At 34.3% G+C, this 70,866-nt stretch overlaps 2 protein-coding genes across 3 annotated transcripts; one reads left to right on the forward strand and one right to left on the reverse strand.

Moving 5' to 3' along the window:
• The first annotated feature begins 13,050 nt into the window (after positions 1–13,050).
• LOC120082210 (putative RNA polymerase II subunit B1 CTD phosphatase RPAP2 homolog) lies at positions 13,051–19,524 on the forward strand. 2 transcript variants are annotated; one of them, XR_005483091.1, is made up of 8 exons: positions 13,051–13,219; positions 13,709–14,328; positions 14,772–15,452; positions 15,917–16,107; positions 16,204–16,467; positions 17,959–18,117; positions 18,954–19,134; positions 19,226–19,524. XR_005483091.1 is itself a non-coding variant. In XM_039037491.1 (7 exons), exons 2-7 carry the CDS (start codon positions 13,740–13,742, stop codon positions 19,056–19,058), a joined length of 1,989 nt encoding a protein of 662 aa, XP_038893419.1. In that variant the 5' UTR covers positions 13,051–13,219; positions 13,709–13,739; the 3' UTR covers positions 19,059–19,524. The 2 variants fall into 2 exon arrangements, 1 of the variants encoding a protein (XP_038893419.1); XM_039037491.1 differs by having other exon boundaries at positions 18,954–19,524.
• A 21,273-nt stretch (positions 19,525–40,797) lies between these two features.
• LOC120086240 (calreticulin-3) lies at positions 40,798–49,096 on the reverse strand. The gene is made up of 14 exons (XM_039042790.1): positions 48,830–49,096; positions 48,284–48,391; positions 47,547–47,739; positions 45,327–45,585; positions 44,970–45,026; positions 44,845–44,892; positions 44,597–44,683; positions 44,458–44,515; positions 42,845–42,912; positions 42,517–42,612; positions 42,262–42,318; positions 42,084–42,170; positions 41,567–41,596; positions 40,798–41,079 (listed from the first exon to the last, which is right to left on the reverse strand). The coding sequence occupies exons 1-14, from the start codon at positions 48,963–48,965 to the stop codon at positions 41,068–41,070; spliced, it is 1,296 nt and encodes a 431-aa protein (XP_038898718.1). The 5' UTR covers positions 48,966–49,096; the 3' UTR covers positions 40,798–41,067.
• Between the last annotated feature and the right edge of the window lie 21,770 nt (positions 49,097–70,866).

The raw sequence follows: 70,866 nt of genomic DNA on the forward strand, positions 1-70,866 counted from the left end.
GCCCTGAGAAGGATGGAAAATCAACCTCCGTAAGGGAGGATAGGGGGAAACGGCATAGTTGATGGAATCGGCAGAACCTATACCAACGCAAAAAGTTGCGACCAATGAAGGAAAAAAACAGAGGGAACCCCCCTAATGCGGCGTCGTAGGGAGAATGTGCCACAAGGGTCCACAATTGACCCTCAAAATTTAATTTTGGCATTGGAAGAGGAGGAGAGAAAAAGAAAAGAAGAGGAAGAGAAGCAAGAAAAAATGGAGAGGGGCAAGCTCATCATTGCAGAGGGGAATAGAAGAAGAAGATTGGAGTTTGAAGAAATGTGAAGCAACAATGAGCTTGCCAGATTTGAAGGGATCCGAAAGCACGAGGAGGAACAGCGTCTGTTGCTGGCCTCTGAGCAATTCGAAGAAGAATTTGCGAGAGAAGAAAGAGAAGAAGAAGAAAAGGACAGATTGTTGTTAGAGGAGAGGAGGAAGAAGCGCGAAGCCAATAAGCGGCACTTATATAAGAGCAAGGGCAAAGAACTTGCAGAGCGTGAGAAAGGAAGGAAAGACAAGCAGCCTGCCTTGCGCTGGCAAAAGGTAAGGCTATAGCAGAAAGCAGCGAACCCGCGGCGGCCAAGAAGCGCTCATCAAAGAAAAAGGAAAACGATGATATATTGATCGAGATGGGTTTCTTTCCTGCACCGAATCCACTATCTGACCTTGTCACGAGCGTAATTGTGGAACATGGGTGGGACACATTCTGCCAGTGCCCATCCATCATCGTGCCTTAGGTAGTGCGAAGCTTTTACCGTGGGCGTCTTCATGGAAACAGGGATGTGGTGACCTTTAAAGGAGAAATAGTATCCTTCAGCGTAAGGGACATCAACGAAACTTATCAGATCAAGGACAACCTTGATGGACCAGGGAATAAGATTATTGATGATCCCACAGAAGAACAGATGGATGATGCGCTGAGTGTATTAATGCAACCGGGCACGAAATGGTCGGTCTCGCTCAAAGGCATCCGTACCTTGGAGTCCAAGTTCTTGCTACCAGAAGGAAGGCTCTAGGTTTACTTGGTTAAAAAGCGGTTGATCCCAACAACGTACGACAGAACTGTATCAAGGGATCGAGTCATGGCCGCATACTGTATAGCCTGCGGCATTCCTATCGACGTAGGACAGTTGATCGCGAGGTAGATCAGAGCCTTAGTGGGGCATGTTCGGAGGCAGTATTTCTTCCCGTGGATCATTTCAAGTCTATGCCTATCTACGGGTGTAGGCATTGATGAGGAGCCCATGCTAGAAGTCCACGGCCTCATCAACATAAAAATCTTGGGGATGCTCCTCAAAGATTCTCCCCACTGCCCCAAGTTACCAGCAAAGAGGCCTACGATTGATTTGAATGCACCTCACGAACCAAGGCCCAAAAGAGAGTGAAGAGAAGATAAGGGAAAAGAGAAGGTTCAGGAGTCACCAACGCAAGATCTGGAACCTATGGACCCTCTCCCATTAGTTATCCAGCCTCCAAGCCCTCCGAGCCCGAGAGCGCATCCCTCTTCCCCCTTACACGAACATTTTACAAACCCCTTCTTGTCCCCGAATCTCCTATTATTTATCCAGCAGCCCCTACCTCACCATCAGCTTCATCACCGCAACCCACCATTCCACCGTCACATGTTGATGACCCACACGATTTGGGTGAAGGCACCTCTGCCCAACCCCAAAACGATGTTGGCGAGACATCGCAGGCACAACCATCCTTCACCTTCATGGCTGCTGAGTTAGCTGAAATGAGAACCCTCTTCTCTCAACAGCAGAAGCTTGTCTCTCAATAGCAACACTTCTTCAATCAACGCTTTGAGGTAGTAATGGAGCGCATTAATGAGATTCAACGCAGTACTGTAACTTCAAGGGAGGCACTCATCAATATGCAGTGCAGTATGTATAGGATCTTCTTGAACCAAAGACAGATAGCGGAGCGTAATCAAGAGTATTTTAATTTTCTCACCGCATATTTGCATGGTTCGATGGTGCCTCCGCATCTAAGGCAGCACTTATTGTTTGATGACGCTTCATCTACACCACCTCAACATCCCCCGCCAGATCCCCCTGCGAACCTTAATATTTACACTTTCTTCTAATATTATTTTTTTTTATGCGACCATTCAAATTTTGTATTCAATTCATTTATTCTTTGTAAGTTAATCAAATTCTTTGACTCTTGTACAGGCAACAGAATTTTTTTTATTTCGTTCAATTATACTTATTTGTACACTTTGTTAATATTCAATACAATTAGAGTACATGATTCACCCTACTTTTTGCCTGTGCCTCTTTTTTTTTTTTATCTTCCTTTGTTAATTTTTGTGATGTTCTTAATCTTTTATTGTTACGATCTTCATTGCGTTGCTATGATGTATTATATGTTTATACTTAGAAACATTTCCTATACTTGGTAAATTCTGACTAACACTTAGTTAATTCTTAGTTTAGCAGCACTTTACCTTTTATCTTTCAAAGTTCTGCTCAAACCTTCTTTTTGAAATTTTCTTCTAAGTGTTTATCTAATCTATCCAAACAACGCAATGAGAACCTTGCTCACCTTTAAATTTGGGGGTGGGGAAGGTCTGAGCAGATAAGATCAAGAGTATGTAATATTTAAGAAAATGCATCCATTATTCATAAAAAAAAATAAAAAAAGAATAATAAAATTGCAAAACTCCAATGTCAGCGCAAGGGAAAACCTCAAAATTGTCCCAACCTGATAAGAGTTTAGTTGTGAAAGGAGCCTGCTCGTAGTTGGATGTTTGTATGACATCCGTAGGAGCAAGCCAAAACGAAGGTGGGTTTCCAAGAACAATGCAGTATGGAAAGAAAAAAAATAAAAGAATGCAAGAGACAACTCCTTTGAAAGTCATGAGTTAAAATTGAAATTGGCACACAACCGTAGTTGGATGTCCGCATGACACCCGTGGGGATAAGCCAAAACGAAGAGTATAACCATGATCAATAGTCTCTAAATAAATAAATGACGCAAAGTTTTGCTCACCGCATATAGATATATCAAGTTGTTTTGACAAAGAAGAGATAAACATTCTATTTTGAAAACTAGAAAAGCATTTTTTAGCAGAATTTTGTCATATAGAAGAATAAAGTAGGGCTGGCTAAGAATTAGTAAGGATAGAAGGAAATTGCGATGTCAAGTAATGTGCCTAAATGTAACATTCAGAGTAACCAATCGTCGCAAAAATATAGGATAGAAGTTGAGCATGATTGCTTAGTAGAAGATATGCTTGAGGACAAGCATATATCTAAATTTGCGGGTGTGATAACTTGTAGAAATACAAGTTATTTATGTCATCTTATCTAGATATTACGGCCAAAAGTTAGTGTATATGCACTGATTGTATGAAAGTTAGCTTAGAATTGCAATAATTATAAATGATCGCAATTACACCCACTAACATCATAAAGATAGAAGACAAGCCGAATTTTACTCTGTTTTGCTGGAAACCAAGTCATCGTTTGCGCTCAAGGCTCACGAGAAACTGATCAACATATCTCTGTCACATTACCCCTGTCAATCAACAATGAAGAGATGATTACCACAATGATGGTGCAATGCGATAGTCGATCCAGAGCTGACTTTCAACCGCATGTGGTAATAAAAACAATATCGCATGCGAACTCACAATCGAAAGATGCAGTTGAGCAACACAAAAAAGGAGGATTGAGACACGTGTACAACTAATGGTTGTACAGAATTGACGATCTGATTGCATAACAGAAGGAATAATATCCCTCCATCTTTAGAATTACCATAACAATCAGTGGGGACCAAAAGGTCGGAGTCAAAGACCTGTACCTATAAATACCTCATAGATTTCAAAGAAAACTTATGCTACTGGATACGGGGCGAATTGCTGCTAAAGTGTTGAGAGAAAAAGGCTAAGCTAAGTGCTTAATTGAAGAAATCTGGGAAGAAGACGAGACAAGGCCGAGAGGTGAGTCTCAGTTATATTATGCCAAATACCCGATTTGAGCTCTGTGTAAAGATCCCTGCTACCGATTGAGCAAGCCTGAGAGGGAAGCTCTTCCTATCATCAGATCCATCCAACCCGGCAAGCAGATCTTCATCGAATCGATGCCAAGACATTGGCGCTTGTTTGTATCTGTTCTATTTCTTTCATCGTTGTATTTCACTTTCTCTTTATCTCTTCATTCACACACCATGTATCAAACGCTTAATAGATATATTAAATGTTTCGATAGCTTTCATATTCCATTCTCTGTCTATTTCTGTTCATCCGTTAATCACTTTCTTCATGATTTTTCTTAACTCCCTGATAGTTGATATGAATTAAACAAGTACTTAATCTGTGTTAGAGATATAAAATGCGTATTGCTAAGGCATGCTAGATGGCATCTTCACCTGCAAGAGCATAAGTGAAGATGTCATTCTGATCTATCGAGAGAAGATTAGAAGAATGCGTTAACTAAAGTGAGTAGTACTTCCAGACTTGGAAGCAACCTTGCGTTCATTACGTTATTCTTTGTCTCACTACAGACATGTGGGGGCGCGACCGATCACTGAAAGGGTACTCCAAGAGAAGAGCGGAACCGTATTTATAGCTTCAGCGCAATTGGGGACTTGTGTTGTTTATATTATTTATCTTTCTCTTTCTATTCTGTTCATAAGACATGCCACCGCATCCCACGTTCTTTGCATAACCTTCACAGCCAGCTTTGACCCTAGCATCGTGTATCATGAGCCTTTATCTTGTATCATCTAGCTTAGGTTTACTGTATTTTATTTTCATTATCGCATCTTTACTGCTTTCATTTACTTTACCGCAATTTTATATACTTGTACACAAAACCCATTTTTAAAGATTGAAAAACCTGGTCGCATGTATCACGAACATACCACAATAACCTAAAACAGCCCCTGTGTTCGACCTTGGATCACATCGAGAAACTTGTGGTGGAATTACACTTGGTTCCATCATAAGGAAACTTGTGACAACGCATGACATACTACGTGAACATCCATAATTAACGCCTATCTAGCAGTAGTATCGCACCATTTTATGCATAGCATAGATCATCATCAATCATTTATCAGCGTTTTCAAACAACACATGTATGTGGTGACATACAAGTGGATCATGTCTTGAGTGATAACCAAAATGGTCTGTAGTAAATGGATATAGGAGGGAAACCTTATCCTGGTAATGCTACGGACGCGACCCGCTTTGTGGAATGGTCACAAGTGTTGTGACTTGTGACAGATGGTCTGATCCTGATCATTCGTGTTGGGGACATACGAGCAGGGGCGTCCTATACAAAGAGTTTGTATAAGACATGATCACGAAGTGTTAACGTCTCATTATATAACACCATTCATGACAGAGACTTACTAGGATGACCATAGGTAACATTACCTCAATCCTGAGTGAGAGAACTCCTGCCATTGAGGGCGGTTCTTTGACTTGTATGGGTGTGAGTGGCCAGGTTGCCGATTCAAACCTACCATTTTGGGGATTCGTCTGATTTGGGAGTTGGGAACTCAGCTACACAAAATGGAATTCACTCCTTCCCTGAGGCAGGGGTAAGTAGATAGATGGCTCCCTTAAGGGCTAATTTCGAGGCTTGAACGATGTGGCGCCACACACCTTCTCTTGGCCTGGGAGGTGTTCACACATAGTTGGACTATGTTGTATTGTTCATTAGAGAAATCAGTGGTACTTAAGGAGTGAGATGTAACTATAGAGGTAAAACAGTAAATTGGCCCAGATGTACTTACGAGCATCTGTGAAGGATCATCGTACTTCTGATTGGTTATATCCGACAGACACAGAAATATATTTGTGGTAAGAAGAGTTCAACTATTGGTTTTTAGTGGAATCACTGACAGTTAACGGATGGTGGATCTCGTGGCTAAAGAGTTTAGTCAGCTATTCACGTACAGTTGGAGTTTCGAGCCACAGGTCCATTAGGTCACCTGGGTAGCTTGGATAAAGTCGAGAACCAGTGTTTGGGTTAATTTGAAGTGTTCAAATTGACAAGAGGAAGTTCAATTATATATGATATAATTGGATTAGTTAATTATATATGATATAATTGGCTAAATGTATGAGATACATTATTTTGGAGGAAATTAGATATAAATATGATTTTTATCAAGTAGGGGAGAAAATACTATAGTAGATATATGATATCAAACTATAGGATATAAATATAATATGATTATATTAATTAATGAAATTAATTGATTAATTATTTGGTAATTAACCGATTGATCCACGTTCGGACGTAGGAAGTGGGGCTGTGAAAGTTATGGTAACCGACGAATTAAAACAATGAAATTTTTTTTCATTTCATTCAATCGTGCACTCGTATTCGCCCGCGCCCAAAAAATAATCCGTGAAAACGATCGCAAGAGCCTATATGATAGAAGCTCGTTTGTCTAAACGATTTTCTACCTCACACGTTCTCTAAACGATCATATACATCTTTCCTAAATGATCATTCAGTTTTTCCTACACGATCGTGTAGCTCTACTATACGATAAGCATTTCCGTTATACGATAGTAGAGTTCATCTCCCACTTACTTATTGTCTACACGACGTCTTCTCCTCCGTCCTCGACCAAACTCACCAGAGCCCACTCTTTGGATTTTTGACGCCAAGGATACCTCGGTTTCTCTTGTGGTGGTGTCATCCCCGCAGCATTGTTCGTGTACGTTCGGATCGTAATGTTGCAGTCGACACACTCGCCGGGTGCCGGTAGATCGGTGCGAGGTTTTTTGCTACTAAGGGTTTAGACATACGAAGATAGTCTTCATTTGGTATGAACCTTTTTCCTTGTGAATTATTGTATTCTGAGCATGCCGATAATGAGTTTAATATGCATAGCTGTATGTATGGAATGTATGTCGTTTGTTTTTCGGTCACTGTGAAATCGGAGCGATCTAAGCCCGCTCATGGAACTCTCGGTATGAGATCCTTCAATTGCAACTGATGAATAAAAATGAAATTTGTTTCATTTTGAATCATTCAAAAAAAGGTTCGAAAAAAAGATCGAAGGTTTGTGTTGGTGTGAAAAAGTAATTGATCACTTAAACTCGAGAGCCTATATGATAGTCGCCAACGCCTAAACGATCACCTACCTATCGCCTAAACGATCGCACACTAAGTCCTAAACGGTCGGTTAGCTTTCCTAAATGATCGTATAATGTGTGTTGTTTACTAAACGATCACCCACTGTTTTCTAAATGACCATTCAATAAAATCTATACAATCGTGTAGTTTCTTCTAAGCGATAAGCATCTTGCTATGCGATAGCTTCATATTCTCTCCCACTTGCTTATCACCTACACAATCAGTTCTACCTCCTACCTCTACCAAACTCACCAAAGACCACGCTTTAGGTTTTCACTCCGAGAATACCTGGGGCTCTTTTCTGGTGGTGTCGTCCCTGCTGCATTCGGTTGTTCGTGCTTCTATAGTCGACGCATCTACTGGGCGTTGGTTGATCAGGTAGAGGTCTTCCGCGGTGTTGAGTTCCATAGTTTGAAGAGCGTCTTCAACTGGTACAAGAACTCTCTCCCTTGTTATTTCTTGTTCAAAGCATGCCATTAATTACTGTTTGTTTGCATAACTGTGCGTTTGAATGTATATGGTGTATTCGGTCACGGTGAAATTGGAGCGATCTAACGCACTCATGGAACTCTTCATTAAGAGATCCTTCATCCTTAACCAATTTTGGCCCCTTTTTTAGCTAGAACTCTCTTGGTTCAATCTTGACTTTAACCTTTTGTTGTTCCGAAATTACCTATAACACTAACTATTATGTTTCATATATGTTAGTAATTTAAAAATGTTAGATAAAAAGATGTCCAACTTAAATTTATATAATATATATATATATAAATATATATAATATATATATATATATATATATATATAAATCGCACCCATTTTAATTTGAAAATAATGAAAAGGGCCCATTCGAACACACAAGCAGAAATATAACACTAAAATTTGGAGAAAAAAAAAGACAAAAAATGGATAATTAATCAATAATAAACCAAGCAGAATCAAATCAAATCAAAAGTGCCTAATAGGTCCTCAACTCCTAATTTTGTGTTTCATAAGTCCTCAATCTTTATTATACACTTTTAAAAGTTCAAGATCAAACAGATTTATTTTCGCTTGTCTAATTTATATCAAGTATATCAACATCATTAATATACTATGTCAGTAATATATCTAATATTAAAATATGGAGATGTCCACTTTTCCATAAGAACCTGCCTCTACAGGGGCGAGGGATGGAGGAAAAATTCATTGTAGTCTAAATAGAGACGAGGATGGGGAATCATTTCTCGTCCCGTTTCCTGTCCCCTCCCCATTTATATATATGAATAATTTGATGGTTAATTATTTCATTTTACTTGAAAAGTAGAGTAATTTCTCTTTAAATTCAAACTGCCCATGTGAGTTAGAGTTTTTGGGTTGACAATATTTTTTAAGGTTGCTTTGATAGATGTTCATCGAAATATTGTTTGATTTGTCCTTTGAATTGTCTTTTAGTTTGTCACTTGAATTGCAATTCTGTAGAATATAGTTTCCTTTATGGAAAATAATGGTTTCCATATTCCTCAAGGATTATTTCATTTCCAGTGGTGAGAATGCATGTTTCATTTTGATCTTTCTTTATATGTCATGCATATATATGGATGTTTTTGCTGAAGTTTTATGGTTACACCTTTGAAGAACGTTGTACTGCTTTTGTGAGGTTGTGGGGAGAGAAGTCTTCCGTATATGTCAATCCTTTGATTGTGAAGTGAGAGTTTACTATCGATCTAGAGTTGGTTGTTTGATCTTTTTTTATTCATTCTATATTGTTCATTGAAAAGGGATTCTTATACTTAGGGGTGTAGGGAAAACCATTGAAGGTTTACGTAGCGGATTGCGGAGATTGTCCCAATTTTTGTTTTTCACAGAAAATCAGAATTACGTAATTAAAAGAAAGAAAGATTATGCATTCTAAATAAAACTTACATCATGCTTTCTATAAGAAAGAGAGAGAAAAAACTCACCTTTGAAGAACTATTTCTTCAAAAACTCCATCGAACAAAGACACGAACGAATCTCCTTCTCCAAAAGGGACACGAACCAAACGGAGCCTCATATATTCTCCTTAAGGATTGAGAATGGCAGGAGATGTGGGCTTTGCCTAAGGGTTTTGGAGGAAGGAAGAAGATGGAGAGGAGGAGAGGGAGGAGAAGAACTTTTTCTTCTCTATACTTTTCTGTGCAGGGTGAATCCAGATAGTCTGCAGAGTTAGATCCACCAAATGTGGAAGAAGAAGATCACCCTTTTCACTGCACGATCAATATGAGATAGTCTGCAGAGTTAGAACCACCATATAACATATAACCCATAGTTTTATATTGTATCAAATACAATCTAATCTATAGTTTTAATTTCTCTCAATAATACATGACATTTAATATAAGTCACATTTATATTAAATTCAACTATATGAATCTAATTCATATAATTAATATTTGAATCATACTCAAATATTTAATTCCTTTCAACCTAATTATGGTATTTAATATAAATCATATTTATATTAAATTTAATCACATGAATCTCATGCATATAATTAGTATTTGAATCATATTCAAATTTCTCTCATACTACCTTATATTATAATGTATCACATATATTATATTAATTATATCACATATATAATTAATTTAATTAATTATATCATATATAATTAATCCCCTCAATTAATTTGAACACTTCAAATTAATCTAAAAATAATTCTCAATTAAATTCCTGTTGAGCTATAGAGGGGACCTTATGGACTTGTAGATTGAAGTTCCGTACTTGGATAATTAATTCAACTCTTTAATTAAATTACCCAACATCCATTAACTACTGACCATTCCACTAAAGATTAACAGCTGCACTATTCGCAATACAGATATATTTCTATGTCTATTGGATATAACCAATCAATAGTGCGATGACCCTTCACAAATTGCTCGTAAGTACAACTGGGTCAAAATTACTGTTTTGCCTCTATAGTTACATTTAACTCCTTAAGTGCCACTGATCCCTCTAATGAACAATAAGTCATAGTCCAACTATGACCAAGTCCCACTTGGGCCAAGAGAGGGTGTGGCCACTATGTTCAAGCCCCGGAATTAACCCTTAAAGGAGCAATTTATCTACTTGCCCCTGCATCGAGGAAGGGGTGAATTCCATCTCATGTAGCTATGTTCCCAGCTTTCTAGTCAGACGAATCCCCAAAATGGTAGGCTTATTAAGTTGGCAATTTGACCACTCTCACCCATACAAATCAAATGACCGCCTTCATAAGTAAAAGTTCACAACTCACTCAAGATTCAAGTCATGTCACTTATGGTCATCCTAGTGAAATGTAAATCTCTATTATTAACGGTGTTATATAAAAAGACTAATCATTTCGTGGTCTGATCTTATACAAACTCTTTGTATAAGATACTCCCACTCACATGTCTCGACATGAATGATCAGGATCAGATCATTTGTAGAACTTTACAACACTTGTAATACCTACAAAGCGGGTCATATCCGTAGTGTCATCAGGATAAGATACCCAACCTTATCCATCTATTACAAATCGTTTATGTTATTATTTAAACAAGATCCACTTGTATGTCTCTACATAGTTGTTTAAATTACATAAAATAACCTAGGATAGTATTGGATTGAGTATATACTTATAAAATAATACTTATTTTATTAATAACAACATTTTTGTATGAAGTTTACAAACTACCAGATTATAAGGAGATTTAGGACACCAATCCCAACAATCTCCCACTTGTCCTAAAGCTTAGGGAGCCTAATGTACAATACAAATAAAGTACAAAATCACAATAAACTAGGGCATACACTATACCCTAGTAATAAGGTGGAGCCTAAGTTTTCCAAGTGAAGCGATCTTCATTAAAAAGTGGAAAGATAAAAGTCTAGGTTGAAGGAGTCTCATATTTAGGGGGGAGTCTAATTGATCGTTTAACAATATTCTTACACTTAGGGGAGCGTAAGTTATCATTCAAGAAGTAATTTATTTTGTGACGTCATTGTCATTTATTTATACAACATTGTAATTGCTTGACGTTATATTAGTGAAATTATCTTTCTTAGGCACACTGCTTCCTAAACACAGGTGATATCGCGTCGAACTGGTTTACCAAATTTTGTGTTTTTATTCGTGCTTTATCTTTTTGTGTTTATCTCTGATATTCTTAGAATTACTATAACATCGTGCATAACAAGTTTTGTTGTGTTAGATAACATTTATTTCAATGTGGAACTAATCGTATAAAAACAATTAGTAAGAAATTTAATTGGAAATTTGCAAAGGATGGCAAATCCAAAATACATAATCAGGGGCTTGCCTTTGACATATGAAAAATTGTAAATATGACAAAATTCTCAAATTTAATTTTTCGTTTATTCCGTATTCCAATTTTGCCTTTTTAACAAACCCACATTTTTTGATATATCAATAAACTAATATACCACATTTGAAGTATATCAGTTGTATATTTTTTTTCCCATTAATTTGTATACTTTTGGTATTTTTTTGTTTGCAACAATATGAGTTATTACTCACTTTAATTTTGGTATTTACTATATGTATATTTTTTTTTTATCCCTTTTGTAGTTTTCCTTTTTGAATGATGTTATTTCTTTCATTATAAATGTACAATAGACTGATAAGATTCAATCTAAAGCTCAATAACACTCAATTTACCATACTTATTTTCATAATTTGGACGTATTTGGAATAACTAGAGAAAAAAGTGTTTTTCAAAAAAATCATTTTTGTGAATTTTTTAAAAACACTTAAATAACTAGTCATTTTCAATCGTATATCAATAGTTTATCAAGTAGATCAAGCGTCTGTCGATAGTTCAAGTGTGCATCAACAATGTATCAAGTGTATTTCAAGAGTATCAGGTGTATCGTGTGGGTTGAGTTTGTTTGTTTTTTTTTTTTTTTTTTGGCTATTTTTACAAAAAAATAACAAGTCTAGACAATGGATCTAATTTTTAAAACTTATTTTTGTTAAATCTACAATAAACCCAATTTAATTATGTAACTAATTTTCTTAGCTATTATTTACAAGTGTACCTAATGAAAATAAGCACTGATGGGGTTATAAAAAGGGAAAAAAAAAATCAAACTACGATGGCAAAATATTTCTTCCTCAAAATATATTTTGGATTTTAAAATTGGCTTGTATTTAGTTCTCAACTTTTAAAAAGATTAGATATTTAAGGGCTTAGAAAACATAAAATTAAAAAGTCGACACTTTTAAAAGTAAAATTCATGATATTTTCAAAATTAAAATACCATGTGATTTATGTACTTAGGGATTTATTTAATTTTAATCATTTTATTTTTAAATATCTAATTTTAGTCCTTTTCAAGTATCAATAAATTTTAAATTTAGTCCATATTACTAATTTATGGTTAATTTTTCTAGTTTTTATAGGAAGATTTTCAAAAATAGAAAAATAAGAAAGTTATTTACATAAAATAGTAAACTTTTAATATTTTTTTATAGAAGCTGATAGAAACCCATCAATGTCTATTAATGATAGAAACGGATAAAAGTGAGTTGATAAATACACTCAATATCTATCAATATTTTTTTTGCTACTTCTTATAAATAAATTGACATTTTTTCTATCTATGTTTTTTTTATTATTTATATGCCTTTTATCAATAAAGGTCAGAAATATATTAATTTTGAATGATTAAATTTAAATTCACCAAATACAAATAAAATGGTATTTTAAAGGAATCTATTTAAAAATATTTGTATTTTATAGCAAAAAGTTTCAAAAGTAAAAAAAAAACTTTTGAAGGAATTTTTCTATTTATAAGCATTTTCATTTTTTTAAACATATTTTTTTCTTTTTAAAATTTCAAATTAAATAATCGTAGGTGGGGTCTCAACTCTCAAATGCAAAATAAGTCTCCTGGAAGTAAAATAAAACCCTCGAACCGACCTGCAAAGTTTAGAAACGTTTTCCAACGTTTGCCTCTCCTCACGATTTCGCGTCGTCGTCTTCTCCGGCAGCGGCGACCGGCTCGGCGGCGCAGTTCATTCGGTGTATAGTCTATCCACTACCGGCATCCATTTCCATTAGGTCTGATGGTTCATCTTCCAATTCCCTGTTTTTGCTTCTCGTAGTATTTCTCTCTCTCTCTTGTTCTGTTGAAATCTCTCCGAATTTCACTGGCATGTTCTTCTCTTGAGGCGCCATATGCAGAGTCTTTGTTATCAACATCTGCTGTTACTTACATAACTTTCCTCCTTGACTCGGTGTAGATTGTCGGTTTGCTCGGAGGATCGAGTAAAGAACTTGTAGTTTTGTTCTTGTGCTTGTCTGAGATGTTCTAAATATGTTGTAATGTACGAAGTATAAATTCATGGAATTGTATGAAAGTATAGATTTTTTTTCATCAAGTCTATAGCGTGATTCCTTTCCTAGTTTAAATGGAGCGGAGCTATATGGATAGAAATTAGCTAATCTCTTTATGGTGCTTATCTTTGTTGTTCGACTGTTTCATACAATGTTGAGACGTTTAATCTTTATCCGGCGCTGATGAATGTTAAATTTTCATTTCACTTTCAGGAAAGTGAGGCAATATTGAGGAATTTTCCCAATGGCAAAGAATCAATCTGTTTTGATCAAAGACACAGTATATAAATTGCAGCTTGCACTCCTTGAGGGCATTCAAAATGAGAACCAGCTATTTGCAGCTGGGTCTCTGATGTCTCGGAGTGACTATGAAGATGTGGTGACTGAGCGGTCTATTGCAAACCTCTGTGGGTATCCGTTATGCCATTCTAATTTGTCGTCTGATAACACTAGGAGAGGCCGGTACAGAATTTCATTGAAAGAACATAAGGTGTATGATTTACAAGAGACGTATAAGTACTGCTCTTCCACTTGCCTCATTAACAGCCGTGCCTTTTCTGGGAGATTGCAAAATGAGAGATGTTCGGTTATGAATCCCGAGAAACTTAAAGAAATTCTTAGACTGTTTGAGAATCTGAGTTTGGATTCTAAGGAAAATGTGGGGAATAATTGTGATTTAGGGCTTGAAATTCAGGAGAATATAGAAAGCAATACTGGAGAAGTTCCCATTGAAGAGTGGATGGGTCCATCAAATGCAATTGAAGGCTATGTGCCGCACAGAGATCATAAAATTATGACTTTGCCCAGCAAGGATGGGAAAGAATCCAAGGATGGTAACTTTTTTTTTCCATTTATTTCTTCTCTGTATGCCAAACTTTTTTGTGTTTGGTTGTTGAATTCCATATTGGAGAAACTTATGCATTCAAAAGATGTTCCTAGCAAAAGGGAAAATGTTCTTAGAATGCTAAAATGGAGAAGTGGAATTGTAGATTTATTTGCATGGGTGGTTAAAGGGAGTTTAAGTATGCCGTCATAGGGTCTAATGCTGAACGTTTAGCATTGAACTTTGTCTACTATGCTATGCCCGCAACTTGCTGTGTTTCATTGTTAAATTCGATTCTTTTCGAATCTAATGCATTATTGGGATGTCCCTATGAGAAAAATCGAAGAGAAAAAAAAGCATACTTAGAAAACCCAAGAAAAAAGAAAAAAAGAAAGTGAAACAGTGTTTTATTTCCTCCTGTTAGTTTAATTGAGTTTTGGTGCACTGTTTTAGGTTCTAAAGCTAAAATTAAGCCATTGGGTGGTGGAAAGGATTTCTTCAGCGACCTCTCCTTCACGAGTACTATTCTAACAGATGAAGAGTATAGTGTATCAAAGATATCATCTGGTTTGAAAGAGATGGCTTTTGATACTGATTCAAAGATACAAACTGGAGAACTCTGTGGTAAAGAATCAAAAGACCAATTTACCATTTTGGAAACCCCACATGCTCCAGCTCCCACAAAAAACAGTGTTGGACGTAAGGCAAGAGGATCCAAAGAAAGGACTAAAGTATCAGCCACCAAAGAAAGTACTAATAATTTGTCTGATGCTCCTTCAACTTCAAATCAGTGCAATACTAATTGCAATTTAATGACAGAAGAACCAAGAGGTGGATCCAATGATCTTAGTGGAACTGAGATCAAATCCTCCCTTAAACAACCAGGCAAGAAAAACCTACATCGCTCTGTAACTTGGGCAGATGAAAAGACTGTTGACACCAGTATTATAAACCTTCCAGAGGTCAGAGAAATGGGGAAGAAAAAGGAATGTTCCAGAATCACAAGAAATTTGGTAAATTCTGACAATGATAATGGGGACCTATTACGGGTTGAATCTGCTGAAGCCTGTGCAATGGCACTGACCCAGGCAGCTGAAGCAATTTCTTCTGGGCAAAATGAGGTCTCTGATGCAGGTAATCTACTCTATGCATGATGGTTGAGGTTAATTATTGTACTATATGCTACAAAGATTATATTTCTTGTCTGGTGTTAAGATTATAGTTCTTGTCTGGTGTTGGCCTTAAGATGAGCTCAGTTCTAGTGTTCCCTATATTGATGTATAAACCAATCAGAGATTTAATTTTTGTTGCGTTTCCATTGGCTATTAGCAAATATATTATCATCCCCTTCTCTTCATTCTTTTTCCTTGGAACATTGAAACTTCATCCTACAAAAACACAAACAGTGGCTTTAGTGGTTATAAAGTTGCTGTCTGAATATAAAATTGTTTCTTATCCAAAAAAAGAGAGTTGCTGTATGAATATGAACTAGATGGTTACTCATATAATTTTTCCTTCTGTGTTCTGTTCTTTGTAATACCTCACTAGAAGAAACTTCATATAGTTATTCTTTATGCTTGGTTGTTTGTAATATTCAGTGTCTGAAGCTGGAATTATTATACTGCCGCGTCCAAATGATGGTAATGAAGAAGCATCTACTAATCCTGTCAACGCATCTGAACCACATTCATCCTCAGAGAAGTCTAACAAACTTGGGGTATTACGTTCTGATCTGTTTGATCCCAATGACTCTTGGTATGATGCGCCTCCAGAGGGTTTCAGCCTAACTGTAATCTCCTTTTCTTTTTTTGGACATACCTTCTCTTCATAACCTAAAGATATATATTTTTTCCCCACCACATTTACCTTGTTTTTTTTTTCCCAGTTATCTTCTTTTGCAACCATGTGGATGGCAATCTTTGCATGGATAACATCATCTTCACTGGCCTACATTTATGGAAAAGATGATAAGTTCCATGAGGAATTTCTATACATTGATGGGAAGGAGTATCCAAGGAAAATTGTCTCTGCTGATGGCCGATCTTCTGAAATTAAGCAAACACTTGCTGGATGTCTAACACGGTCAATACCTGGACTTGCTTCTGAACTTAAGCTGTCAACTCCAATATCAAGTTTGGAGCATGGGATGGTAATGATGAATATTCATGACATCGTCTTTTTCTCTCAATATTCTTTGTTTGTGATAATTGAGAACTTACATTAGTTTGCATATATGCCGGGCTTATTTTGTGTTGATATATATGTATATTTTAGTATCTGTGCTACACTGGCACCATTCCCCAGAGGAGTGGGTATCATTTATATTTAGTAGCTATGGCAATTCTTGGTTTTGATACTTCAAGACACTGCCATCTTGATCTAGTTTTTGGAAAATGCTCATGGGAGGTAGGAGTGAATGTTGAATTGGATTCTCTTGAGGTTTAAGGCTTTGTTGAATACGGTTTTCGATAGAGGTTTTGAAGGGTAGTTGTTTTGCTGCATCCTTGATTCAATGTACCTTAGTAGTCCTAGAAGAGGCTTCATTCTCCAAATTTGGCTAATTATAAGCTTATTCTGGATATGAATGCATTGTTGGAGACAGCAATAGACAATATCTAAAATGGAAAGAGGGAACATTCTTGTCTTCAACTTGCTGTATATGGATGTTATCCTATTGTTTTTTTGCTTGGAGGATCTCATCTCACCATGGTGCAACTGCAGAATTTGCTTTTCCATTTTGGATTTTTTGAAGCTCTCACTTTTGAAAATTAGCTAGCCAAGACCATAGTTACAGCCTACAGGTATCAATGGGTCGTAGGAACTAGGAATTGACTAACTCTTACATTTTATTTTACTTCAAAGTTCGAGATTTGACCCATGAAGTAAGTAGTCAGTCCTACCTATAAGGGTAAATCAAAAGGATGGTAACTGATTCTTGAGAAAGTTCAGAGGAAAATTGTGGGACTTTTCTGATCCTACTCCTAGCTGCTCTTTCCTTTTTTCCCCTCCTTTTTTGAAGAAAACATTTCATTGATTGATGAAATAATGGGGGAAAACCTCAACACCAATGGGTGATTAATTAAAAAAAGATGAGCTATAATAAGTTAAAGGATGCTTAAATTTGCACCAAAAACACAGTAGATAAAATGATGTCCATAAAACAATCAAAAGTGGACAGAGTCATTGCCGTCTTGGAGATTTAGGTTATTGGGAACATGAAAGCTGTAAACGATTGCTATACTCTTGAAATGGTTGCAGTGATTCACGATTGTGCTTTCCATGGCACAAGGAGATAAAAAAGTTGATGATTTTAGATTGGCTCACAGAAAGCTGGGCTGTCTTCTTCTAGATCCTCTTCTTTATTTTTAAGGCAGGTGCTGGTATCATTTAAAACAGGGCATCATCGGTTTTGTGATTTGGGTGGGGAGGAATTGAGGTATCCCGATCTCCTCTTTAAACTTGGTTTTTTGGCTTGTGGTTTCAATTATATTGTTATTGTTGAAGACTGGACGGAATTTGCATGGAATTTTGAATTTAGAAGGCATTCCCTTGATTTTGGAAGGTCTTATACATCATGAGAGAAGGATACTGTTAACCCAACTTTGGCATATGAGTGACGTTTATTTATGTTCTTGTGCAGGGACACTTGTTAGACACCATGACTTTCCTTGATGCACTTCCAGCATTCAGAATGAAGCAGTGGCAAGTAATTGTTCTCTTATTTATAGAAGCTTTATCTGTTTGCCAGATTCCTTCACTTGCCTCCCACATGTCAAATAGTAGAAGTCTGTATCACAAGGTTTGGCTACCTATAAATCTCTGCCCTCTTGCTTATTAATGAATCCTCTGTGTTGAGATGAATGTTAAAGAAGCAGTTTAAGAGTAAAAATTGATAAGTTAGATGATCTAAAACGTGCTTTATTTATCAGTTAGCTAATGATAAGTTCTAAAACTGTATACTAGGAGATTTTGAATTGTATGTGTAGAATTGATATCAAATCAACTTGTTTGTGCTCATTTTAAAATGCTAAATGAAAATTAGTTGTTGACATGCTCTTATTCCTCTCCTTGGCTGGAATTTTTTCGTTTCGAGGAAATCACATTAGGATGTTGAAATTGTCGCACATACTTTTTCTGATCAATATTCCATAAAAATATTACTATTTATTGTCCTTTACAATTAAAGCACTTTTGTAGTTTTAACTTTCTTCATCTTTTGGCATCTGCATTCTTTCTTCTACTTTTGTGCTTGCTTCTATATTCATTTTTTTTTTCAGTCAAACCTATGAAAGCATCGTTACTCGAGAAATAAATATTTGTGTTGTCAATTTTATTTCATTTTATTTTTTAAGACAGATATTGGTTTCTTGATTTTACTGCTGGATTTTCCTCTTTCAATCCGAAAATTGAAAGCTGTACCGTTGTAATGTTTAGTTCTCGGGAAAATGCTATTATATAGTTTAATGAGGACCTCTAAAGTTCATTTCATGCTCTTGTGTAGCATAAGTGATTGATCACGAAGAGTATTTGTATATTAAAACTAACCGCGGACAGAATTTTTTATGAAATGCCATATTCCTCGATTCTTAAGTTTGGGTATACTTTAACATCCTGCTCTCACTGTCACGTACATAGGTGCTTGATCGTGCTCAGATACGATCCGACGAATACGAGGTTATGAAAGATCATATATTACCGCTTGGTCGAATAGCTCAATTTTCAGGTGAGAATGATGCCTAAAAAATTAGAACCAACATCTCCAACATAAATATCATCACACTCTAAGGCCGGTTCAAATTTCTGGGGTGGTACTAGTGTAAGTTCCAGATCATATTAATGACCAGTTCCCAGCGAATCCGATTCACAGTACAAAGTAGTCGGTAATCGTGCATGTACTGTTTTTACAGGTAGATTCTCTAGGTATTTCTTTTGGGGAGAATTAGTTGTTCCAAGCTACGCAAACATTTTCTTTAAGGGGACTGCTTATAAACAGGTGTGGTCAATGTGCCATTTGAGGTGATTTTGTATTCTGTTATTTTGGAACATCTCAGTTCTAGATAACATGTTTCTTTGTTCGACTCTTTTTGAGTTTTTAGTCTGAAACGGTCATTATTATGCTTTATGCTTAAAGATGCCAAAAGTTTGAGGGGTGGAGTGGTCAGTGGAGGATGCTGATTTTTATGGAGTAGAATTTCAATTTTCATCATGTAAATATGTTATTATTATTAATTTAATACAAATTAAAGGATCTGATATGAGGAATATATTTCTTTTGGTAAAACGTCAAAGGCTTCAAAATGAAAGAATGAGAGAAAAAAGTTTATAATATATTTTATAGATTTATTATAATTATATATATATATATATATATTAATATATATTATTATATATATATATATATATATATATTTCCTTTAGGAATTCAATTAACTGAAGATAGGGGCTTGAGTCGAGCAAAATGAGCCTTTATTAAAGTATAATTATAAATGTCAGTTTTTTTTAAGCTCATTTTTATTTTAATCATTTTGATAAAAATGGATTAAAATATACTTGAAAAGTTATTTTGAATGGTTGTTAAACACTTTAATTTCTTTTAAAATGTTATCTTTTCTACTACATTGTCAAGTTCCATGTCTCTCACCTTAACTTCATATTGTATCTTTTCATATATTAAAGAAGAAACATTTTGAGATAAAATCTTGATCGCCAAATCTTGAATGGTAGGTGAGCTTGTTCCATACGATGTCTACCATTCAACTTTAAGATAAACATGTTATCATTATATGTGGTATGATTGAAAATACATAGTGACGAAGTTCCTAATATAAAATTAGATGTAATAGCAACAAGATGTGAGAAGCTTTTTAGCATCTCTAAAGTATATCAACTAAAAAAAGAAAAAAACAGAAATATAGTTCAAAATATATTATTCTTAGAAATAATATTTAAAGAATAATACAAACCTCATTTCTAAAATCAGCTACACCAGAACTTAAAAAGTTTATGGTACATTTGGTGAACATCATGGAATAAATCTGGATCATGCCTTACTCCAACTTGATATTGATATCTTGGATTTAAGTAATAAGCTATCAAGTGTTATAATATCACATATTATTAGTAAAGAACAAAATTATGCACTAAAATTTCAAATGACCATAAAGTTGACAAGGGATTATTGCGTGTTGAATGCAATTGATGAGATAGTGCTTTATACCATCTATTTTGAACAACCTTTAATATCCACTTTTGACCTCGATCATTTCTGACTCAATCATTCTTAGACCATCACAAGTCGGTCCGCATATATTAACCACCGATGCACAGAATCCCAGAAAGAGTTATTTAGCACCCGAGATTCTATTTTTTTACCAACTTGTGTGCGACTCAACTTATTTTCAAACCATACATCACTTAAGAACAAATTTCTCAGACCGAACTTCTTCTTCAGTAGGCTGTCTAATACCATAAAGTTGAGAGCAAACCTAGTAGAACTAGGTTTTATAATATCGCCGTCACAAAACTCTCTCGTACCAGTGAACAATCATAAATGAGGCTCGTGATACCCCTAGCAGCTCCGATAACATTTCTTACACTTTCTTGCTTGTTTATGTCCTCACACATAAGATCGATACAATATTTTGCACATGAAGCGTCCAAATTAGGTTATATTGTTGCATTAATTTTCTTCCTGCTTTAATGAAAGCTGATCCATTATTGGTCACCACTTGTACAACATTCTTTATACCAACATCTTCAATAATAACATCTTCTAGAAGTTTATAGATATACCAAATGATCATTTATTTTGTTGGATGCATTGACTGATTTCAAAAAGATAGTATTTCCCTTACAATAGACCAAAAAGTTGATGACTGATAACTTCATTGTATTTGTCCAACCATTGCACATAATTGTGTGTCCTAATAATAATAATAATAATAATAATAAATAGAATTCCAAGAGAAACTCTGAACTATTCCCATTAGGCTTAGGTCCTTTTATCAAATTGACTTTTTATTTTTGAAAATTAAGCTTATAAATACTATTTCTATCTACATGATTACTTTGTTTTGTTATCTACGTTTCAGAGTGTTTTTCAAAATTAACCCAAAATTTTTTAGTAATTTTCTAAAACTTGGTTTTTATTTACAAAGTTAAGTTAAGAATACAATAGTTAGAAAATATGAAAACTTTCATAAAGTTATTTTAAAAATCAAGTGTAATTTTCAAAAACAAAAAATTAAGGCCATGTTTGGTAAGTATTTGGTCTACTTCCATCTCTAAATTTCTTCCTTTTTATCTACCTTTTATTAATTGTTTAAAAAATTAAGCTAAAATTTGAAAACTAAAAATAATAGTTTTTAAATTTTGACTAAGAAATCTACCATTATACTTAACAAAGACGCAAACCATGGTAAGAAATGAGGAGAAAATAGACTTAATTTTTAAAAATAAAAAACAAAAAACAAAATAGTTCCAAAATGGAGCTTAAATAAATGAGACTTTTAAAACGATATTATTTCAAATGGTAAAACTGTTGAAAATATTTACAAGATATAGCAAAATTGTAAAACTATCAATGATAGAGGCTAATAGAACTCTATCAGTGTCTATCAACGTCTATCATTGATAGTTAAAACTAAAATTAGTTGTCCATTATTAGCGTCCATTGGCATATTAGTGTCCATTGCTATTTAAGCTATTAGCGTCTATTAGCGTATATCCATTATTAGTGTCCATTATTAACGTATGTCTATTATTAGCATATGTCTGTATTAGATGTCCTATTAATCTATTAGGTATAAAATTTGTCCACTATTAACGTCTATCACATTGAAAAGTTGTATGCATCACACCATCCTAAAACTATTCATCTGGTATGCAATGAACTATTTCTCTCCGTCACTCTTCTTTCTATGTGAATTTAAGTTCAATGGTTATTATTATTATTATGTTATATTGGTTCTAATTCCAGTCGAGGTTACTTCCTTTCAATGAGCCATCAACAGCTACTTCTTCATTTTCTTCATGTAGTACCATCAATTGCTCAACTGAGAAAACTTCCCGTGAGGAAGGTAAGATTTGCAATCATGACTTTAGAATCCAAACATGATTTTAGAATTGTTTTAGGTAGTTTTATTTGGTCGCTTTGATAATTTTAGCTCCGATTGACTGATCACCGTGGTGTTTGGTTTTTATGTAATTGACGTGAGTGTACATATACCGATACGGAGGTCTTAAAGGCTTTTTCACCCTAATTTTGGAATCGTTTTAGGACTTGTACTCTGCGTGTCTGAACAACAGTTTAGGGCAAACATCTATGGGTTTTGTTTCCCGCGAGGGTTTGGGAAAGGACTTATCGAATGAGGGACTCGTACAGTCAATTTGAGTTGGACAAGGTGCAAGTAGAACTACCTGAATTTTTGGGTTCCCATATGTTATGGTGACGATCTGTATTTTTTGGATATTGACATTCAATTTTTTGAAGATATGGATTAGGCATATATTGTTGATATTGGATATAGGGGTAGAATGTTCATATGATAATCCTAGAAACGTGTGTTGATAATATGGGGTACCTAGATCTATATAGTTAGTGTAATTTTTGGAATTCTTTTGGGATTTTAGTTTATATTGGGATTGAACATTCTTTTTGAAATTGTTCATATGCATGGTCGGGTTGATAGTCTTCTATATAACTTACAAATTAGCTAGATTGTTCATGTATGGACTTTGTTATGAATTTTATAAACATTTTATCTTGTAAGTATATATATGACGACAACTATATATGTTCAAAGATATATATGCACTTTTGTTAGCTAGGTTGGTGGAAAGTTTTGAATGATTGAACAAGTTTAAAGAGTTCAATATATGTGTTGTTTGTTTAATTGGTTAATAAAATGATCATCCTCTATATCATTGTTGGACTTCAAAACATGGAATTATATAGGTAATTTCTAATAGTACAATTTTTTTTTTTTTTTTAAATAAGCTTGACAAGCAAAACATGTCAAGTACTCCTTAAGTTGCTAGTTTTTGAGTGTCGAGAAGAAATTACATCTGACAAGTAAAAACTGTCAAGTTATGAAAAACTTGATCTATAATAAATATCAATATTTAGATACTTGACACTTAAAATAAGTCAAGAGATCTTATATACTTGACAGTTACAACGTATCAAATAAATTACAGTTTAACGTTTTTAGCTAGTAAAAAAAATTCTCTTATTCTTGACACTGGATTAAAACTTCAAGTAACACTGGTACTTGACTATGAAAAAACATTAAGTAATATAGTTTTTGTAGTAGTGGTGTAAAAGTTAGTTGAGTGGTGTGGACATCTATTTAAAGTGTAAACAATATAGGACAACTTCAACCCAAAACTTTTTAGATATTAGTCCATTTGACAATTGGCTTCTAACCCTGTCCATTATTGTTCTATTTAGTCTTTCAACAATATCATTTTGTTGTGGGGTATATCTAACTGTCCTATGTCATAGAATATCATGATGGTTACAAAAGTTATTAAACTCCTCATTGCAAAACTCCAACCCATTGTCTGTCCTAAGATACTTAAGTTGTTTTGAAGTTTTTTTTTTTTTTTTTTTCCAATCATGCTTTTCCATTCTTTAAATTTATCTAAAGTTTGATATTTGGTTTTTAAAAAGTAGATCCAATATTTTCTAGAAAAATCATCAATAAAGAATAGAAAGTACTTTGAGCCATTTAGTGATTATGTTTGTGTAGGTCCTCAAAGAATAGAATGAATGTAGTCTAAGATGGCCTTTGTTGTGCGTTCAGCTTTAGAGAATGCTTGTCTAGTAGCTTTCCCAATCATGCAATGCTCACAGAAACTTAATTGTTTACATAAGCCTTTAGGTAGCAACCCTTGATTTGATAGGATCTTTAGACCTTTACCACTTATGTGTGATGGCCTTCTATGCCAATGATCTCCTTCTATGAGTGTTGAATTGGAAACTATTAGAGTTGATTGAAATCTCTGGACATCTTTGATTGGTAAAGACCATTAGTCTTCCCTCCAACAAGTATTGTTCTACCATCTTTCTTAACTTCAAACATGCCTCCAAATCCATCACACTCACTCCTAATAGAGTCCAACATCCCTGGAGATATCAAATTTCTTTTAAGAGTGGGCATATGTCTTACATTATTAAGAAGAGTGACTATCCCATCTTTGAATTTTAGTGAGACATAACCTATTCCCATTATTTCATAAGTATCATCATTATCCATGTAGACACAACCTCTGTAACGCAATGAAATTAAGATATACTATGATTGATGTTCTATGCTCGAAATGATGCGATACTACCACTAGATATGCGTTAATGATGGGTGTTCACGTAGTATGTCATGCGTTGTCACAAGTTTCCTTACAATAGAACCAAGTGTAATTCCATCGCAAGTTTCTCGGTGTGATCCGAGGCCGAACACAGGGACTGGTTTAGGTTATTGTGGTATGTTCGTGATATATGCGACCAGGTTTTCAATATTTAAAAATGTGTTTGTACAGGTATATAAATTGCGATAAAATAAAGTAAAGTGGTAAAGATGTGATAATAAAATGAAATACAATAAACCTAGGCTAGATGATACAGGATACAAGCTTCATGTACAAGATGCTGGGATCAAGGCTGGCTATGAAAGGTGTGCAAAGACGTGGAATGCGGCGGCAAGTCTTATGAACAGGATAGAAAGAGAAAGACAAATAATATAAACAACGCAATTTCTCAATTGCGTTAAAGCTACAAATATTGTTCCGCTCTTCTCTTGGCATACACCTTTTAGTGATCGGCCGCGCTCCCACATATCTGTGGTGAAACAGAGACTAACGTAATGAACGCAAGGTTGCTTCCATGGCTGGAAGTACTACTCGCTTTAGTTAACGCATTCTTCTGACCTTCTCTCGATAGATCAGAATGGCATATTCACTTCTGCTCTCATAGGTGAAGATGTCGTCTAGCATGCCTTAGCTAAACACATTTTATATCTTTAACACAGATTAAGTACTTAGTTAATTCATATTACTTATTAGGGAATTAAGAAGACATCATGAAGAAAGTGATTGATGGGTGAACAGAAATAGATAGGAGATGGTAAATGAAAGCTATCGAAACATTTAACGTCTATTAAGCGTTTGATACATGGTGTGTGAATGAAAAGATAAAGGAAACATGAAATACAACGATGAAAGAGATAGAACAGACACAAACCAGTGCCAATGTCTTGGCACTGATTCGATGGAGATCTGCTTGCCAGATAGGATGGATTTTATGGTAGGAAGAGCTTCCCTCTCAAGCTTGCTCTACCGGTAGACGGGATCTTTGCATAGAGCTTTCAATCGGGTGTTTGGCAGGTTAGATCTGAGATTCACCTCTCGGTCTTATCTTGTCTTCTTCCCGGATTTCTTCACTCAAGCACTCAGCTCAGCCTTTTCTCTCAACAGTTTTGCAGCATTTACCCCGTATCCCGTAGCATACTTTTTCTCTGAAATCAATGAGGTATTTATAGGTGCAAGTCTTTGACTCCGGCCTTGTGGTCTCCACTTGATTGTCATGGTAATTCTGAAGATTAAGGGATATTATTCCTTCTGTTATGCAATCAGACCGTCAATTCTACACAACCGTTAGTTGTACACGTGTTTCAATCCTCCACTTTTGCGTTGCTCAGCTGCATCTTTCGATCATGGATTCGCATGCGGTGTTGTTTTTATTACCGCATGCAGTTGACACACGACTCTAGATCGACTATCGCATTGCGCCGCCATTGCGGTAATCGTCTCTTCATTATTGATTGACGGGCGCAATGTGACAGAGATGCGTTGATCAGTTTCTGGTGAGCCTTAAGCGCAAGCGGTGACTTGGTCTACTGCAAAACAGAGTAAAATTCGGCTTGTCTTCCATCTTTATGGTGTTAGTGGGTGTAATTGCAAACATTTATAATTATTGTAATACTAGGCTAATTTTCATACAATCTGCGCATATTTACTAACTTTTGGCCGCAATATCTAGATAAGGTGGCATAAATAACTTGTATTTCTACAAGTTATCACACCCCCAAATTTAGATATATGTTTGTCCTCAAGCATATCTTCTACTAAGGCAATCATGCTCAATTCCTATCCTCTATTTTTGTGACGATTGGTTGCTCCGAATGTTATACTTAGGCACATTACTTGACATCGCAATTTCTTTCTATCCTTGCTAATTCTTAGCAAGCTCTACTTTATTCTTATATATGACAAAATTCTGCTCAAAGATGCTTTTCTAGTTTTCAAAATAGAATGTTTATCTCTTCTTTGTCAAAACAACTTGATGTGTCTATATGCGGTAAGTAAAACTTTGCGTCATTTATTCACTTAGAGACTGTTGATCATGGTTAACTCTTCATTTTGGCTTGTCCCCACGGGTGTTATGCGGACATCCAACTACGTTTGTGTACCAATTTCAATTTTAACTCATGATAATCAGAGGAGTTGTCTCTTGCATTCTTTTATTTTTGTTTTTGTTTCTTTTTTTTTTTCTTTTTTTTTTCATACTGCATTGTTCTTGGAAACCCACATTCATTTTGGCTTGCTCCTACGGGTGTCATACGAACATCCAACTACGAGTAGGCTCCTTTCACAACTAAATTCTTATCAAGTTGGGACAGTTTTGATGTTTTCCCTTGCGCTGACATTGGAGTTTTGTATAATTTTTTTTTTTTTTTTTTTTATGAAAATGGACACATTTTCTTAACTACAACATAATCTTGATCTCATCTGCTCAGACCTTTCTCACCCCCAAATTTAAAGATGAGCAAGGTTCTCATTGTGTCGTTTGGAGAGACTAGACAAACACTTAGAAGAAAATTTCAAAAAGAAGATGTGAGCAGAACTTTGAAAGATAAAAGGTAAAGTATTGCTAAACTAAGAACTAACTAAGTGTTAGTCAGAATTTATTAAGTATGGGAAATGTTTCTAAGTATAAACATGTAATATATCATAGCAACACAATGAAGATCGTAAAAATAAGAGGTTTAGAATATCACAAAAATTGACAACGGAAGATAAAGAAAGAGGCACAGGCAAAAAGAGGAGCGAAAATATACTCTGATTGTATTGACTATTAACAAGGTATACAAATAAATTACAAATGAATGCATTACAACATTTTCTACTGCCTGTACAAGAGTCAAAGAATTTGATTACTTTACAATAAACGCATGATTCACACCATACTTCCAATAAATGAAGATACATTTTTGCCGAGGATGGGCAACACGCATATATCCCTGCAACACACCCCTTAACGCATTTCTGGAGGATACCTCAACATAGTGCATTTGGCTAAGGACGGGCAAAAGACATATGCGAGCGCAACACACCCCTCAACTCAATGCATTTGAGTGTACTGGATGCATAGTGTCGCTTACTTATTACACCCACCCTCTCATAGTTTACTTTCCTGTCCTCTTAATTCATCAAAAATGTCAGTCGAAAAGACCTTGCGGTGATTTATCCAATCATTCACAACAATTCTATGACCGGTGCTACTAAATTTGAGATATGGAGAAACATGCGAAATTAAATTGGAAGGAAATACAAAAATATTAAAGACTGATTCTACTAGACAGTAATGGACGGAATTTAGAAAACGGTAAAAGAAAGCTGTAAAGAAAGCGAGTAAACATAGATAGGAAGGTCGATTAAAAGAAGTTCTTAGAGTTACCGCAATCACTTTCCTTGAAAGCAGTTTAATCCTGCTTGCCCAAGTCAATGGTGTCCATGCGTCGATCGAAGTCACCTCCATAGTAGGGCTTAATCCATTGACCATTGACTTTGAATGCACTGTTCCCATCTAAAGTTGTTAGTTCTACTGCGCCGTGGGGAAATATTTTCTTGACTCGAAATGGCCCAGACCAGCGAGACTTCAACTTTCCTGGGAACAATCGCAAACGCACGTTGAATAATAATACCTGCTGACCTTCGGTAAATGTTCGATCGTTTATGCAGTCATCATGCCATTTATTTGTTTTCTCCTTGTATATCTTAGCATTTTCATAAGCATCCCTTCGCCATTCGACCAACTAATTCAATTGCAGCTTTCGAACTTTCCCCGCATTGGCTAAATCAAACGTCAGCTTCTTGTATGCCCACATCGCCTTATATTCCAACTCAAGTGGCAGATGACAAGCTTTTTCGAAGACCAGGGCGTACAGAGACATGCCAATTGGTGTTTTGTAGGCGGTCTTGTAAGCCCATAGTGCTTCATCAAACTTGGTTGACCAATCTCTCCTGCCAGTATTAACTACCTTTTCCAAGATAGTTTTGATCTCTCTGTTAGAAATCTCTACCTGCCCATTAATTTGCGGGTGATAAGCAGTTGCAACTCGATGGCTGACGTTGAATTTAGTCAACAGGTTGGAAATTATGCGGTTGATAAAGTGAGAGCCTTCATCGCTGATTAAAGCTCGAGGCGTCCCATATCGAGCAAAAGTGTTCTTCTTTAGAAATTTTGCCACAGTGGCCACGTCATTCTTGGCACATGCGATGGCCTCAACCCATTTCGATACATAATCTACCGCAATCAAAATATATTGATGACCTTCTGATGGTGGAAACAGGCCCATGAAGTCAATTCCCCAAACATCAAATAATTCAACTTCTAAGATTGATGTCAATGGCATTTCATTTCTTTTAGACATATTCCCCGTCCTTTGACACCTGTCACATTGCATAACATAGGCATGGGCATCCTTAAACAGTGTTGGCCAAAAGTAGCCACACTGTAAGACTTTTGCTGCAATCCTTTGCCCCCCAAAATGTCCTTTATATGAGGACTCATGACAGAGCTTTAAAATGTGCTTGGCTTCATGCTCAGGAACACATCGACGTATTATATGATCAGGTCCTTGTCGATATAGGAAGGGATCGTCCCAGAAATAAAATTTGGCATCATGTCTTAGCTTCTTTTTCTGCTAGTATGTATAATCATCCGGTAGTTGACCGCAAACTATAAAGTTTACTATGTCTGCATACCAGGAATATCAATGTCTACTGCCATCAGCAGCTCATCGGGGAATCTTTCCTCAATATATTTTTTTGTCCCTTGAACCTCGCAGTTTTCCAATCTTGACAAATGATTTGCGACTTGGTTCTCGGTGGCCTTTCAGTCTTTGATTTCTAGGTCGAACTATGGCAGGAGTAACACCCACTGTATCAGCCTCGACTTTGCATCCTTCTTCATCATTAAATACTTAATCACAGATTGATCCGTATACACCACTACGTTCGTTCCGATTAAGTACTGTCAGAACTTCTCCAGTGCAAATACCACTGTGAGCATTTCCTTTTCTACGGTCGTATATTTCTCCTGCACGTCGTTCAGTGTTTTGCTTACATAATAAATAGGATGCAACACCTTATCCTTGTGCTGACTCAAAACTGCGCCCACAGTAAATCCGCTGGCATCGCACATCAGGGCGAATGGTTGCATCCAATCGAGCGTAATCAAATGGGGTGCGAAGATGAATGCATCTTTCAATGTATTAAATGCTTTGGTGCAAGCGTCATCAAAATTATACTTGCGGTCAGCTTCAAGAAGTGCACTTAGGGGTCTTGCGATTTGGGAAAAGTTTCAAATAAATCTTCTATAAAACCTCGCGTGTCCCAGAAAGCTCCTAAGTGTTTTTACGTTCACAAGTGGGGGTAATTTGAAAATTGCGTCGATTTTTGCCTGGTCAACTTCCGATCATGGCTTGGAGATTTTGTGACCCAAAACTATTCCTTCTTCCACCATAAAATGACATTTTTCCCAGTTCAAAACAAGATTTGTTGTCACCCATCTCTTCAAAACTTTTTCAAGGTTAGACAAACAGGAGTCATAATTCCTGCTGAAGACTGAGAAATCATCCATGAATACCTCGACTGACTCCTCCAAGTAATCTGAGAATGTTGCAATCATGCATTGTTAAAAAGTGCTTGGTGCATTACAGAGTCCAAATGGCATGCATCAGAATGCAAACATACCAAATGGGCACATGAAGGTTGTCTTGTCTTGATCCTCTGGCGCAATTGCTATTTGGTTATACCCTGAATAGCCATCAAGAAAGCAGAAAAATTCATTCCCCGCAAGTCTGTCTAACATCTGATCGATAAACAGGAGTGGAAAGTGGTCCTTTTTAGTGGCCAAATTCAGCTTGCGATAATCCATGTAGATTCTCCACCCCGTAGTTGTCCTTGTGGGAACCAATTCATTCTTGTCATTAGTGATGGCTGTCATCCCCCATTTCTTCGGAACACATTGCACTGGGCTCACCCAACTGCTATTAGAGATCGAGTAGATAACACCTGCGTCCAGCCACTTTACTATTTCCTTCTTTACAACCTCCTTCATGACAGGGTTCAAGCGGCGTTTCCTTTCTATTGATCCATTCTTTCCTTATTCCAGGCGGATCTTGTGCATACAATACGAGGGACTGATTCCTCGAATGTTTGCTAAGGTCCATCCTAATTCTTTTGCGTTATTTCTTAGGATCCGTATGAGAGCATTTTCTTTCTCCTTACTTAGTGATGCAGAAATGATAACCAGTAACGAGTCGTTACTTCCTAAGTAAGCATACTTTAGGTGTACTGGCAATGGCTTTAACTCTAACATAGGTGGTTCTTCTAAAGATGGCTTAATGCGCTACGATGTCCGTTCAGATAACTTGAACAGTTCAAAATTGATTCCCTATGAATTGCGGTGCAGTCCTCCTCCAATATTGCGCCAACCTCAAAATCCTCCTCCTCCATTTCCTTCAGGGGTTCGTGCCACTGTTCTCCCCGTAGCTCTTCGATATATTGGAAATTCTCTATGTCTCCTGGGTACTTCAACATATTGAGTACGTTGAATTTTACTTCTTGATCATCGACCCGGATGGTCAATTCTCCTTTCTGCACATCGATTAATGCTCGCCCTGTGGCGAGAAATGGGCGTCCCAAGATGATAGGAATCTCTCTATCGGCTTCATAATCCAATATGACAAAGTCTGCTGGGAAGATAAACTTGTCCACTTGCACGAGAACGTCTTCTATCTTGCCCTCAGGAAGATTTATCGATCTATCGGCTAGCTGTAATGTGATCGTGGTTGGCCTTGCTTCGCCGATGTCCAGCTTCTTAAAAATTGACAAGGGCATCAAATTTATGCTTGCTCCTAAATCACACAACGCGTTCCCGACCATCTTCCCCCCATGGTGCAGGGAAATGTAAAAGTCTCAGGGTCCTTCATTTTAGTAGGGAGGTTGTTTTGAAATAGAGCGCTACACTCATATGTTAGTGCAACTGTTTCATTTTCCCCAATCTTTCTCTTGTTGGCGAGAATATCCTTGAGAAATTTCACATAACTTGGCATCTGCTCTAATGCTTCTATCAGGGGAATATTAATGTGTAGCTGTTGGAGAACGTCCAGAAACCTCTGAAATTGCTTGCTGTCGTCTTTCTTTTTCAGCCTGGACGGAAAGGTGGAGGATCCCACCGTGTTTCTTGGTCACTTTGCTGCTTGGTGAGGTCCTGTGCTTGCTGTGTGTCATTGGTTGGAGGTGCGTTGATTAAGAATTCAAGTCTTAAGAAGTTTTATCTTTTGTAAATGATCTTACTTCTAAACTAGGGCTGCTTCCATTATTCAATAATTGGTCATCATTAACAGTTAAATTTACTGGTACTTTTGTTACCGCATCTGGTACCTTCGGTATAATGGGGGTTATCATTCTGCCGCTCCGCCATGTCACTGCATGACATTGTTATTTACCTCTTGGCCCCGACACCCCTGAGCCTCTATGCTGCATACCAAGTGTTTTCTTCTTTAATTCCCTCGTAAGCTAATCTATCTGATCTTCTAATTCTTTGAAAGAGTCAGCTTGCAATTGTCTCATTGCCTCACTCATTTCAATATAATGTTTTAATGATGTCTCCAGAGACGAGGTACTGAAAGCGGTATCATATGCGAACAGATGGTCATAGGGTGGCGTACCTTGAGAATTACTTGGGCTGTAATCCGGATTAGTGAAGACTGAAGGGTTGCCTCTATCCTCTTGATAACTAAATTGATAGAAACTATGGCCCTTATGATTGAGATTCTCATCCAAACCAAAAATTGGGTGACCCCCCTAACTAGGGTTGTGGTTGTTGCCCCATGATTTCTCATACATAGCATATACGGGTTGTTGATTCCATGGGCAGACGTCTACCGGATGTACCTCTCTCCATTGAGTGCAATCCACTGTGGGTTCATGAATCACCGCCTTAACCTGCACTGTTCTATGAGAGAGAGTTCTCTGCTGATTAGCCACCGTCTAGAGGAGCAAGGTCATTGTGGTCATTTGTTTGACCAATGCGCTCATTGTGTCCATTGGCTCATCGGCCCTTTCTACTCTTTCTTGCTCCTGGCCTCTTATCTCAAGCCCGGTATCAATCCATTCGTTAAAATGTCGCGAGATGCGATCCAATATGTTCTTCTCTTCCGTATATGACTTATTCATTAATCCTCTTTCTGCGGAGGCATCGAAAACTGCTTGCGTTGATTGGTCGAGGCCATTGTAAAAGGTTTCCATCAAAATACTGTCATGAATCCCAATATGTGGACAGTTCTTCACTAACTGCCGGAATCTCACCCAGGCGATGCTCAAGGTTTCATAACCCTTTTGTTCGAAATTTAAAACCTCCCTCCGCTTCCTTGCATTGACAGACGGAGGGAAGAATCTGTTCATGAACCTATCAACCATCTGCTCCCATCCATTAATTTCGACTGGCTCTAATGCTTGGGCCCACCTCTTTGCTTCTTCCCATAATATGTATGGGAATAGGTATAGTTTAAGACTTTCTTGAGTTATATCAGGCAGAGAGAATGCGCTACACATGTCTACAAAATTTGTAAAATGTGCGTGTGGGTCTTCTCCCTGTAATCCTCCGAATTGCCCACATTCTGAATCATTTGTAGCATAATAGGTTTTATTTCAAAGCTTGCATTCCCCTTGACTACTGGTCTTGATATTCCTGGTGAAAAATATAGAAATCTAGTGCCGCATATTCCCTCATAGGGATGTTCTGATCAGTAGCAAGAAAAACGGGATCTTGGACTAGCAAATCTCCCCTCTAGTTTCCAGCAAGTGCCAACTTCTCATCAGCCATACTTCTTCACCAATTAATTTAGCCCTTATGACTCTACGCGAAGAATACACTTGATCTCTAGGTCCGCTTAGAATTACCAGATCACTCTAGCACTCATAAGCCATCAGACTGCTCCCCGCATTAAACAGTCAGTACAAAGAGATCTGTCATGCACATAACATAAAAATATTCAAACAATAAACCGTTAACCAAGTCCCCGGCAACGACACCATAAACTTGTAAGCAATGAAATTAAGATATACTGTGATTGATGTTCTATGCTCGAAATGATGCGATACTACCACTAGATATGCGTTAATGATGGGTGTTCACGTAGTATGCCATGCGTTGTCACAAGTTTCCTTACGATAGAAACAAGTGTAATTCCATCGCAAGTTTCTCGGTGTGATCCGAGGTCTAACACGGGGACTGGTTTAGGTTATTGTGGTATGTTCATGATATATGCGACCAGGTTTTCAATCTTTAAAAATGTGTTTATATAAGTATAAATTGCGATAAAATAAAATAAAACGGTAAAGATGCGATAATAAAATGAAATACAATAAACCTAAGCTAGATGATACAAGATACAAGCTTCATGTACAAGATGTTGTGGTCAAGGCTGGCTATGAAAGGTGTGCAAAGACGTGGAATGCGGCGGCAAGTCTTATGAACAGGATAGAAAGAGAAAGACAAATAATATAAACAACGCAAGTTCTCAATTGCGTTGAAGCTATAAATGTTGTTCCGCTCTTCTCTTGGCGTACACCTTTCAGTGATCGGCCGCACTCCCACATGTCTGTGGTGAAACAGAGACTAACGTAATGAACGCAAGGTTGCTTCCATGGCTGGAAGTACTACTCGCTTTAGTTAATGCATTCTTCTGACCTTCTCTCGATAGATCAGAATGGCATCTTCACTTTTGCTCTTACAGGTGAAGATGTCGTCTAGCATGCCTTAGCTAAACGTATTTTATATCTTTAACACAGATTAAGTACTTAGTTAATTCATATTTCTTATCAGGGAATTAAGAAGACATCATGAAGAAAGTAATTGATGGGTGAACGGATGGTAAATGAAAGCTATCGAAACATTTAATACATCTATTAAGCATTTGATACATGGTGTGTGAATGAAAAGATAAAGAAAACATGAAATACAACGATGAAAGAGATAGAACAGACACAAACAAGTGCCAATGTCTTGGCACTGATTCGATGGAGATCTACTTGTCGGATAGGATGGATTTGATGGTAGAAAGAGCTTCCCTCTCAGGCTTGCTCTACCGGTAGTAGGGCTGTCTCTTATACACATCTAGATGTGTATAAGAGACAGGTAGTAGGGATCTTTGCACAGAGCTTTCAATCGGGTGTTTGGCAGGTTAGATCTGATATTCACCTCTCGGCCTTATCTCGTCTTCTTCCCGGATTTCTTCACTCAAGCACTCAGCTTAGCCTTTTCTCTCAACAGTTTTACAGCATTTACCCCGTATCCCGTAGCATATTTTTTCTCTGAAATCAATGGGGTATTTATAGGTGCAGGTCTTTGACTCCAGCCTTATGGTCCCCACTTGATTGTCATGGTAATTTCGAAGATGGAGGGATATTATTCCTTCTGTTATGCAATCAGACCATCAATTCTACACAACCGTTAGTTGTACACGTGTCTCAATCCTCTGCTTTTTTGTTGCTCAGCTGCATCTTTCGATCATGGATTCGCATGTGGTGTTGTTTTTATTACCGCATGCGATTGACACACAGCTCTGGATCGACTATCACATTGCACCGCCATTGCGGTAATCGTCTCTTCATTGTTGATTGATGGCCGCAATGTGACAGAGATGCGTTGATCAGTTTCTCGTGAGCCTTGAGCGGAAGCGGTGACTTGGTTTTCTGCAAAACAGAGTAAAATCCAGCTTGTCTTCCATCTTTATGGTGTTAGTGGGTGTAATTGTAAACATTTATAATTATTGTAATACTAGGCTAATTTTCATACAATCGGCACATATTTACTAACTTTTGGCCGCAATATCTAGATAAGGTGGCATAAATAACTTGTATTTCTACAAGTTATCAACCTCCATTCTAGCTTTTGTAGATAGTGAACCAGTCCTTTGAGGGTGTCATGTAGAATGTACATTTGGAATCCAACTCTCAATTTTGAATTTCATTAAAGTGTTTATTGTTAGGATTGTGTTGTGAGGTGGTCAGAGTGTCAGCAAAGATATAACTCCCATATTTTGCCATTGATGCTCCAGCCTTAGGTTCCCTTTTGTTTCATCTTGTTTCTCCTTTTGTTTTTGCTGGTTTTACTTCTTTTTAAAGAAGAAACAATCCTTCTTTATGTGGCCAATCTTGTGACAAAAATTACACATGAGTTTACTTTTATCTTTTTTATTCTTGTCATATTTCCAATTATTTTTGGATTTCCCCTTTGAGAACAACAATCACCACTGTTTTAGTCTTTCTTTTGAGCTAGAATTTCTAACTCCTTGGTCTTGATTGTTGAAATCACAATATTTGTAGTGATCTTCTCCCTTAGAAGAGCTACTTTAACCTCTCTATATTCTTAAGTTTAATAAGATGAATGATTCGTTTCATCACCTATCTTGTCATCTAAGCTCTTGAATTCAGTAGATAGCTTCTTGAATTCACTTAGGTTGTCACTTAATAATTTTTTTGAATCCATTTTGTAGGTTAAAAACTGTTCTCTAAGGTATGCCCGATTAGGTAAATCCCTTGAGAGGTACAATTCGTCTAGTTTAACCCATATTTCATATGTTGTTGCTTTCTTAATTACTTATCTAAGCACGTTATCACTTAAGTTCAAGACAATCGTGTCTAAGGCCAGTTTTTTCTAGGTTGGGATATTTAAGCTGATGGAAACAAAACACTTCTACCTGGAAACTAACCTGGAAGGTGAATTAGATAGATTTGCTACAAGCGTGCAATTATTGATTAAAAGTTTATTAAAATGTTTAATGAATAATAATCAAAGTTGTTTAACTATCCAAAGTTAATGTTACTATTGGGCAAATTTAAACAATCACTTAGCAAAAAAAAAAGTAGTCATACTTTTTCTAAGTTAAATTAACCCTAAGTAAAACACTCGGTGGGAGGAAAATAGGGTATATGATACTTCATTATTCCTATCACGTTTCTCCTACACAGTTCACACCATGAGACCTATATTCAGTCTCGAGGCACCTTTGCTTGTGTTTCCCTACAGGTGGTGTTCGTATAGGTCAATACCAAGGTGAATGGAGAGAGCATTTATAAAAAGTGGGAGCGGGATGTGTGTTAACACATCCTAAGGTCTCTTTCATTAGTTTGAATAAATAGTCATGCAATTGTTATCCCCAGTTTTGTTAGTTTTTGGAATTAATTTGCAGTTTTTATAGTGAGGTTACATTTACTGTTCTAAAATTCATGTTGATGAATGAGGTTTTGCAATTTTTGGATGTTTTTAGGGTTGGACTATATAGATTTATTTCTTCTTTTTTTTTTTTTTTTTACAAATTGGTTTGTAAGGGCCCGTTGTTTTGGGCATAAATTTGCAATAGCGTCTGTATTTGATTAAATTTGTGTGGTTCGTGATTTTCCTGATGAAATTTTGGAGAAAACAAGGCCAAAGAAAAAAACGGAGAAAAACAGGGGATCCAAGATGGAAAAGGGGCGCATGTTGCATCTGATTCACGTGTGGTTCGTGGGGTTCGAGTGATTCACACGATTTCAGGTCTGGTTTAGCTGCAGTTNAAATTAATATAAAGATTATATTAATTTAATTAATTGTTAAGGAGTCAAATCTCGGTCCATTTATTGCTATTTAAATTATGTATTTGATGTATGATTTATTTATTTATTTATTTATCATGTCATAATGTATGCCATATAGAAAATCCCACCATAGGATATGCACTTTTTCATGCATCATATGTATTATAAATGTTATAACATAGTTGCATGATTTAATTTTATAGCATGCTCATACATCATATTAATGTTATAATATATGTTTGCATGCATAATAACATTATCATGCATCATTTATATTATAAGAGTTATAATATATAGTTGGATGCATATATGAATGTTTTTTTTTATTATTATTATTACTTTAGTATATAATGGTTATATATGTTTAAGTAATGAAAATTAAAATTGTAATTGCATGAAGCATATCATTACTTTAGATAATTTCATAATTGTTTTAATTTTTCTAAGTATGATTTCATATGCAATGTTTGGTTTTAACTTATTTCACATTTTAATAATTGTTATAATTAAATGAAATTATAAATTAAAATCAATAATAAAGATTTGCATGCTAACTTAGGTTTAAAATCATGTATTTAAATAATTTAAAAATATGATTCACATAGACCTAAATTCACAATGTTTCTAATTTGATTAGAAATTAGTTTAATCTTTTTAATCAGTTTAATAGGATTAAATTGGTTTTAATAAAAGATTAAAGTTGTAGCAAATGTATCTATAATAGACTTTTGTCTAAATTCAGTTTTATCTAAGCTGAGGTATTTAAGTTGACAGAAACGGATCACCCCTACCTGGAAACTGAACTGGAGGTGAATTAGATAGATTTGCTACAAAGCAATTTTTTATTAAAAGTTTATTAAAATGTTTAATGAACAATAATCAAAGTTATTTAACCATCCAAAGTAAATGTTACTATGGAGCAAATCTAAACAATCACTTAGAAAAAAAAAGTAGCCATATTTTTTTCTAAGTTAAATTAAACCTAGGTAAAATACTCAGTGGGAGGAAAATGAGGTATATGATACTTCATTGTTCCTATCATGTTTCTCCTTCATAGTTCACACCATGATACCTATACTCGACCTTGAGGCACCTTTTCTTATGTTCCCCTATAGGTGGTGTTTGTATAGGTCAATACCAAGGTGAATGGAGAGAGTGTTCACATCCCACGGTCTTTTTCATTAGTTTGTAGTAAATTTTCATGTTCTGTCTTAAGACACCTTTGTTTGTATCCCCCTACGAATGGAATTTGCATGACTCTTTACTCAAACTCCAGAAATGGATATGGTTGCTTCAATTTTTGCCCAAATTGATTTTTCCCTATGGTTGTCTCATTGGGGCAGAACTCTAGAATTTAAAATGGGGGATTACACTTACAAGAAAATGTTAAGCTAGTTAACAATTTCTAGACTGAACAATAGTGACTAATAATTACAGGAACAAATAGTTGTTCTTTTTATTGGTTGAGATGGTCTCATTTTAGTGAAGGGGTATCTGATCACCCCAAGGTGGTTTTTATCCTGTCTCACTAAACATCATTACAAAATAGATCACATAGGGTGCATTAAAATATTTTACAAAATTTGATCGATTTTTCCAAAATGGGTAATGCATGGATTACTAATATAAATAAATTGTATGTTTCAGCAATTTTATCAAAATGACTTCCACGACACTTAACATGCTTTCTGTCAATAAATTAACTAACGATAATTACACAACCTGGAAAAACACAATTAATATAGTTATGACCATCGATGACTTGAGATTTGTCCTCGTTGAGGAGTGTCCTCAAGTCCCCACTTCAAATGTCACTCGAAATATTCGGGAGGTATATGAACGTTGGGTAGGGCAAATGAAAGATCCCGAGCGTACATCTTGACAAGCCTTTTCGAGGTCTTGGCCAAGAAGCATAAGCCCATGGTCACTGTCTATGATATCATGAAGTCTCTACGAGGAATGTTTGAACAACTGTCCACTCAACTCAGGCATGATGCTCTCAAATTCATCTTTAGTGCCCGCATGCTAGAGGGGGTCTCTGTTTGAGAACACGTTCTGAACATGATGGTCCACTTTAATGTGGCTGAGATGAACGAATATGTCATTAATGACACCGATCAGGATAGCTTCATCCTGAAAACTTTACCTGAAAGTTTTCTACAGTTCCGTAACAATGTTGTTACGAACCTAACCACCTTGCTCAACCAGCTACCGAATTACCCATCCTTGAAGAAAGTCAAGGAACAGAAGGGTGAGACAAATATTGCCTCGTCCTCAAAGAAGTTCTACATAGGTTCGAGCTTTGGAACTAAGTTCATGTCTTCCTTTTCCGGCTCCAAAAAGTGGAAGAAGAAAAAAGGTGGAAAGGGAAGGTTGACCCACCGGTTGCTACCCAAAATACCAAGAAGGCCAAGGCTGCAAAGGGAATGTGTTTCCATTACAACCAAGAGAGACATTAGAGAAGGGACTGTCCCAAATACTTGGTGGAAAAGAAGAATGCCAAGCAAGGTAAATACAATCTACTTGTATTAGAAACTTGCTTAGTGGAGAACGAAAATTCGACCTGGATAATTGATTTGGCAGCTACTAACCACGTTTGTTTTTCATTTTAGGAAATTTGTTCCCCACGGCGACTGTAAAACTAAACGATCTTATATATATACAAGATCATCCTGGACAATCGCTTAGATAATATGTAAGCAATCATTTATTTGATTTTTTTTTATACGTTCATATAGTGAGTATATTCAATCATTTACTAACCTTTTTGGGTTGGAATATATTCCTATCCAACGACTTATATAATAAAGCATGAAAATACTTCCACCTAAGTATTCGTGGTATTGTCTTCTTGCTCACTTTGGTGGCTATGAACTTGCTGGATGTGGATAAAATTTCATAAACCCAAATCTACCTTATGAAAAACTTTGTTACACATAGAAATTATCACAAACTCGTTGAGATTGTACTGAATTTGAAAAGCAATCACATACCTGGAATGCAAGTACAAAATCATTTATACAATAATATTTGATGTGAATTGGACCTATTGCTTTCTTTATATTGTGCGATGTAAAATATTTTTCATACTATTCAATTAACGTTTAAAGACAGACGACTAGTCGTAACTCCTAAAGATTTTAATGTCATCAACGATCCCAAATGTCTTAACATGAAACTATGTTTTCTTATCTTTTCCCATCATTACGACTTCAATGTATAATGCTAATGCAACCTTCATGACATCTTCATCGTTTGTAGACTTGTACTTTCAAAAGCAGTCTCAACATCCTTACAAAGTTTTCTCAATCGGCCACAAACTAGTTACCATATTAGAATCATCTTAAGTGAAAATTGAGACATTGAAGCCGTAATAATGGGATATCTGGTATTAAATTTGTAGGTAAATCTAGTATTTCACATGGCAAAAATGTCAATAGCAATAAATTTTTTAAAAAGAGATCAATCATAAAGAAGTTTTTGGTTCTCGGTTCATTTTACGAAATGTTCATGAAAAAAGAGAATAAGAAGAAAATGAAGAGAGGAAGAAGAGAAATAATTATGAGTAAAATTATTAATAATCAATGAGTCCATATGACTTGGAATTTGCTGTTCTGAAAAGCAAATTTCAGGACCTGCAAAGATTCAAACCCAAGAAATACAAAGTGGAAAGAAAACTACAGAACCCCTTAAATGTGCAAATTTCAATACAATAATTTTAATTGAAGGCAGTTAGGTTTCTAATGTCACAGCAGAAGCACGGTTGGAGGATGTCCTTTGGACCAACTGAACTGAAGCTAGTGGGACTTCCAAACCATCCTCATAACTCATCCTGCAACACCAATGAGTTTCTTACAACTACTTATTGCAACACCAATGTGAGTTGCATAACTGCACATACCGCTTGAATGCTAAAAATGCTCTCAGGAAAATGGATATGTTTTACATTTACCGACTAGGAGACCAACCAAAAAACTTAATCAGCTACTTCTTTCATGTAATAATCCATAGTGTTTCACTAGCCTTACGTAAAACTTTATCATAAATGGATCGTGGAATTTAACATTATTCAATGTTTTCATAAATTGGAGCCTTTTTCAATACCATAAAATGTACTAATACTTGGAGTTTGTTAGTCGTGAAAAAAAACTTCTTTGACTTGAAGTTTGGTTTTCCATGAAATTTTAAATAATATTGATTTGCATCAACATTCTAGTAGTAATTTCGTTCTATGAATATAGAAATTTTGATGTTTTTGCCGAAATTTACCCTATGGGATCGATTTAGAATATAAACAAAATTGGGGAGGGCCAACTTACATGGTAGTAGTCATCAAAGTCATGCCGATCCTGCAAAGCAAAATTTTAAGATTTAGACTTAATTTTTCGATTGCATGAATGCAAGCTAAACTGAAACAGCAGTTAGCTTTGAGAAAGGATACTCTAAGAATGAATTAAATACGCTAATGGGTTTATTAGGAGCTGTATGATCACTAAATTCGGTTTTAAATGAATTGCAAAAATTTTGAAGAAAGGAAAAGCATCCCTTGTGTCACCCAATGCATATTACCTAATACCTATGGAAAGTTTGGTTTATTATTTACCCAAGCAGGCAAGGATCACATTATCACCAAAAAAAGAAAAATGAAGGAAAAGCAACTAAGTATAAAGCCAACAGATTCTTGCCCATTACAAGAAAGACATATTGAAGGGAATGAGTACTGTTCAGGAAGACAGTATAAATCGCCCGACCTCTTCAGTGGCTGCAAAGCCCAAAAGAGATGAGCACAATATAGATGATAAATTATAGATGGGATATGTTCAGCTAGAGATATACCCTTCGATAATGCCTCCGCCTATCTCTATGACGATTGTCTCGTTCCCTTCTTCTCCTTTCACCTTCCTCTCGAGCCCTCTCAGCCTCCTACATCCACTCAAATTTATATAAAATTGAAGAAATTTAGAATTCTTGTTGTGTTATGTCATCGGGCAATAAAACCCACAAGACTTCTCACCTTTTCTTCCCTAGCTTTCCTTTCTTTCTCTGCTTCCTCAAAAGCTTCCTTTTCTGCCTGAAATTGTGAACACGTTGAATTGACAACTCTACATTCAATCATGATTTCTGTTCTTTTCTTTTCTTTTTCTTTTTCCTCCGTGGATTTTCTTTTTCACGTTTTGGGCTAAGGGGGTGGGTGGAAGGAAGTAAATTGTAAAAACTCCTCCTATTTGAGACTGTCCAAAATGAAATTTCCAGTAAATGACATATATACCTCCTTATTCCTTGCAAACGTATCATCAACAACTTCCTTTGCATACTGTGGGTCATCGCATATCAAAATGTTGTCAAAAACTGATCCAGCTTTTACCTGCAATATATTAATTCATCATCAGAGACACTACACATCTTAATTTAAAAGACTGGTCAGTGGAGACATTGACACCTATTATACAAACTAGAATACAGAACCAAAACGTGACTGTTGACAAATATAAAATAACAATAATTAAACAAATCACGATAATAGGATTAATTTTAACTTTCAATCTGAATGAATCAACTTTTTGAAAAGGGAAACAAAAACAAATCATGATGTCTACCTGCCAAACTTCAATGCCCACATACTTTATTGGTTTTAGCACGTAAAGATTAGGATCGTCCTCAAACTCTGGATAAATAAAACAGCAATAGGAAGAAAAACATACATATATTAAAATAGTTAATGAGAAAAAATTTGCTAACTTGGCTAGCATAGAGTAAGATTGTTCTCAAAACAGAACTCTAACAACTGACTAAAATAGAGAATCAACCCGGAGAGCCTATGAGATCATGATTATGTACCACTAGGAACTAGCTTTACTGTTTTACCGGTTATCTGAAACAATGAAATAGACAGGTCCATTTTCAAGCAAGCAATAGAAAAGTCTAAAAAATGAATTCATTAAGACCCGTCTGATAACGTTCCCATTTTTGTTTCTTGTTTCCTGTTTCCTCTTTTTTTAGAACAAGAAACAGAAATATCTTTGATAACTATTCCTGTTTCTTGTTTCTTAAAAAAAAAAAAAGAAAAGAAAAGAAAAAAAAAAGAGAGAGAGAAAGACAGAAACTTGTTCGATAACTATTTCTTGTTTCTCATTTCTTGTATTTTTTACCCCTTACATTTCTCTATATTTTATAGTTTAAATATAATCTAAATATATAAAATAAAAAGATATATATAGCATGTGTTAAAATATAAAAATTAATTAGCAAATATTTAAACTATTGAATATACATGAGTCCCGATGTAAAATTAATATCGATGATACAACGGTTGCTATCATTCACATGTTGCTAAATTTTGATTTACAATATTATTTCTTACTCAAATCATTTGTTTTAAATTTTAAATGATGTAGACTCAAATCTAACTCAATTATATTATTATGTAAATGTCATGGTTGTAAAAATATTAAAATGAACCTAAATGAAATATCTTAGTAAACAAAATTTTATTATTGTAAAATTATAATTAGTTTCGTATGTAAGAAAAATAAAAATATATATATAAATTAAAAAAATAAATATATGAATGCATATTGCAAAATTTAAAATTCAAAGTTCAAAATTCAAAAAATATTTATACGTAGTTCATTTTCTTATATTTGAAAATAACCCTATTGAAAATTTGAAATTTGAAAATCCAAATAATATATAAATCTAAATATTTGAAAATTCAAAATTCAAAATTAAATTAACATACAGGTATAAAAAACAATAAATATAAATAAAAGAGAGAAATAATTATAAAAGAAATATTAAAAATATATATATAGAAAAAAAAAAGGAAATATAAAAGAAAGAAAGAAAAATGAAATAAAAAAGTCTCAAGAGAGATTTGATCTCAAGACTATAGAGTTGCTGACCAATTAGCCAAGTCCCCACTTTGATACATTTTAGGAACTTTAAATAAAATAGAAATGAAATGATTCTACTTTTTATAGTTCCTCAATTTTGGAACCATTTTTAGGAACATTTCTCAAATTTTAAGAACAAGAAACAGGAACGGTTATCAAACATGTCAATTTCTTAAAAAATGAGAAACGGAAAATAAGAAATGGGGAATAGGAACGTTATCAAACAGGCTGTAAGCTTCAACATCGAGGCTATGACACTTCTTTTATCACAAATGCCTTCACCTGTCTGTATCTGAACCAGCTGACAAGAAACATACCTGGATTATCAATCCATGGAGTCTTCCACTTTCCCTTGTAATTGGGGTTTTTGATTTTCTGTATAGCATGCCACTAGACAAATAAGAACTTGTACAGAACACATTTCAGTGAACATATATAGGGAAGCACTTTAGGCACCTTACGCTTCCACGGTCCCTTGTATGCTGGATTTGGAACCTTAGGAGCCTTCCATATGCCATCCTCATCCTCGTCCCATGTATCAGGCTATTTAAGAAATATCAAAGAGATCAAGTACATCAGAAGATCAACTAATTTACATATAAAAAGTTCTCCAATAAAATTTGTTAGTACTAGAACCCTTCGGCAATTTGGGAAGGATGAAGACTTGATGAGACTACATTATGTATGCAAAATTATCAACAAACCTCTTTTGCCTTCGGATCAGGAATCTCAGCTGGAATTGAATCGTATCCCTAAATAAAAGAATGAAAAACTCATTTAAAGCTAATATAACAACCTACTAACATCAAGTAAATGTATCGTTAAATACCTCCGGTTTAACATCATTAGGATCTTCAATGTATTCTCTGTCATCCCAGTCGGCAGGCTGTAAGGTATAGGGAATTTTAGAAACTGTTGTATATTTCCAAAGGAACTATTTGGGAAATCTTCGATAATAAACTATAAATCTTTAACACCAACAGGTGGAACACAGAAGCATGCTGCAAGTATAATCTGATACAAGTTGCATTGGATGCAACTTATTCGGGGAATTCCATGGTTTAGGCAGATATTGTTGAACAAGTAAAAGACCTTGTTTCCACATCAGAGGATCATATTTATAAGAACTACTCATAAGTCCCACACAAGTGTATAAATATTTAAAATTACAGTCTCCCAAGAGCACCTTTTTTGCCTTAACATCTTTGATTTTCCTAGGTGGCAGGATGTCCCAATCACTGTACATGCTTCCAGAATCTCGTTCTCGATTATCGACAAGGATACTGTAACTAGCATCGGGCCTAAGAATGAACGTGTAGAAATGAGTTAACTTGTCTGTTTCGCATTGCAAATCCTTCTTTATAGGATAATTCTGCCCCTGGTAAGAAAGTATTGCATGAAGTTTTTTCGTCTGTGTACCACATAAATCCGGTCCAAACATCATACTGCAAAAAGGAAGAACTAGAATAAGACATTTTCACTACTTGTTAAATTTTTAAAATACACTTTTATACAGACAACTTAAAGACTATTGAGAGAGTTCACAAAATAGAAAAAAGAAACAGATGAAACTCTGCAGGCAAAAAGGATAATATTTTCTTTCTATTTTTTAAAAAACTTTGAGATAAAAAGGACAAGGATTTCAATCAGTAGTAGGAGGGAGCAGTGGCTTACAATCTTCATCGTTAGTAATATCAAGCAAAATACTAATCACATGCAAATTTAAAATAGGGACTATATGTCCAACACCATGATGAAGCTCACCCATGTCAGCATGTCATATTGTACCATTTGGCAAAAGAATATTGTCTCAGAAAATCCGATGTTATTATTATGGTAATTATTTTTTTATTGAAGAAATATAAATTTATTAGAAAAGATACAAAATGAGAAATCCTGCCCACAAATTTTTTTTTAACAGAAGACTTATCCCAAAGAATACGAAAAGAAGGGATATACTGAAATGAACATGGATCCCACTCTTTTTCATAGTCATTATCGTGTCAAGACTCAATACTCTTGTCTAATTATCTCTATGCCTTTCGAGTAGACCATATATCTGAAGCATTTTTCTGAGGTCACCCCGATGCACACTAGAAATTGAGCTTCATTTGGCACTTCTCCCTCAAGATATCAAATCCGTTAACCAGGTTGGCAATAACCTGATTTAGCTAGGTAATAGGTTGCTCTTCACCAACATGATCACTTCAAGTTTAGCGTAATCAAAGTACTTGACATACATTTCAAAGGGTTGGCTCTTTTCTTGTAGGAAGCCGAGACTTTTAGCACTTCGCTTGTGATTTGATTGATGGTGAATTCTATATTGAGGGTAAAGGCTTGGTGCCACATGCCAAGCCAAGGAAAAGACCCTAAGCTAGGCATACAAGGTTCATAACCTATCCAGGTTGATCCATGAGATCCTAACTTGACAAAAGTATCAAGAGCAAAAGGGTTGGGTTGTCCAAGAAGTCTTCGGGGTCAACCCATGGGATCCTCCAACTAAAGGAGTTCTAAGCCTTCTTAGGGATGACAGGTTTTGGCATGCATCTTGGATTAATAATCTCCCAACGAACTTAGAGAACTTTGGCCCAATCGTCATGGAAAATCACCTCAAAAGGACAAGAGTTCTGTTCCACTGGGATTACATTTGTAGAAAGCAATGGAAAGTTGTTTGTTTGGGTGGTTGATGGCAATGGCATTGAATCACCTTTACTCTCATTTATTGCTTCTCGGATAAGAGATGTCTGGTATTGAGGAAATTGTGGTTGGGGTTGGGGTGGAGGGACGATAGGTAGACTTGAGATAATAGCAAGATAGGCCTTCCAAGCCTGAATTTACTCCTTCAGGAATGAAAAAAAGCGGGTGTTCCTATCATTTAGATCTAGTTTGTCCACTTCTAGAGCAGAACCCCCTTTGTTTGAGGTTTTCACCAATCAAATAACATAATCCTTATGGATTTCACTGAGGACAAGGGAAGAAGGCAATGAAGCTTCAATCGCGACGACAAAGGAGGAGGAGAAGAGCGCACGCTAAAAGAAAAAGCTCCAAGCATTCTTGATTTTCTTTTTCTCTTCTTTTGATTTGCCAACTCATTTTCTGTTTAAGTATTGCTTGATTACCATGCATGTTGTTTAACAAAATTAACAATTCCAACATTAAGCACCAAGAGATTATATATCATTACAAAATAAAAATTGTTCAAATCACTTTTGCATAGCATATGCAAATATGCATAGACACCATGTGCCAACATCGATATACTGTGGCTGGTCTCACAAGTACCAAAAAGTTTATGATCTCATATAATAAAGAGGAATGAATTGTTCATTCAAGTTAGTGACAAACAAAAAGATCTAGGACAGACGAGGAACGTTATGAAACAGGACATCATAGCATGTTGACAGACCTGTAAGGGGTATCACCGCCATATTTCTTCTGATTGACATAACCAGAATGAAGCTTGATGTACCCGCCACCACATTCAATTTCCTGTTCAAATTTGATAGAATACTGAACCACTAGAGTTCTGTTCTCATTGGAGAACTCTGGTATCTTTGCAGATATTGCGAAATGCTTAGCATCATTGTAAGTCTGAATACCTGCAAACCAGTCATCATCAGCATCTGCTTAACATCTAAGTATAGGTTAAAAAACCATTTAGGTCTTGAACTTTGGAGCCTGTTTTATTTAGTCATTGCATTATCAAACATCCAAATTTAGTCATAATACTTCCAATAAATTTTAAAAGTAGTTCCTATTGTAAGTTTATAGTTACCTTTTCCAAAAACACTTTTGACTCTATCCGTCTTCCCTCCATAAATTTTAAAAATATTTCAAATGATGTAGTCTAAATACGCGGACCAAAATGGCACTTTAACCAAGAAAATACCATAGCTTGAAAAAATGATTTCTAAAATCAGTTTCCAAAGAAAAAAGGGGCCACAAGTTAGTAGATCTGAGCCTAAGCTAGAAATTTACAGCTATGACCCCTTTTTTAGAAAAAGGAAAAAAGAATCAAATAAAAAAATTCATCACGCATCAATTTTGTTCGTTTCTTTGACATATAACCCGTTTTGAATCTCAAATTTATCATGAACAAACAATCAGCTATTTCTAACAAAGTAAAGCATAATAAATAAACACCTTTATCGTCTGGATCTCCAGACCATTTTCCGGCGGTGTGCTTAAAAGTCCCAGCTTTCCCTTCACTTCTTTTCCAATCAGATAAGACCCAACGACTCTTCCATCCATCTAGCCCCACATAAAAGAAACGTTACGTATCAGAACAAGAAAGAAACGGCAACCTACCTAAATACAATCCAGATTACAAACCTTAAATTTTCCCAAATTGCCAAAAAGATAGCATTTAATTACATCAAAAAGTGGCAATCAAACGCAATACAAAACCGGAAGACCTTCTAAAAACAGACAAATACGTCACACATCCACTAAAAGAAAGCCAACGAAATCAGAAAGTCCATTTCTACAACATAACAACAACGATTAAAAAAACGCCCTAAATAGGGCAGTGCCACATCCATCTCGAAAAGCGGATCGGACACAGTACATTTAACCATATTCAATTCGAAAATTAAAAAACTAAACCCAATTCATTCGAATCAGAAAAGCGCAAATGCATCAAAAAGTAAAAATGGAAAAAAGACAGAGCTGCGTGATCGGAAAATTTACCTTCGAATCGCTCTTCGAAGAAAATTTCAGAGAGAGCAGAGTGGAAGGTGAGGATGGAATTGATGAGTAGAAGTAGAACGAAAAGCTTCATTGATGGGAGAAGATGGAGATTGGGATTGGGAGTAAACTCCCCCATTACTGAAGCGAGTCAAGCAAGTCAATTACAATAATCTGAGCCCTGAGGTTCGGATGAAGAAGAAGCAGAAAGGGCACTCTTTAAAAATTCTCAGTCCTTTGCTCCGTCCTTTCTAGAAACTACTTTTTGAATGCTATACATAGTCAAGTCCTTTAGGAAAATAAAATAAATATAAAAATGAAAACTGAAAACTGAAAAAATATATATATATATATAATAATATTAGCCAAGTCAATTGGCCGTGTATAACACGATGCAATTTTTAGAGTTCTTCCACTCCCCCAACCCAAAAAATAAATAAATAAAATTCTTAAGAGTATTTTAATTTAATTAACCATTTTTTTCCACTATATTAAAAAAAGAGAGAGATTTTTTTCTTTTTTAAGACATGATTTGGAATAGGGGTGTTAAAAAAAACCAATGAACGAAAATTCTATCAATCTAATCCAATCTTGTACGATTTGGATTGGATTATCAACTCATTTGCATTGAATTTGATTCAAATAAATAAAAATTTTATGAATTTGATTGGTTCACGAGTTCACGTAAAATAACTCGAATGAACCCAAACTAATTTAGGAGTGTACATGGGTTGAGTTGGGTTAGGAGATTTTTCGGACCAACCCAAAAATTCAGGTTGGTCGAGTTGGTACTCAAATGACCCGAGTTGGGTCCTCCAACCCTTGAATCGTCGGGTTATTTATTTAATTTATTTAATATATTTTTTTCATTAACTTAAAATACTTAAATTTGTCGACAATACATACTAATAACTAAGGGTCCATTTGATAGTCATTTGGTTTTTTTATTTTTGTTTTTGAAAATTAAGTTATCCACATTTCTTACTATCTTTCTAAGTATAATGATTGAATTTTTAACTAAATTTTAAAAGCAAAAATCTTTTTGAAAGCTATTTTTTTAGTTCTCAAAATTTAGCTTAGTTTTTTAAACTTCTGGTGAAAGATAGATAACAAAAGAAGAAATTTGGGAGTAGACTTAATTTTAAAAAACAAAATAGTTACTAATCGGGACTTAAAATTTCATAAAACTCAATTATTAATATCAAAATTTAAGATATTTATTACAAACTTCAAGCAAACACCAAAAAATATCTATGAGTTAAAATATTTATTAAGTTGTAATATATATATATTATATATTATATATTATATATGGGTTGGGTTAATCCGAATTTTTGAAGTGTAATAAAAAGCAACCCAACCACACCCAACCGAACTCAAAATTAAAACTAATCCAACTGTCATATTAATTTGGGTTGGATAGTAGGGATGTTCAAAAAAACCAATCAACTCAACCCAAACGATTCAATTTGGTTGGTTATGAACTCTTCTAGGTTGGATTGGGTTCAAATAAATAAAAATTTTATGGGTTTGGTTGGTTTATGGGTCATCTGAAATAACTCAAACCAATCTGAACCAACCCGAACTATATTATTTAATTTAAATATAATTTTTTTTTTGCTTATGTACAATTATATAATATATATATATAAATATATTTGTTTCTTTAATTTTATCAATTTTTTGGTTTATTCTTCACCCACTCTTAAAATAAGTTTTTTCTTTTTTTACATTTTGAAAAAAGATTATACATTATATAAATTGAAATTGAGTTGTTAATCTTAATTCATATATGAAAATAGTTATATCGAACTTTTACGTATTAACATTTTACTTTCTTTTATAACAAAAATTTAAATAAATGACCCAAGTAACTCAAACCAACCCAATCCAAATGTTTCATGGTTGGGTTAGGTCTATTTTTTAACAAGGGTTATTTGGGTTGAAGAAATTTACAATCTAAATAATTAGATTGAGTTTAAAAGTCCTTCAACCCAACCCAACCGTCCACAAACATGCCTATTGGATAGTACGAGTTCTGATTGTGGGCTCAATTAAACATCCCTAAACCAATTATCAATCTTAAAAAGTATTTTATTTTTACTCATGTTACACTTATTTTTACATATACTTATTTTTGTTTTATTTTATTTTATGATTTTTCTGGTTAATTTATTCCCAACAACTACTAAAATAATTTTTTAGTACTTTGAAAAAAAAAATTATAATATAAATTAAAATTTAATCTTAATTCAATATATAAAAATAATTAAATACAATTTTTACATATTGGCATATTATTTATTTTTAAAATAAAAAATTAAATAAATGACCCACTAACTTAATCCAACTGAACCCAAATGTTTTGTAGTTGGGTTGGGTTGTGGGATGGGTGGAGCTATAAATAATGATGATTTAAGTTGAAGAAATTTACAACTTAAAAATTGGGATGAATCTAAAAAATATTTCAACTCGATCTAACCTAACCCACAAACATCCTTAATTTGAAAGATTTTCAATTAATCATTTCAAGTTGCAAACAACTTCTTTTTAAACCAATATAATGGTTTAAAGTGTTTTTTTTTATTTTTTATTTATTAGTAGTTTAAAACCATTGAAGAAGCTATATCAACCGTTAAATAATTCTTTCAAAAACATGTAGAACTATGGCAATGTATTTTCTAAAAAAAGAAGAAGAAGAAGGATAATGACATTGTCTTTATCTAAAATAAATTTCATGTGCGCTAAAAAAAATCATATTAAACATCTGTCCTATTGTTTTTGATACATCAATTGAGATCAGATCTTTGACCTTAAAAGAATAAGATCATATCAATTATCATTAAGCGAAGCTCACTTTAACTAAACTTTACACAATTTAATATATATAAGTGATATTTTTTTAAATGATTCGTAACATGAAAACCTAATAATAGATTAATAGGTAAAATTCTCGTGTATAAGGTTTACTTATTAATATATTTTGGAAAATTTGTACCGATAACCCAAAAATATGACAATTTTTTTTTTAAAAAAAAACGAATGACCCTTTACTGACATCAAATTCAAATACCAAAATATACTCGCATGCACGCGAAAAAGCATCTTGCTCTCACTCTCTCGCTTGGTATCTCTCTCGCTCTCTCTCTCTCTCTTTTCTTTTCTTCACTCACAAATCACTATTCTCTCTATATATCTCTCGGTCTCTCTCAGTCTCTCTCTTCCTTTCCTTACTCACAAAATCACTCATCTCTCTCACTCACACTCTTGCTCATCAGAGTTGGTTGCATCGGAGCTACTTGCGTGGACTCATCATGGCAAAGAGGAAGAAGAAGAAGTCGGATAAGCAAAGACAATGCATAGAGGAAGAAAATAAGAGAGGGAGAAAGATGAGGAACTCAATGCGAAAGAAGAAGAGGAAAAAGAAAAAAAATATATTAAGAAATTAAGAACAATACCATAACTTCACGTGATAGTGACATTAACAAAGAGTCATTTGACATTTTTTTCAATAACGGAATCATTTACCATTTTGAGCCTTTAAAATAATTTTTTTTGTGCCATTATTCCATATATAGTTTTTTTTAGATAAACAACAAACCAGAAATTACGTGATAGTGGAGTAGTCCCTAGCAATCACATTGGAAACCTCATAAGGCCAATCCTCCAACTAAACTTATGTATAAGGTTTATTATAAATTGTTGTTTTAGAGTTAAAAATGATTCTCAAAATTGAATCCTGTCTTAAAATAAGTTTTCTCATAAATTTAATTTCATTTTTAATAAAATAAATTACAAAAGAATCGTGTATATTTTGAATATAGTTTTTTTCCCTATTTTTTTCAAATCAATTTTATTCCATGTTCAGTCAAACTTTATTCATTAATTCATATTTTAGCGGTTTTAGCAATCTTTCAAAGTTATTCTTTAGTCTAAAAAGATGTTTTTATTCTCTCTCATTGGTGAATCACTATGAGGATGTTAGAGAATAGTTGATTGCGTTGTTGGTTTTCTTGTCTTAAAAAACCATACAAATCGATAATGCTAATTTTAGAAACTAGTTTTTTTTTTTAAAAAAAAAAAAAAAAAAAACTCATTAATAAGGGACTAACTAACCACAACCAAAGTCCTCACTAAGAACAAAGAACATATAACATGAGAAATCGGAAAACCACAAAATCCCTTGGCCTTCTAATCTAAACGAAGAAGAAGACTGGGCATAAAAAAAATTAAACACAACTCGCACAAAGAGAGTGAGTAACAAAATTGTATGAAATTATTTGATGTCGATTTTAGCAATTGTATGGAATTATTTTGCGTAAAGAGAGTTAAGTAGTGAAATTGTATGAATTAAACACCGCTCGCATAAGAATTATTTCATGCTAACTTTGAAGTTAACCCATTATAAACATATGACCAATATTTTAAACATCAATGTCAACAAAAATGTCGAAAAGTCAATTCTATAGAATTATTATAGACATTGATTATATTTTTTTAAGTTAAATATACAAAATAAAAAAAATGTATTAAAAACATTTAAACTAACAAAGAATGAATTACCTCAAACTTAGTAAGTATTAGAAATTGAAACCTTCATATTTAAAAGGCATTACAATTTTAACCATCTAATAAGTTATTCCACGAAAAATGAAACAAGTTTTCATATATGTTAAATAAATGACAAAATATATTTGTATGATAGTGAAATTAAGTGCCACACAGAACCTACAGTGAACATTTTTTTTAGATTGAAATTTGTGAAATTTGATAAAGTTATTACATAGTTAATTATGTCTCGATCAAACTTATTTTTAGTTTTATTGAAATTAATGAATTTATTCATATATTTAAATTAATAGACAAACAAGTGAAAATTGAAAATGGTTTAGGGGTAAAAGTTGATTAGTAATTTTCTATTGATTTTTCTTTTATATGTTGAATAAACTTTTTACAATAGGGTGAAAATGTGAATTCACTTTTATATGTTGATGCCAAGTCACGAAGCCATGAAAAATGTGGATAATATATATATATATATATATATATGATGGAAATTAAATACCACGTGGAATGGGACTAAAATAATGATTTGGTTTTGGTTTACATTATTCATTCCAGAAAGCAGGGGAAAAACCTAAGTGGTCCTACATGGCAGGTTACGATTGGGTGAAATCCAAGTGGCGGGCGGTGATTGGTCCGTTGGTGAGAAGAACACGTCGGCAAACGTAGTGAATGGGAGAGTGGAATTGTGAGTCGAAGACGACTTCAGTCTTGAATTCTAAAGAGAGCTAAATATAGATAGACATGAAGAAGAGAAAGAAACAAGGAAGAAAGGAAGTTTATATTTATTATTGCGTGAATTCGAGGAACACAATAGAATAATAAAATATAATATTAAAGTAAATAAAATATAATATATAAATAAATAAAATAACACAATAAAAAATGAGAAAATTCTCAAAATTCTCCAATTTCTCTGATTTGTATGGAATTTGCCCATGTGTGTGTGATTTTAAGATCTACCAAACGTCACTATTTATATGCAAAGTGACAAGTAGGACGTGGACTTACATGTAGCATAAATAATTATGAGGCACATGGACAACATGAAGAGTGACACATGGCTTTTGGGACACAATGACATCTATTTGTTATTATAATATTCATAATACTCCCCCTTAGATGCCTATATTATGAAATATATCTCGTAAAAATCTTACTAGGAAAAACTCAATGGGAAAAAACCCTAGTGAAGAAAAAAAATATACATATTTCATATAATATATACTCCTAAAAGAATACAATATATTTACTCCCCTCGTGAAAACATCACTTAGATTTCTGAGTCACCGTTTTTCAATATTGTGCACCAATTTTTCAAAAGTTACGGTCAGTAATATCTTTGTAAATAAGTCTATCAGATTATCCTTTGAACAAATTTATTGTACAGTGATGACGTCATTTTCTTCGAGATCATGAGTGTGGAAAGTCTTTGGTGAAATATGTTTCGTTCTATCTCCTTTAATAGATCCTCATTTGATTTGAGCTATGCAAGCTGTGTTGTCTTCGTATAATATTGTTGGAAGATATTTATTAGAAAACAAGCCACACGTTTCATGAATGTGCTGAGTCATTGACCTTAACCATACACATTCTCGACTAGCCTCGTGAATTGAAAGATTTCAGCATGATTTGAGAAGTGGCCGTTATAGTCTGTTTCACTGACCGCCATGATATAACAGTTTCTCCACATGTGAACAGGTAACCTATTTAAGATCTAACTTTATGTGGATCAGATAAATATCCAAAATCTGCATAACCAACTATATCAAAATTTTATTTATTTGAATAAAACAAACCCATACCGATTGTTCATCGGAGATAACAGAGTATACACTTAATTTTGTTGCAATGTCTTTTTGTAGGAGAATAACTATATCTAACTAATAAATTTACTGAGAATGCAATATCTAGTCTTGTATTATTAGCAAGATATATAAATGCACCAGTTGCATTAAGATATGATGATTCATGACCAAAAAGTTTTTCATTATCTTCTCGAGGTCGAAATATATCTTTCTTGATATCCAATGAACGGACTTCCATTGGAATATTTAATGGATGTGCTTGTCCATATAAAATCTTTTCAAAATTTTTCCTGTATAAGTTGACTGGTGAATAAATATTTCGTCTGCTAAATGCTTAATTTGCAAACCAAGGCAAAATTTTGTTTTTTCTAGATCTTTCATCTTAAATTCTTTCTTAAAATATTCTATTGCATTTGAAAGCTCTTCAGGAGTTTCAATTATATTCAAGTCATCAACATATACATTTACAATAGCAAATTCTAATTGTGATTTCTTTATAAAAGCACATAGACATATTCGATTATTTTGATATCCTTCTTTCAAAAAATATCCATTCAGGTGATTGTAACACATCCGTTCTGATTGTTTCAATCCATATAGTGATCTCTGTAACTTTATTGAATACAATTCTTGGGAATTTGATGTATATGTTTCAGGTACCTTAATTCCTTATGGTATTCTCATACAAATATCATTATCAAGAAATCCATATAAATATGTTGTGACTACATCCATAAGATGCATATCCAGATTTTTTTACACATCGAGCCAATTAAATATTTTAGTGTAATTGTATTCACCACTGGAAAATATGTCTCTTCACAATTAATACCAAGTCTTTGCGAAAAAACTTGTGTAACTAATATTGCTTTATATCTTGTGACCTCATTATTTTCATTTATTTTCCTTACAAATACTCATTTGTATCACATAGGTTTAACACCTTCTGGTGTTCGAACTACTAGTCCAAAAACCTAATGTTTTGAAAGTAAGTTTAATTCTGCCTCGATTGCTTCTTTCCACTAAAGTCAATCTTTTCTATATCAACATTCTTCAACAGATTTAGGTTAAGGATCCTCATTTTCAGATATAATATCAAGAGCAATATTATACGCAAAAATATTGTCAATAATTACATTAGTACGATTCCATCTTTTTCCTGACATGACATAATTTATTGAAATCTCATTATTATCTTTAGGTATTTCACCTTCCTCACTAGTCATGTCGAAAACTTCGTCATAGGTATTTACATCTTCAACCAAGTTTTTTTCACTATTAATTATTTTTCGTTTTCGAGGATTTTTATCTTTAGAACCCACTGGTCTACCATTCTGGCGTGTTCCAGACTCATTAGTGACAACTTGTTGTGTTGAGATATCATTTTTTTATGAAACATTTGCAGCTAGTATATGTGACTTAGTTACTTTCTTTGCATCTATAAATGCATCTGGTAATTGATTTGTTATGTTTTGCAAATGAATTATTTTCTGAACATCAAGTTCACAATGATCTGTATGGGGATCTAAATGAGAATAACGATGCATTCCATGTAATTTCTTTTTTCAATTTTTTAATTCTTCCCCCTTAATGCTAGAAAATTTATCTCATTAAAATGACAATCAACAAATCGTGTAGTAAATACATTACCCATCAAGGGTTCAAGATATTTAATAATTAATATGGAATCATATCCAACATATATTCTCAACCTCCTTTGAGGACCCATCTTAGTACATTGTGGTAGAGCAATTGGAACATATACTGCACATCCAAAAATTCTCATAAGGGAAATATTTGACCCATGACCATAAGCTAATTGTAATGGCAAGTATTTATGATAAACTATTGGCCTAATGTGTAAAGTGACGCTGCATGCAAAATAGTATGTCCCCATACAAATGAAAGAAGCTTAGCTCTCACAAGTAATGATTTTGTAATTAATTGCAAACGTTTTATAAATGATTATGCTAAACCATTTTGTGTATGAACGAGAGCTATTTGATGTACAACATTTATCCTAATTGACATACAATAATTATTAAAAGCTTGGGATGTACATTCACCAGTATTATCAAGACGAATGGTCTTAATTGTATAATCAGGAAATTATGCTCTTAACTTAATTATTTGAGCAAGTAATCTTGCAAATGCAAGATTTCAACTTGATAATAAACACACATGTGACCATCTACTGGATGCATATATTAATACTATAAAATATCTAAATGGTCCACTTTGTGGGTTAATAGGTCCACATATATCACCATGAATTCGTTCTAAAAATTGTTGGGATTGGTGTCCTAATTCTCCCGAAGTCTCGTTGTTTGTAATGATACACATTGTTTTATGAATAAAATAACTGTTATTTCATTCTGACATTTACTTATATTCAATAAACAAAGCTCCATGGTTATCTTATGTAAACTTAAGCATGTATATGCGATATACAAGTGGATCATGACTTAAGTGATAACCTAAATAGGTCTATAGTATAAGGATTAAGGTGGTATACCTGATCCTTGTGACACTACGGATACAACCCGCTTTGTAGAGGTTTGCAAGAGTTGTAAACTACTATAGATGGTAGATCCTGACCATTCATATGGAGATGTCCGAGCGGGCGTGTCCTATACAAAGGACCACGAGATAACTAGACTCTATATATAATGTCGTTGATACTAGAGATTTACATCTCACCTAGACGACCATAGGTGACACGACCTCAATCTTGAGTGTTTTGGGAACTCCTACCTTTGAGGGCGGTACTTTGATTAGTATGGGTGAGAGTGACGAAATTGCCAACTCAACATGCCTATCTTTTTGGGAACTTGTCTGATCTGGGAGCTGGGAACTCAATACACAAGATGAAATTCACTCCTTTCCTAAAGTAGGAATAAGTAGAGAGATTGCTCCCTTAGGGGCTGATTCCGGGGCTTGAACATAATGGCCACAAATTTTCTTTGGAAGAAAGGACTCAGTCATAGTAGGACTATGACTTATGTTCATTAGAGGGATCGGTGGTACTTAAAGAGTTAGATGTAACTCCAAGAGCATAACGGTTATTGGCCGAGCTGTACTTACGAGCGATCTATGAAGGGTTATTGCACTGTTGATTGGTTAAGATAGACACATAATATATCTGTGGTAAGGAGAGTTCAGCTGTCAATCTTTAGTGGAGTGCCTGGTAGTTAACGGATGGTGGATCCCATGACTAAAGAGTTTAGTCAGTTATTCATGTACCGTTGGAGCTTCGAGCTACAGGTCCATAAGGTTCCCTTGGTAGCTCAATGGATTCAGTTAAAGACCAGTGTTTGGGTTAATTTGAAATGTTCAAATTGACAAGAGGAAGTTCGATTATATATGATATAATTGGACTGGTTAATTATATATGATATAATTGGCTGAATGTATGAGATACATTATTTTGGAGGAAATTAGATATAAATATGATTTATATCAAGTAGAGGAGAAAATACTATAGTAAATATGTGATATCAAACTACAGGTTAAAAATATAATATGATTATATTTATTAATATTTTAGTTGGTTAATTATATGATAATTAACCCAAAAATCACGTTTGGATGTGGGTTAGTGGGGCAGCGTCGTTTATTGTAACCGATGAATTAAAATGAAAATAGTTTTCATTTTGAATTGTCCGTCCGACAAAAAGAAAAATAGATCGCACTGATGAAAAGTAATCGATCGCTTAAGTATTTCAAGAGCCTATATGATAGCCACTATTCGCCTAAACGATTGTACACCTCGCGCCTAAACGATCGCACACTAGTTCCTACACGATCAGATAGCTTCCCTAAATGATCGTAGTGTGTGTCGAGTTTGCTAAACAATCGTATACCATTTCCTAAACGATCGTTCTGTAAAACCTATATGATCGTATAGTTTATCCTAAACGATAAGCATCGTGCTATGCGATAGCGCCTTTTTCCCTCCCACTTGCTTATCGCCTACATGATATGGTCTTCCTCCTTCCTCTATCAAATTCACCAAAGACCACGCTTTGAGAATACCTGGGGCTCTTTTCTGGTGGTGTCGTCCCCGTTGCGTTCATGAGTTCACGGTTGTTCGTGTTGCTTCAGTCAATGCATCTGTTCGGGTGTTGGTTGATCGGGTAGAGATTTTCGCTGCATTGAGTTTCGAAGATTGAAGATTATCTTCAACTGGTATTATAACTCTCTCCCTTATTTATTTTTGTTCAAAGCTTGTCGTTAATTAAGATTTGTTTGCATAACTGTGCGTTTGAATGTATATTGTTGTATTTTGGTCATTGTTAAATTGGAGCGATCTGAACACGCTCATGGAACTCTTCGGTAAGAGATCCTTCAAATAGGATTTACTAAGCGATAGCTTGGAGTAAGGTAAACGATTGTGGAGTGTTAGTAGGCGATAGACACTCAACTAAGCGATAAGCTAAACGATCGCATAGCTTTTGCTAGATGATCGCTTAGCTTTTCCTAAACGATTGGGCATCGACCTATACGATAGGTTCTGCTATCTCCTACTTACTCAATTATTTATACGATTGTGTTTCCTCCGGTCTTCTGCCTCAAACCAAGTCCACACAGAGCCACCCTCTCGATTCTCACACCGAGAATACCAAGGTAGCCTTCTTGATGGTGCCATACTCAACTCGACACTATCGAGGTTCTGTGGAGGCCGTTCGTGTTTTTTGGGGCGTTCGTGACCTAGGCGATCGCTAAGTTCAAGTGCGCGGTGTTCGTGTTGTGTAGCGGTCGTGTTTGACAAACGCTCGTTGTTGCTGTGATCGAGCGTTCGTGATTAAGGAGCATTGTGATGAGTTTGCAAAAGTGTATAGCGTTTGTCCTTGATCTTTTGTTTATCATGCTGTAATTTCTGTAATTAATGCATAATCGTATATTTATGTTTGAGATTGTAATTGTAAAGTTCATATACGATTGTAATTTGGAATAATCTTTCCACTGCTCATGGAAATCCTTTTGTTCGATTTCCTTAAAAAATGTAGGTGATTCAATTTCCACTTTACCTAGTGATAGTCTAATTATCAATTTTTCTTGAGAGAAAATATCACATGATAATTCATTAGATTGAAGAATCTTCTTGCTCTTCAATGGATGTCCATTTGAATTTTCAATAATTCTTCTCATCATTATAGATTCTGGATGACCCAATCAGTCATGTCAAATTATAAATATGTATGGATTCACAAACTTCAGGTTCATTGTTGCATGTATTTCAATTACTTGTATATGAGTATAATATAATCCAGAAGATAAAACAGACAACTCTTCTAATATATGTTTTTCATTTGAGATAGTGGATATGATATATAGATATTCTACATTATTCTTACTATCAGTCTCAATATGAAAGCCGTTGCAACGTATATCTTTACAATTTAGAAGATTTCTCTTTGATTGACCAGAGAACAATGCATTATCAATTGTAAATTTTGTTCCTCTAGGCAAAATAGTATTTACTTTTCCAAAACCTTCTATCAGATTTGCAGAACCTGATATCGTATTGATTTTTGCTTCCAATATTGTCAGTTTGGAAAAATATTTTTTTAGTAAGTATTGTATGTGCAGTTGAACTGTCTGCTAAACATAGATCTTCTTTGCTCATTTTTTAAATACCCAACTTATGAAAATGATCCATGTTTCTTCATTAAAAGAAAACAATTATAATAAGAAAAACAACACTTAAAATATACAAAAGTTACTAAAAATATATGAAGATGGATTAAAAAAAACAACATTAATCTAGATATTCTCAAAGTCAAAAGAAACATTTGATGTTCCGTCAACTGTGCCAATTTTCTCTTCAGGAGATTCAAAGAAGTCTGTCACATCCAAATTTGTCAGGTAGGATGGGTCAAATATGTCATTATTTTGGTATGCAAAATTTGCTTCCATATTTTTCTCTTTTTCCATCCAGTAGAGGTCAACTAAATGTTTTGACGTACGCCAGGTACATGACCATTGGAAGCATTTATTTTCAGCACTCTTTGAACTTTTATTTTGTGGATTTTTTCCTTTGTGATCATCATTTTGCATGGTTCTTCTGAAATTTGAATGATTAGAGCGACCGCCATGAAAATAATAATTATTTCTTCCTCTACCACGGTCATGACCTTGACCACGACCTCGACTATGATTATTAACATTCACAACATTTACTTTAAGGAGTGGCGTTGTTCTGGTTGGTCGAGATTCATGACTTTTCACTAATAATTCATTATTTTGTTCGGCCACAAGAAGACATGAAATTAATTCATAATATTGTTTAAAACCTTCCTCTCGATATTGCTGCTGCAGGAGCATATTCGAGACATGAAATGTAGAAAATGTCTTATCTAACATATAAAAATAAATAATTTTCTCTCTGCATAATAACAATTTCGAACTGATTTTAAATAAGCGGAGTTGTAACCACTTACTGATTTGAAATCTTGTAGCCTCAAGTGCATCACTCATAACGAGCTTTAGGAAGAATAACTGTTTTTTTTATGATCATACATCTATTTCAAATTTTTCCACAAGATACGAGGATCTTTTATTGTAAGATACTCCATTTTCAATCCTTCGTGGATATGATGACGAAGGAAAATCATAGCTTTTGCTTTGTCCTGACTGGATGTCATATTTCCTTCTTTTATAGTCTCCCTAAGATTCATAGCATCCAGGTGGATTTCGACATCAAGTATCCATGACAAATAATTATTGTCGTTAATATCAAGGGCGACAAATTCTAATTTTGTGAGATTTGTCATGACAACACTTTAGCGGGGAAAATGAGAGGAGCTCGTGCTGATAACGTGTTTTGAATTTGAGGAGTACAATGGGAACACGGATGGTAATAAAATATAATATTAAAAAATAAATATTAAAATAAATAAAAATAAAAATAAAATAACAAAATAAGAAAGCAGCAAATTCTCAAATTTCTCCACTTTTTCTAATTTGTATGAAATTTGCCCAATGTATGTGTGATTTTAAGATCCACCAAATGCAAGTATTTATAAGCAAAGTGGTAAATAAGATGTGGACTTATATGGACACCAAACAAGAATAATTACAAGGTACATGGACAATATGAAGGGTGACACATGACTTTTGGGACACTAAGCAATGGACATCTATTTATTATTATAATATTCATAATAATTATCTATTTCATCCCTAATATATAGCGTTTTCGTTTTTTATTTTTTGTTTTTATTTTTCATTTTTCAAGAATTTTGATTTGTTTAGATCCTGTTTAATAACGTTTTTTTTCCTATTTTATTTTCATAAAAACAAAAAATAGGAATATGAATATAATCTTGATTGATAAATATTTATTTTTTTCCAGTTACAATTTTTTTTTCTTATTTTATAGTTTAAATATAATTTAATTATATAAAATAAATTAAAATATAAACAATAATTATAAAAAGTTTACATTATCAACTTCAAATAAGTCATGATGCAAAATTAACAATAACAATACAGTTATTGTTACAGTCCTTCCAAATGTTGCTAAAATTTGATTTGCAATATTATTTTCACTCGAGTTATTCGTCTTAAATGATATCAACCTAAATCCAACTAATTTATGTTATAATGTAAATGTCGTGGTTGTAAAATACTAAAGAGAAGCAAAGTGAATGTTTTAGTGAACAAAATTTATATATGGTAAAATTCTAACCGGTTTCAAATGTATTAAAAATAAAAATTTGAAATAAAAAAATATAAAAACATGCATATTACAAAATTAAAAAAATATTTAAATATACGTATTAAAATTTTGAAAATTTTGAAATAACAATTAAAATATATATAAAACTAAATATTAGAATTTTAAAATTCAAAAAACAAGAAATAAAACAAATACAAATTAAACAAATATATTAACAAAAAGATCAAATGAACTTACCTGAGAATCCGAACCCAAAACCTGAAGCAAAAGGAAACTATACATGCTTGGCTGCCAACAAAGCAACATTAGCATTAAGAAAAACAGAAGGGAAAGAAACTACTTTTCCTAATTTCACATTTGACTTCGTTTTTAGAAATGTTTATTGAATTTCGAAACAAAAAATAAGAAATATTATCAAATAAATCAATTTCTTGAAAAATGAAAAACATAAATAAATAAAAAACAATAAATGAAAATATTATCAAATTGGCATTTAATAATTGTTCTGTTCCTTGTTTTTCTTATTTTTAAATTTTTAGAAACATTTATATATTAAAAAGGCTAAATTTGAGAACATTTCTAAAAGTAGTTTCTCCTCCTTTCATTTATATTTTATATATTATAGTTTCATATATAGATCATATCAACCTTTGCCCTATTGGTATTCATGTGTCATTTAAATCGTTTTATATCACCCGATCATATGTTTGGATCTCGGCTACAATATTTGACCTTTTCGTTTTTTATGTTTATTTGTTTTATATCTTAATTTTGTTATATTTATATATTAGTTTAATTTTAAATATTAAATTTTATTTTAATATTATTTTAATTTTTAATTTTTAAATTTTCAATAGGTATATTTAAACATTTTAATTTTTAATTCTAGATTTTACAATTTACGTGTTTATATATTATTTTAATTTTGAATTTTTATTTTTAGTACATTCAAACCAGTTATAATCTTATAATGTATAAATTTTGTTCACTAAACATCTTTACTCTAATATTTTACAGTCGTGATGTTTACATAATAATATAATTGAGTTGGATTTGAGTCAACATATTTTAGATGAATGACTCAAGTGAGTTACATTATTTCAGATCAAATTTGAGCAACATTTAAATGATGTAACAATTGTATTATTGTTATTAAATTTACATTGGGACTTATTTGTATTTGATAATGTAATTTTTTTATAATAAATTTTTATATTTTAATGCATATATATAAACAACCCTAAAATTACTTTTGTTTGATATTATTCTCATTACTTTTATATTTGATAATATATATATTTTTTTATTCTTTTAACAACCCTAAAATAAACCATCTTATTACTTTTGTTTTTTATAGTGATAATAATATTAGTAATTTTTTAACAATATAAACAATAATGTTATTTTGATTAAGAAATTTCTTTGATTAATTTGATATACTAAATATTAATTTTAATAATATTCAATTTGTTTAATTCCAAATCATTGTTACCTAAAATCAACCATCTCATTAATCTCGTGTTTTATTTTAATGGTAATATTACTAACTTTTTAACAGTATAAACAATAATGTTACTTTGAGATTAAGAAATTTATATGATTGATTTAATATGCTCAATATTATTTTTAACAGTATTCAATTAGTTTAATTCCAAATTATTGTTTTTGTTGAAAGTTGTTAGAAACTTATGCAAAAATATAGATATTAACTTCCGACTATTGTAAATAATATTCAAGGTTCTTTAGGATGTGTTGTAGCCGCAAGTGCATTTTCTTGTTTGAATTTGATTATATGTACAATTTTCTTCATTCATGACTAGAAGAAGATACTCTATTATGCCTAGATCAATCATATTGAGTCACATAGTGTCCACGATTGCCACAACCTCTTACACTTGATGGTCGACCCTCCTCGGTAAAGTGTATACCCTCACCACGATATCTGTACGTCACGTACTGGTCATAGACATCTGGACAGACATGTGAAGTTTGTCCTTCTTTCATACTTAGCGTACTAAGGGTTGTTGGAAAGAATTCAAATGTTGAGGGATAGGATATCATGGAAGTACGTGTAAAGTGATAGAGGGGGGTTGTTGGATACTCATTATAAACATTAGATCGAATAGGAACATCTTGATGTCTTGCTAGATCACCTTGTTCTTCCACTGGGGCATCACCATCGAAATAGTGTACTCGATATATAGAGGTGAGTTACGCAAGGCCCTTAGACCAGATAATGACATATTTGGTAAACCAGCCTGAAAAATAAATGAATAACAAGTTAATGACTTTTAAATTTATTTTTTTATGCAATTGAGCAATAAAATTAAACAATCATAGTAAACAATAAACTCATACCAACAAGTGATAAGATGCTCCTGCTTTCGTTATGTATCGCTTGCTGAATACCATTTAATATATCTAGGCTCAGTATCTATATGTTGTTAATGGGGGTCCATTAATAACCAAACTTTGACAATTTTTTCAAATTGAAATTTGAGGAGCCAAATATGCAATCCAGTCTCACTCATGCCTGCCTCTTAGATCATGTGAATGGAGTCAGGAGTCTGTATTGCAAGGTTGAGGAATTTGTTGCAACATCCCAAATTGACGCATCACACGATCTGGGTGATGCCACTCCACAACAAAAAAGTATATGAGTGGACATCTGGATGTCTATATCTCATTACCATCGAGACAATATGCCGGCAATAATTGGATGAGATGATCGTATGGCTCCCAAATAATCTGCATGCATATGTGTCAAAATATGAATGAATCAGAAGATTGAAACATTATCAATATATAATATATGAATAATATAATATTACCTGGCTAGGCATATGTGTATCCAATATGTATCTATACTGCAGTAGAACATGCATCGGTGCTCTAATTATAGAATAGTTGTCATTCCATCTACAACAATCACAAGTTGAATTTTAGTTATTAGTATTTTATAATGAACACAACAATAATGAGGTAAAAATGCTTACTGTACTGTAAGTGGTCTTTCACCCAAGTTGTTCTCATATCGATGGAGTCTTCGAGGCGCTAAAAGAGGAAATCGATCCCATGCCCAAATCTACAGCAATAGAAGTGAGCTTGCAATGTCTTTGCCATCTATAACTGCATCCTTGCATAGTTGCCTATATAACTATGCAAGACATCCAACCCCCCAACTGTACGTCCTAACAATATTAAAATCTATTAAGAGAGGAAGATACATTAGGTGCACTCTGCTGTTGGATTTGTCAGGAAATACCAATCCTTCAATCAAGGTGAGAATATATGCTCGAGCATATTGTTGAAGTTCCTCTTCATTTGCATTATTTGGTATATGGGAAAAGTTGTTGAATTGATCAGCTAACCATGGCAGGCTAAGATGACCTCTCTTAAGACGTCATTCGTTGTTACGCCTAAAAGAATGACACAAAGTTTTTCCCAATCATAATTTAGTGACCCGATCAATGGTCTTCCATTAATCGGGAGTCCAAATTGGATAGCTACAGCTTGCAGTGTAATCGTACACTCTCCATGCAACATGTGGAAAGTGTGGAAAGTGTGTGTCTTCTGTCGCCATTGTTCCACTAATGGCGTTATCAGATGCCAGTCTAGTTATATAAATTTGATACAGGAGACTCCATAGAATCCTGTAGCTCATAGATACTTCAATATACGAGGGATCTGGGTCTTCCTGCCTTCGAATAATAGCATCTCATCATCGACAATGCATAACATCAATATACTCGTCTTCCCAAACAACTTCGGATCTATGGCTGCGTTGTAAGTACAAAATCGAGTCATCGTATTGCCCTGTGGTAACATCCGCGTCCATCTGATCCTATAAAAATAATATTAAATTTAACTTAAATATTTACTAAAAATCAATGTGATTACAATCAATAAGGAATACACCCTTCGTTGTTATGGTTACAAAAAAATTTACAAGAACGAGTCAATAAATAAATAAGTAAAAAAAGTTACAATCAATAAAGACAATTACAATCCAATGACTAAGTCGCATCGCGAGCTTAACTGAGACAATTTTGTCTATTATGCCCTTCTTGCCTGCAAATTGTGCAACATATCTTGTAACGTCATCTCCAATCCATCTCGTTTTGCATGCGAGAAGTACACAGTCTGCCAACTTTTCCAACTTGTGATTCGTCCGGATAAATAGTGGGAAAGTTAGGATCAGGCCAACATTTTTTTATTGGGGATGGACTCAAATTGGGGTGAATAACAGGCTAGATAAGTGGAAATTTTGTAATAGTCTTCAATGTAGTAAAATTAGTCTAACCCAATGATCTTACACGTAGCCATAACGTGAGAACAAAGGATTCCATAACTCTGTCACTTATTGCATGTGCATGTTTTTTCACTTAACTTTATTCGGTGTGTGGTTCCACCCTTCAGTTTTATTGAGTTGATTGAGATGGTGATGTCACAAACCCTGTTCGATGGTCAAATATGTTAACAAAAGGTTTAGTTGTACATTGTTCCTAATGAGTTATTTTCTTTACTACATACCTATGACAAATATGACAATTACTTAGAATACCTCTATAGTTAGTATAAAAACGTGGGATAACTAAGATGTGAATAATTTACCTTGTGAAACACTCTCCAGATTCAAGAGCAATCTCTATTTCTACACAACAAGCAGCGAAATAAGCAGTAGTTCGATAGAATGTTGCTTGAACTAGGGCAGTAATAGGTAGCTTTCTGGCTCTTTTCAAAACAACATTTGTACTTTCAGCCACATTTATGGTTAGCCATCCATAACGATGACCACCATCATGTGACTGTGTCCACTACTTAGGATCTATAGAAGCAAAATATCATAAGCAATTAGGGTTTGCTGTTCTAAGTTCAACCATACAGTCATTAAACTTTCGTTGATCCTACACTATACAACAAGCTCTTCAATAGACTATTTTTATACTTGTCATTAAAATTACTCGCCACATGTCGCAAGCAGAATCTGTGATGTATTCCTACCCAATCGTTGTTAGAGTTTCTGACGGTAGATATAATGACTTTGTGACTATATGAAATTAGACATATTCCCTCCCTTCCATGCACCACATGATCCCATAAATTTCTTAAAAACCAGCCCATGAATCAGCACTTTCCTCTGGTACAATAACGTATGCAATTGAATAGACGTGGCCATTTGCATTGATTGAGGTAGCTATCAATAATGTTCCTTCATACATTCCATATAAATGGGTTCCATCAATTTGAAGTAGCGGCTTGCAATGCTTGAACCCTCAATAATAGGTCCAAATGACCAAAACACGCTATTGAACAAGACAATCTTATCATCACAATCCACCTTATTTAGCCTCAAATAGATAACTGTACCAAGGTTTGAGGTTTGTAAGATATTCATCCATCTAGGTAGCAAATTGTACGATTCGATCTAATCTTCGAATATCTTAGCAATTGCTTTTTTTCTTCCATTTCACACTTTCCAGTAACTAACAGAATAATCATATTTTTTTCAAGATAATATCTTGTAATGTTTTGACATCAACAGACACATTTTTTTAAACTATGCTACTTACCTTAGATGCAATTAGATTTGAGTCCAATTAATTGTGATCCTGACTCAGTCTTGCATACACACAGGAATGAGGGCCATTATACTGAGTAATATCATATTTACTGTGTTTTTTTACTGCAGACAACGTGAAGTCTCTGTTGGATTTTATGTCCTAAAACTCGTAGTTTGTAATATCATATTCTTGTTCAATAAAGCTGTTATCGAAAATCTTTAGCAAATTTAAATTCTATATTCATGAATCCAATAAACTGAGGTTCCGAGGCTATTAAGTTTAGTTTGAACTTTATATAGTGACATAAATGTGGATCAAGTTCAAATATATATAGCCAAAATGGTCTATAGTATATGAATAAGATTGGACGCATTATTCTGGGATACTATGGATGCGGCCCATTTTGTAGTTAATATAAACGATGTGATCCTAAACCGTTCATGTGGAGACATAAAAATGGGGGCATCCTATGTAAAAAGTTTACATAAGACTGAACCATGAAATAGTCACTTTTTACGTTCTAAATGTCGTTTAATGTATAAAACTGACTATTTCGTTAATAGATGACCTAGGTAACTTAATCTCAATCCTGTTCCCTCGGAATTATCCTTAGATATGCATAGGTGAGGGCAGCTCATTATCGTTGGCCCAATAAGCCTCCCATTTCAGGGGTAAGATCAGGTGGATAGTTGGGAACATAGGGTGTAAGATGGAATTCACTCCTACCCGTTATAGGGATAATAGATAGGTTGTTCCCTTTAGTACTAATCCAGGTCTTGAACAAGGGGCCCCACCCTCTCATTGGCCCGAGAGGGGTTCGGTTTATAGGTTGGACCTTAAACCAATTGTTCAATAGAGGATCAGTGGAACTTAAGGAATAAGATGTAGTCTCGGGGGTAAAACGGATTTTATGACCCAGCCGAGATTACGAACAACCTGTGAAGGAATAACTTACTAATCATGGTTATATCATATAGACACAAATATATCTATAGTGAGGGGAGTGCAACTACGGGACTATAGTGGAATGACCTGTGAGTTAACGAATGTTGATTAGCTCCATCTAAAGAGTTTAGCCAGCTAATCTCGGATCGTTGGAACCCATGATCTATAGGTCCATTAGGTTCCCTTACTAGCTCACATGGAATAAACTTAGAACAGTATGATAGAATAATTCGAATTGTTCGAATTAGGTGAAGATAGAGAAACCGACAAGTATATGTGATATAGTGGTCGATTTTTTAGTTTAGAGGTATAGCTTTAATAAATGTGATTTAAATATCAAGAATATAAATACGTTCATATTCGGAAGCTCGGAAATAATAGAAATGGTCAAAGATGTAAAAAGTCAAAGAGTTGACTTTTGACTTTGAAAAGTCAAACTTTGACCAACTTTATATTCAAATGTGATTTGAATTTCGAGAAAATGAATGGAGATTCATGCTCGGAAGGTCAAAATTAGTCAACACGGAAAAAATCATAAAAAGTCAAAATGTTGACATTTTGGTCAAAGTTTGGCTTTTACCAAATGACTATTTTGCCCTTTGACTAAAGTTAGTGGGAAAATCCAAACTTTTGTTGGATAATTCCACTAACTAAATAGTGGGCTAGGTGTTGGCTTATAGTGGAGACATTAAACCCACTTAGTGAGTGAATTCTAGGTGTTGGGTTTTTACGAAGTTATTTCATGCATTTTTGCATGGCCATTTTCTATAAATATGGGCTTATCATTTTGGATTAAAAACTTTTGGACTTTTTGCCAAAATATTTTTCTAAAATTGGGCTAAAAAAAAGAAAACCCCAAACCTAACCCAAAATCCCTTATTCTATTTCCATCTTTTCTCTTTCTTGGGTTCTTCATCCATCGGATCTTACAACTCGGTTCTGAGTCCAGAGAATAGTAGGTCAGCTCTAGTGGTTGTCCGATTCGTGTTCGAGTGGCGATAGGGGTGTTTCGGGAGCTTTAAAGGTATTATTTCAAAATAATCCTAATTAATTTATTTAGGGTTGCATGTTTATTTTGGTCAATTAGAGTAAAATCGATTCTCATTTCCGTTGCGTATGCCGTTTTTTCCATCATGTGGTATCAGAGCATGTTTTAGTTTTACTCAATTGCATGTGGTAGGTATCATTTTTTTTAGATAAAATTGAGATTGGAAACTAAAATGGTTTTTAGGTTTTGGCAATTAAATTAAGTTTTTTTTTTGTAGTATTAATTTGTAATTGCTCACATGTTTATGAGCATTAATGTGTGAAAAATGGTCTGTAAATTTGTTGAAGTCATTAGATTTGAAATTAGGTTGTAATTTCTTGATTCCGGGAGAGAGGACAGCAGCAAAATTGGAGAAAAATTGCTTACAGACCCGAATTTGGCCACCAGACTTGGAATGAAGCTCCCAGACCCGACCCTCAGCCCGAGAT

This window comes from Benincasa hispida, chromosome 1, assembly GCF_009727055.1.
Source record: "Benincasa hispida cultivar B227 chromosome 1, ASM972705v1, whole genome shotgun sequence".
Lineage (NCBI taxonomy): Eukaryota > Viridiplantae > Streptophyta > Magnoliopsida > Cucurbitales > Cucurbitaceae > Benincasa > Benincasa hispida.

Bases quoted from the DNA above. Each gene is read 5' to 3' on its own strand.
- LOC120082210 (XM_039037491.1), top strand. From the start codon at position 13,740: ATGGCAAAGAATCAATCTGTTTTGATCAAAGACACAGTATATAAATTG. The intron at 16,108-16,203 runs GTAATCTCCTTT...TTTTTTTCCCAG, and splicing joins CAGAGGGTTTCAGCCTAACT to TTATCTTCTTTTGCAACCAT. The intron at 16,468-17,958 runs GTAATGATGAAT...GTTCTTGTGCAG, and splicing joins CAAGTTTGGAGCATGGGATG to GGACACTTGTTAGACACCAT.
- LOC120086240 (XM_039042790.1), bottom strand. From the start codon at position 48,965: ATGGGGGAGTTTACTCCCAATCCCAATCTCCATCTTCTCCCATCAATG. The intron at 48,392-48,829 runs GTAAATTTTCCG...ATGTGGGGCTAG, and splicing joins CTTCGAAGAGCGATTCGAAG to ATGGATGGAAGAGTCGTTGG. The intron at 45,027-45,326 runs GTGCTCTTGGGA...TATACCTTACAG, and splicing joins AAGATGTTAAGGCAAAAAAG to CCTGCCGACTGGGATGACAG.